The sequence below is a fragment of the Candoia aspera genome, chromosome 1 (assembly GCF_035149785.1).
Source record: "Candoia aspera isolate rCanAsp1 chromosome 1, rCanAsp1.hap2, whole genome shotgun sequence".
Classification (NCBI taxonomy): Eukaryota; Metazoa; Chordata; class Lepidosauria; order Squamata; family Boidae; genus Candoia; species Candoia aspera.
Window position 1 is genome coordinate 214,431,895 of NC_086153.1, and position 72,089 is coordinate 214,503,983.

Consider the following 72,089-nt stretch of genomic DNA (forward strand, 5'->3'; position numbering starts at 1 on the left):
TCAAAAATATTACTTAATTTTAGCCCTTGACCTCTATATCTGCTCACATGCAAGATGTAAAAAATTAACAACAAGCCCCCCCCCAACAAATTACTCTTATAGCTTTAATCTTCACTTGAGTTAACCACATTTATGGTGATTAAAATTGCCTTCTATAATCATAATTCTGTTACTGCATAACCAAAACTAAAACTGTCCAGCAAAAAAAAAGCAAAATGCTTTGATAATCTGGAGAGACAAAGCACAGGGAACCGAAGACTCTTGTAGATGCTTTATACAAGTTCCATAGATACAGTAGTGTTCTTCTTCTATTCTGAATGCTATTCTTATTCTTATTTATTGAAAAGGTGTCAATAAATACATTTGAAAGAAAATTGGGGATAATTTAAGCATGCAAGAAGGTACCAAGCAGAAACTCACAAACTTGGGAGAAAAAAAGAAGGGTTGGGCAGGACCGGGATGAATATTTGGTCTACACAGGAGGAGGAATCAAGAGAGATGATGGCGTTTTCCAACCAAGTGTAGCTATGGCTGCTGAGGATCTTAAGAAAAAAAGGGTAGTCCTGGCAGAAAACCAGGACAGTTTGGGACTGGGTAAGGAGTATAGTCCAAGTCTGCTTAAGAAAGGATGAAGAACAGTTCCTCTTCATACTGAGAGAGAATCTGGGGTATGTAATCTAGAAGGACCAGTGGTATGCATTTACCATGGAGTTTGGTTCTGGTATAGAAAATAATCCAGATCAGTTTGGACCTTCCACCTCCTAATAATTTCACTGAAAGTCCAAATTTTAAGTTTTCAAAAATCCCTCCCTCCCTTCCTTCCATGTGGGCTATAAAATACCTGCAATGTTTCTGAAGATTAGAAGTTATTCTTGCAGTATGCGAGTCTTTACATTTTGTTGTGTTTATCTAATGACTATTATTACTATAATCATGCAGTCTCCCTGTATATATTGGAGAATAGCCCAGGAACATAAATTGTGGGAACTAAAGGGTTATAATGAATGAAAACAATGTAAAGGGTTTTTTGTTTTTTTTAACCTATTCAGTAGAAAAATACAGAAAGCCAACAGAATGGTGTAAGTAATGGATGTGTAGCTGGCAGAAAAGACTGAGTATCTAGCATTTTCCAAGCAAGATTCCAATGCTATGATGTTTCAGATCACACAAACTCTGCTAGGACTGTTCTACGGTTACTACTCTTGGGAGAAAGAACTAGTGATGAGTACTGAACAGTCTTGCGATATATTATTTTAACATCCCTTTCCCTAAAGCACTGTAACTGAAAGCCTTGCTAAAATGTTCTCTATGAATATAATCTAAAGCTCTCCCCTGTTCATCTCTTGGATTTTTCCTTCCGTGAGAATTGAGGGAGAAATGTATCAACTTTTGTAGTATCCAATGTCTTCTTATCCCTTCTAAGCCCTGAATTACTAATGAATGCTCAGGGAAGGTGCAGATTTTGATTTGGTTTGCTCAGCCTGATTTATTTCAGGGTTTGGAATTCACCTGCATGTAAAGTGTATCCCTACCATTTTTCTTGTGATCAGTCTTGCATTAGATCACTATCTCATATAAGCTGAAGAGCTTTGAGAAAAGCTACTGGGAAGCATCCCTCTTTAGTAACGCCTCACAGCAGTCTTCCCCTGTGCCATAGATGGCAGAATTGCATTTTGCATTGGTTGAAAAGCATCAGATCATCCTTTATGTCTGTGTGCATGACACTTTCTGCAGGCTTGCACAAGAGAACAGTTTACTGAAGATGTAGCATATGGATTACAATACAATAAGCAATTGGGCTGATATTCATCATGGGCTGTTGAAATTTGATTGACCGATAAAATTCAGGATTCCCAGCTTTTAGCAGTAGTGTATTCCAACATCATACTGTTCATGCCAAACTGTGCTAGAAAAGAGCTGTTGAGCATATGTTTTATTCTTTTGAGACATGGGCATGTTAATTATAATAGATACATGTCTAATTTGACCTCTGTTGCTTCATTGAGGCTGTAAGACAAAAACTAACCAAACAGCTCACAATTTGTAGAAAAGGACCAATCAGTAAGTTCCACATCTATTTATAAATTCCTCATTTAATATTGAATGCAGTTGAAATATCTGATTATCTCCTCTAGAGTCCCTTTATCTGCTTTTTCTTTTACTCTAGTAATTGTGTTTGACAAATGTTTAACTATGACCAGCAGGATTCAATAATCCCTTGAATTACTGGATTTCAGTTCAGTGATTTTTGGATGCAATGGATAAAAGTTGTTTTCTGGTTTAAACATGTGCAATGCCCTATTCTGATTTAATAAACATTTGGGTCTAATGGGTATCCCTTCTCTCTGCTAGTTCATTAAATCCCTGATTTACTGTTCTTTCCATTATTTTGCTTCAGCGACTCTTTTAAATATTTTAACTTAGACATTTCTCTCAGCCCACATGAAAATAAAATAATGAAATGTGTTTTTCATGCTACATATTGCTTGCTGCACCTCTCTCTTATATATCTGACTATAACAAGCTGCTCAAATAGCAATGGATCAATTTTAATTTGTTATTCTGGTATTAGTGTCTGCTATATATTATTCTAATTTTCATGTTTTGAATCATCTAACACCCCGTAAAGGAATATTTTACCATTTTAATCTGCACAGCAAGTTGATAATGAGGAGGAGGAGGACAATAAACATTGTCATTAAACATTTGTTATTATTTTGTACATGTTAAGTGTTTGCCTCAAAGGAATATATAGCCTATTCAGGCACATTCTCACATCATGTTCCCTAAGAATTAGGATTTTTTTTTTCCCCTGTCAGAAGCTGAGATATAAAACTTGCCTGTATTTACTGAATAACGAAGGTAGCAAAGGTGACTGTCAATGTGGAGAGGCTTGGCATCAAAAGTGAATTGACTTTTGACTGAAAGATGCTGTACGCAATTTGCCTTTGGCTAATGGGGACATTGCACAGATAAGTTTATACAGGTGGCTCTTGAGTTTCTTTGTTCATTAGACTGCCGATGTGCCTTACCTTTATCAATTAGCCCACAACTGGAGATGAGCCTGTAGCTGTGATCCAACTGACCTTCACTTCAGAATATGAAGAGGGATCTTCACATGGAATTTATAGATACTAAACAACAACAACAGCAACAACAAAAACCCTGCTATGTTATATATTTGATTGCTCATATTCCTCCACGGGGCTTCTCAAAGTGACAAGAGTCTCTTTCTGACTTGTTTTGGTTCCACTTGTTTTGTCACTGTCCATCCTTAGAGAATTTTTTTGTTTTGTTTTGTTTTGGTACATTGGTTTTTCAGTCACATTTTCTTCTTATTTGTTTCCAAGTTCCCCTGCCTCACTCCAAACGTTCACTTGTTTTACTGTATGACATTTTTTTCTTGGGTGTTTTGTATCTACAAGACTTGACATCAGCTCTGGGCAGGTTGCTAATGAGTCCTTAAAACCTTTCAATCAAGTGATGTTTGAATAAGAAATTACCGTAAGTGTAACAGAAAGGACTTTTTTTTTTTCACAGTAGGGACATCAGAGGAAAAATAAATGAATAAGAATATACAGGGGAAAAACTAGATGGTAGATGAAAGTGGTGTGAATAGTCTCCATATTTTTAAAGCTGAAACAAAACAGTCAGTAGGAAACTACAGAAATGTACCACAGCTGCATTCACAGTGCAGAAAGTGCTTAATGCTGAATCATTTTTGAAAAATTAAAATAGTTCTCTTTTGCCCTAGCTGTTTTCTTACTATGGTTAGAAATTTAGGACAATAGGAATAGGAATGCCTACTGAATAGGAAACCTCAGTGGTTCATCAAGCCCGGCACTGATGATGGTTCAGAAGGACTTTTTCCAGCTCTACCTGGAGATAGTATAGGTTGAACTGGAGATCTTTTATATGCAGCAAAGCATGTATATCATTACACACAGAGTCCTTCCTTTAGCACATTGTTTTGGCTTGAAGTCTAAATCAAAAGCAAAACCCTAAAACATGAAGCTTTAGGTCTCCCATGACCTAGCACACAGTAGGAAAGATACTTATGTATGACTGTAACTTTTCAACTTTTTAACAGAATGGTATAAACTTGGTAGGAATAGTATACCCTTCAGAATGAATGAAATCTGCTGAGGAAGAAAAATGGATGCTAAAGTCCATTTGGCCATATAATCTCATTTGAAATATATATATATATATACACACACACACACACTGTATGTATGTGTATGTATATGCATATGTATGTATGTGTGTGTATATACACACACAAATACACACACACACACACACACACACACACACTGTATGTATATGTATATGTATGTATGTGTATGTGTATATATATATATACACCCACACACATACATACATACAGTATAGACTGTGTGTGTATACACACACACACACACACACATTGTACGTATGTATGTGTATATATATATATGTGTATGTACTGTATGTATGTGTATGTGTGTATATATATGCATATATATATATATAGAGAGAGAGAGGGATGTGGTGGCGCTGCGGGTTAAGCCGCTGAGCTTGCCGATAGGAAGGTCGGCGGTTCAAATACGAGTGACAGGGTGAGCTCCCGTTGCTAGTCCCAGCTCCTGCCAATCTAGCAGTTCGAAAACATGCAAATGTGAGTAGATTAATAGGTACCGCTTCAGCAGGCAGGTAACGGCGTTCTGTTTAGTCATGCCAGCCACATGGCCATGGAAGTGTCTACGGACATACACCGGCTCTTCGGCTTTGAAACAGAGATGAGCACCACCCCCTAGAGTCGGACACAACTGGGCTTAATGTCAAGAGAAACCTTTACCTTATATATATGTATGTATGTACGTATGTATGTATGTTTGTTTGTAACATATTTAGATAGCACAGTTACTCATATTACAAGGTTAAAGCCTGCCTAAATTTACAATGTGCGTGTTTCCAAAAATATTGTTTACAGTACTTTACAGTTCATGGTGACTCCTACTGTTTGATGGGCTATGTCTATGAAAATAGCAGGCATTCTTCAAGTTCTGAATAGATTAAGTTTACTTTTAAACACTCCCTCCCAATTGGCACAGGTTGAGTTTACACAAAACTCTGGCCATGCCTGTTGTGACTTAGAGCTCTCTGTTGAATTCTTAGAGGGCATTCTAGAACACATTGTGATCTTTTTTGTAAAATATGTGCAGTATTATCATTCTAAGATAAGGAGATCAACAAAAGTACAGCAGGACTCTTGTTTAGTAATTAATATCGATTATATTGCTTTTAAGAACAACCCTAAGGGATTATCAGTACACTTTATAAAGAGTACAGAAAAATGTGCTCAATAAAATCCTGAAAGCTCCAGGACTGAAGTAAGATTGTCCACCTGGGTCTTTTCAAAATGCTAGTTACTGCTTGTTTAGGGACATAAAATAAATATCTACCTCTCTGGGCATCTTATTTATAATGTTTTCAGTTAGATAATAACTTATTTTAACAGTGAAAAGCTACTCTTCCCCATATACAGTATCTGTGAGGTAAAAAAATATTTTTGATAAATTATTTATTTATTTATTTAATTTATTTATCACATTTGTATAGCTGCCCATCTCACAAGTGTGACTCTGGGTGGCTCACCACAATTAAAACAACAGAAACAATAACAATATAAATGAACACAACAACATACACAGACATATACTGTGACTAAAAATTAAATTAAATAAAATATAAAACATAGTCACAACAGGTGAATACAAACCACATGTCCCATTTAATGGAGCCATTGCCAAGACTCACCACTACTGCCAGACCCCCAGGCCTGATGGCACAGCCAAGTCTTCAGGCCCTTCCTAAAGGCCAGTAGGGTTGGGGCCTATCTAAGTTCTATGGGAATGATGTTCAAAGGGCAGGTGCCATAGCAGAAAACACTAACATTTTCAGTGGAAATCTAGTGTTACACAAATGGAAGTTTGCATGGATGTCAGAAATTTCCCTAGCATCAAGTTTCCAAGGCTGAGCATGATGTCTCTAGGGTTCCCTTTGCACATTTCCTGTGTCAAATCATCTCCCATGATCATTTCCCTCCAGTTGTAGGTTCTCTTTAGCACATTGTTGCTTTCCTCCAACTATCCTCACTCTGATTTTTTCTTTCCATATTACCTCATACAAAATAGCAGCACTGCCATCTATTCCTTCTCTTTTTCCTGAGCAACTCATACCCAGCATCTTCATTCATTTCCATCTAGGAAAAGCAAAAGACAGGATGGGCCATCTGCTGCTTTTTTCTTTTTTTTTAAGAAGATCAAGATTTTGAATTTGGATATAATATAGACTTTAGTACCCTATAGCTTCACACAGTATCCTTACCATTTTAAGGATTCAGACAGGTCCAGGCCATTTTCATTTTTTTCATGCTTATAGTCAGAATGCATATAAAACATACGATTACCTGAAATCAAAATAATCAAAAGAAGGAAGGGAGGGAGGGAGGGAGGGAGGGCATAATTTAAATAAAAATCAGAATATATTAAAAATTGAGACCAGTATTTGAATTTGAGGCTCAGGCCTCATAGTTCTACCCCCATCACCACCACCACCAAAAAAAGGAGAGGTTTACTTTCTCTTTTCTTCTGACCCCAAAAGTTGTATCAGGGGGAAAAATGTAATTGCATCCCACCCATTATAAAAAAAAAAAAAAACCTAGAAATTAAATATCAGATGAAAAATAAGTGGTGCATCTAATTGTATCAATAGAAAAAAGAAGAATGGAAAATCCTGTTGCATGTGTGGAAAATTACACAAACACTGATTGAATATAGCTCTATATTAAAATTATATAACAAAATACTCAAAAGACTTCTTTTTCTGGCTATTAATAAAGTTTATCTCCTTCCGTCACTTTCCAATTCTGACCTTACATCTAGAAGCTTCATCACATGCTGTTTGGATCTGTCTCCATACATCACTTCAGGTACGTAGGTGCTTGAAGAATCTAAAGAATAGTTTTATTCCAATACCCACGATAAAGAGTTCAATGAATCTGTGACTCCTAACAGTATACCATCTAATGCACAGAGATTTACATTTACATTTTCACTGCTTCTGCGACTCTTATATTATCTCATTTGATAATGAGGATAATATTCAAGAGGACATGTATATGTATATGTATATGTATATGTATATGTATATGTATATACATATATAAGGCCATACAGTTTGGCCTAGTGGTTAAGGTGCTGGGCAAGAAACCAGGAGACTGAGAGTTCTAGTCCTGCCTTAGGCATGAAAGCTGGCTGGGTGACCTTGGGCCAGTCCCTCTCTCTCAGCCCAATTCACCTCACAGGGTTGCTGTTGTGGGGAAAATAGGAGGAGGAAGGAGTATTAGGTATGTTTGCTGCCTTGAGTTATTTATAAAAATAATAAAGGTGGGATAAATATATAAATAAACAAACAAACGTATATTTATATATGTATATATAAAGGCTTCCTGGATCAGTTGCAATAATCCATCATCATCTGGTTGGGAAGGACTTCTAGTACCTCTCAACAAAGGCATAAAGGCATCAGCATTCTTCTGCTGTTCACTACCATCACCACTACCACGCCCTTCTGGCAGGCTCGCTTTGCATGCCTGCCATGAAGTCACTGCTACACATATCAGCTGCTAGATGCTATGCCAGAATGAGAGCAAACATGTGTCAGCTCTCACAGCTTTGCAGTCAGAGAGGACTGTTAATCACATTCCTTCACAATCCATTGAAGCCAAGGATGGGCTGATAAAAGACCTGGACTCTAATTAAGTCTAAGGAGATGGGAGGGGGAAGATCAGGAGTGAGAACAGGGTTGTTTGTGACACGAAACAGGGAGAGGAGACTATGTCAGAGGGAATGATTTAATTTGAATGCTTTGGCACCAAAACATTATTCAGAGCTTTGCAATTGTCCTATGTAATTGGATTTTAATAAATGAATTCTTTAAGCTTCCTAATGGACTAGCTGGGGAATTCCTCAAGTTAATATCCTGGTACTGGGGCGTTCACACCTTCAATATATATTGCTTCTGGATTTAGAAGTATGGCTAATATCTACTGGTGCATCTATCCTCCGAGACCCTTCATCTTAATGGTCTTCCTGTAGAACATAGTTCCATAGCTGAAGAATCTGCTTACAACAGACTGCCTGAGACTGCAGGGTGAAGAATCTAAGGCAGGTACCACAAATTGTACAACTTGATCCTGCATAACAGATGCTGTGTAGGAAAGCAGGTCAGGGAGACCCAAGAGAGGACCATCTCATCACAGCATTAACCACTGTTGGTCTCTGATGAAGAACAGGAAAGAGAAAATGGGAAAAATAGGATATCTTTGTTTTCTCAGACCACTATGTAACAGCTTTCCTCATCCACCCCTGCTATTCTGTCTGGAGAATCCCTTGTTTTCAAATTGGCAGCTCATCTAAGTAGGTTAAAATAGGTTAAAGTAAGACCTGATAAGAGTGCAAAGCTTTGCTGAATTTCATTTAATAAAGAAACTGTTGTTTAAGGGATATTCTTTCTCAAAAACTTTGCGTATTACTCTAGGCTTCCCAAACATTGTATTCTTCTAATGTCCTCCAGATTGGGCTTTAGCTCTCATCTTTTCTAGCCAGCATGACCAATGAATTGCATAATGCCATTTTGCCATTGGAAAATATGACTCATTCACTAATTCTTCCCATCGTGTTTGCAAATCGTTTCTGGGAAACTGAAGGATCCCCTATAGCAGACTTGAGGCAAATGCAGGGCTGGATGGGGAAAAAGACATGAGCAGAAATGAACCCAATCATAGTGTGTATGTACATACACGCAAGTATACATACACATACACACACATACTAAAAATGAAAGTTTTAAACCCGTGTGCATAATGTCAAACAATTTGAGCTCTTTCCTTTTATTACCATTCTAGCAATTAATCTTTTGTCAAGAATTATGAAGATTAATAAAGCTTAATTATGAGCCTTAATAATTGATAATAGACATATACGTGTGTATTCGGCTGTCACTGATTAAAATGTTTTAAATATTTTAAAATAATGTTGCTCACAGGTCTGTGGACCCAACCCAAAGTGGGTGAAGGAGAGAAGTAGAACTTAAAAACTCTAAGTCCTCGTCTTCTGCCCTTGATAGCACAAGTCTGTAAGGGTGTCAGAAATGGTGGTTCCTCTACCATGGATACTCCTAATAATGATGTCAGCTTGTGGTAGGATCATTTAGTCATTTGTATGGATTCCATTTTTTTTTAAAGATTATTAGCACTATTAGAGGTAACCAGGGTGATAAACATTTTAGGAATATAAAACAAGGTTTGCCCCACAGATAGCCTTCTGGGTTGGTGGATGTATAATGGTGGATGTTTGGTACAAAGAAGTGACACAATATTATTAATCCTAGCCACATACAAAGTTCTTCTAAAGGCCAGTGGACTATGTAAGCTAGTTCAGGGATGAAAAATGCTTTGGTTCTGATTTTAAATATTAGGAATGATACATGTACTGGACTATAATATTATTATCTATAATAATTTAGAACATTCTCTTACAATAGTCTGTCAGCTAAACATTGTTTTGCTATGGTCTATTTATAAGACAAAACATATGAAATATCCTTATTAAACATTGCTATCCAGATAGAGATTCATATAGCCAGAGATAATTATTATAATTATTTGTTTTATTTAATATTATAAATTAAGAACTTTGTTAATATATTAAAAATTGAGAACAAATGTAAATAAAATAATCCTTGACTAAAAGAATTATGTTTCCACACAATATTTGTTCCTTGGATTTTATTTATAGCTTTTGGGGTAATTTTCATCATGCAGTTTTATTTTTTTTTCAATCACTTATTGATGCCCTGTTTGTTTCAATAGAAAAAATAAAAGAAAGAAATAATCTAACATAAGGGCATGTTGAAATTAAAGATAACATGGCAGCAAGATTTCACTGGATTTTATGAATGCAAATCCACAGAAAAAATATTACATGGAATGGCATAAAATGAATGGAATTTTTTGGGGGGAGAGTAAACACTATTTAAATAAATAATAAATAATTTTATTTACAATGAATGAAAACCTTGAGACTTATTTGAATCAAATCTCATGAATAACATTAAACATTCCAACTAGTTTATGTGATGTGAACATAAACTAGTTGCCATTTCGAAGAACATCTTATTAAGTGGGAATTTAGATTTATAGCCACAGGGATCACCTTTTTGCTCCTTTCCCAGTTTTAACATGACATGATTTAATACAAGTAACAGCTGCACTGATCAAAAACTACAGTAGGTAGGATTTAAAAACCTCTTCAATAAACAGAAGTGTTAACTTGAACTAGAATGCAATATTGTAGGAGTAGCCAGCTTTTAAGATTCAGGACTGGCAGTTCACTGATTTCTTTAAGGAAACAACTGGTTTATATTCAATTCATAAAGGTATTTGTACCATACTGTTTTGCATGATTCTTGCAATGCACAGATGTGAATGTGGTAATATTACTGCACCCATCCTTGAATCAGTAATCTGCAGTACACTCAAACAGAGCCTGCTAGTTGTTATTTACTCACCATTCTCCAAATCTGAAGCCTTAATTTATGTGTTGCTTTAGAACAAAGACACTGAAATTCTCAGATACAGTTGTGTGTCAGGTTTTTAGACTCAGGGTATGCACAGAGGCTATGCAATTGTATTCAGAGTCTGGATCCAAAGCTGTAGAAATGGTCCAATATTGTCTGAGTAATTCTGGAGGTAATCTAGTCCAATTCAAAGCCTAAATCCAGAATGAAATTTGAAAAAACATACTTTCATTCTTCTATAATATAAGCACAAAAGGGTATAGCTATTTGTTATTCAACAGAATGGGATATCATAATGTAAAATTATACTACAATAAGGTTATTAAATATGCCAAATTTAATAGAAGTTGGTACATGGCTTTCAAAAATATTTTTTAAAACAATGTAACTTTGTTGCTCTAAAATATAATGTGATAAAATGTGCTGAAATAATAACATCTGCCAAACCTATTGTCAGCCTTCCCAGGTAGACCAGACAGGAAACACGACCAGATGAGCTAATTCTACTTCACTGTAAGACCACATTAACAGAATCTTGCAAGTCTGAAAGTACACATTTCCCGCCATCTTCTTTACAGCCTGAGAAGCTAGGGAGGGTCCCTTCTGAGCTTCTTTCTCTGCCCATTATGCAGCTGCGATCTATGCCCTCTTTATCTGGCAATTCCCTAGGCAGCATCTCTTTGCCCTGTTTCTCAAGGTCTTTCTCACATACCCTTACAACTATGCCAAATTTTAGAAAGATGCATTGAAGATTATGTGAAAAGCACAGGGTTATCTTTAAAAAGTAATTAAAAAATGCCTCTTCCTGATTCTGATGCAGCTGATTCTTTAGGATTGAAACAGAAGTAGAAGGAATTAACTTATTGAACTTTTCCATCACAAAACAACTTCTAGACCAGCTGGCTAATGTAGTGCACAAATTATTGTTACACACAATTGAGTGATATAGTATGGAGCTTGGGGTAAGACTAAGGCTGTCTCCCAACCTCAAGAACTCCCCATCCTCCAAAATATTATGCATGTGGCAACAAATGATTATCAGATTACATGGGATACTCTAATATGAGGCAGAGTTAATTTAATGTTTTCTGTCTTACAGATTGTCTAAACTGCAGTTTAAACATTAAATTATAATACAATTTTATAAATGAAAAGGTAGAAACATTATTTTCTCCTCCCCACCCCCAAAACAAGTGATATAAAAATTCTTTATGTCATGATTAATTTCTGAGGTTGCTCCATACATATAAGCTTTCTCTTAGCTAACTATTTGAACATATGAAAATTCATCATCAAAGTACATATGAAAATTCATCATCAAAGAGGTTATTCATTCCAGAAGCTTAGAAATCAATTCAGGAATAACAACTCCTTATTTTAGAGGACAGATTGAAATTAATGTCACATGAGATTCATTCCTGAAGTAACACTATCTATCAACCAATACCATAGAACACAAGAATAATTAATAGCAGGGGGCAGGGGGGAAGACACTAAAAATAATGGCTAAGCACTTTAGTTAATAATGAAAATTTTGTTTATGGGAAAAGAGACATAATGAAAGGCTCTTCATTGTAAGCTGACACCAGAACAGAGCCTTTTAGTTATGGAATATTGTGGTCATGGAGACTCACCTGGTGCCTACTTTGATGTCATTTCAGGTCAGGACAAACACTGTTATACTTTCTTTGTGGATTATTCATAACTCTGCTTTGATTTGCCTTATGCCCTGTTTACTATTTTTATTCTACTGTGTTAAACTAAAAGGTTTGTAACACTTTTGTTCTTATTGTACTTTTGATTCATTCTAAAACACACCAGGAACCTATTAGATGCTAGCATTTAATCACTGGATTATACAAAAAGGAGCTATTTTAAATGAAATAAGCAATGTATATGTTCATTATAAATCTGCACTAGATTTTCAAATGTTTCCTTCAATATGTACTACTCTGTTTTTTTATATTTAGCACAGATAATGCTCTTATGGTTAGATCAGAGTCATAGCTAGCTGAGAGAAGATTCTTTACTGTCTTTTCCCCCAGCCCTCAAATAGAATCACTATCTTTGTTACTATCCGGTGTCTTTGTTTATTTACTTGGGTGTTAGTATACTGAAAAGTTAGTCCTAGATGCTGAGTTTATCAGATGATGACTGCAGTTACTACATGAACATTTCAGTGTTTATGAAGCACAAGCTTCTTAATGAAGAGCATAAATGCATTTGTGCATGCACACATGTACACTTCTTTTGAGGATAAAAGGTTGATGCTTATGTGGCAAATTCTGTTTCTGGGTGGACATGTACAGACTTTCCAATTAGTTTTTTCACTGTCATTACAGTCTTGGAAAGTTTTCAATCACCTTTAAAAGAAGTCCTATGGAAAATTGGCAGAATTAGGAAAGATTTATAAGACTTTGAAAAAGGTGTCTTTCATTTTGACAGTACAAGAGATATTCTCATTTTCTTCATAGGTTTTTAATATCCTCTTCTTTCCACCCACTCACATCTTTATGTAATCATTCTAACAATTTGAAAGATAATAAAAGCTGATTAGCTCACATGTCAAAATATGTATCAAAAGAATTGTCTTTAATGAATGTTACAGACAAATGGTGTGTTAGAAGAGTGGGTGGTATAAAATGCAATCATAAATCAATTCATCTGTCTTTTGCTGTTGCCATCTGTCTTTGACTATTATCAAAATCTTTCTGGGTTTAGCATACAGAGAAAAGAGCTCTGGATTTTAAGTAATTGATTCAAAGGGTTTGGTAAATCCAGAATCATACACTTTTCCAGTTTACCATATTGGTCAAACTTATCCAACAGGAGGTATAAATCAGGGTCTCTTCAGCTCATTGACCCCTTCATGAAGTTTCAGATTGTTCAATGACTCCCCCAAAACATTTATTATATGAATATAATTTAATAAATACTACTTTCACTAATAGTACTATGAATAACAACAACAACGTCAATCCCTTGGTGGTTGATATTGACCACTTTGGAGAACCCTGGTATAAATTGAGCAAAGTTAACTTTACAAAGTTTAGATAGATAGATAGATAGATAGATAGATAGATAGATAGATAGATAGATAGATAGATAGATAGATGTCATTCAAAGGAGTTTTCCTTATATTTCATTCTAAACCCAATTTAATTTTCCAAGCTGGCATGCTTAGATGTTCCTGAGTCAGTCTCCCTTGGGTAAACAATGAAAATCACATCATATAAAATGTTGTAGAGTCATTTGTTCTTCATGTGTGAGAGATTTAAAACAAAATGAAATAAAACATTCCAACATCTGTGGGCACCTAATGTTATAATCTCTGACTTCATAAATCTGGTTCTGACAGTGAGAGGTCAGTAAGGCCCTCCTGAACACCTCTCCATTATTAGACCTTTTGGACACAGCTCTCCTTCTATCTTCAGACTCAGGAGCAGAGAGTTAGACATTTCAAGCTTCGCTTATACCAGCCAATGCTTGAAGCTAATGATAGAAGCCCTTTAAGGCCTCAAAGTTCCCAAACTAGGTAAGCCTGCATTGTTAGCTTGGCCTATTAAAGATTTCAGTTGACTGTGATTCAGCACTAAGACAACTTTGTGTTAAATATTCTGTGTCTGTTCTTTCAAGTTCGAGATCTTGCTCTGCATTATAGATGATGGCTCCTTGGTTTCTGATTCCTTGTTATCAACTCTGACCATACTTTGCATTATTGACCAGGCTGCTAGCCTGCAGTCTGGATAAAGTACAGTGTGTTTCTAAAAACTCTCGCAGTTTTACTGCTAAGATCTTTATGAGGTTTCTCAAGATTCCCAGTCTTGGGGAAATTTGTAAGCAGAACCTCAGGTTCAGTGATGATGATAATGATGATAATAAGTCTAAACATCTGGCTGACTGTGCAACCAACCATAATATAGAATTAAAAAATAGAAAAAAATAAAATAAAATCCTTCACATCTACCTAGCTTCACTTGAAACAGCCTCCATTTAACACTAGCACACTGTACCTCTTGTCTTCTTTTAAATTAAGCACTATTTATTACAGTGAAGAAGGTGGGACGCGGTGGCACTGCAGGTTAAACCGCTGAGCTGCTGAGCTTGCTGATCGGAAGGTCGGCGGTTCAAATCCGCGTGACGGGGTGAGCTCCCGTTGCTAGTCCAAGCTCCTGCCAACCTAGCAGTTCGAAAACATGCAAATGTGAGTAGATTAATAGGTACTGCTTCGGCGGGCAGGTAATGGCGTTCCATGTAGTCATGCCGGCCACATGACCACGGAAGTGTCTACGGACAAACGCCGGCTCTTCGGCTTTGAAACGGAGATGAGCACCGCCCCCTAGAGTCGGACACGACTGGACTTAATGTCAAGGGAAACCTTTACCTTTACCTATTACAGTGAAGAAATGAATCAATCCTCAATACAGCAAATTGGCACCCATTTTCGAGCATGTTTTAAAAGTCAAAAGTATAAGTTAAGCAAATACATTGATTCCAAATATTTTTCTCTATATGTAGCATTATTAGTTTGATAAGAATAAAAACCAAACCAAATTGTTCTTTCCTGATTAATTGGCAATGAAAGAACAACCTCTGAGGATGCTCTAAAATGAAAGCAATTTCTCTGGCGAAAAGGACACTGTGTACTCAGCAGTCATTAATGTGTGCTATACATAGAGACACCCAGTGTTTAACTTGGACATTTGTTATTGAAGAAGGCTTATGCTATTGACTGAACTAGCAGTAGTGGAGCACTTAGCTTAAAACAAAAATAGGTAAGCCCAAAAAAAACAGTTTCATATTTTCCATACAATTTCTATCTGGGTCTCCAGAAAAAAGGACAAAAGCAGCTTGAAATTATCTTTCTTGCATGCCATAACACATAATTAAGAGTTTCTGAGCAAGTAGGAATTGTAGTTCAGAATTTATACCCATTTAGATTTAAAACCTTTCATCTGCCTTGCAGGGCCACCTTGTATAAGAATAAGAGTTGGTTTTCTTCTTATGTCAAGGTCTCCTAGAGCATGTTGAAGAGAGATGTCTGTCTACATACTCCTCATTCTTGATCTTCCATTTAGATCAATCTCCTAGGTTATGCTAGGATATTCCAGCCATTAACTTAACCCCGACAATGGTTTAAGTCACGTTCTAAACAAAGTCTTTATGCTGTCCCAACTGCTGTTCAGAACATGTCACCTACCTGTACTATTAAAACATCATGAGGACAAAGAATGTGTATATCTTCTATCACATTTATACCAGACATAAACTCGCTTTGTTTCAGTTCCTTTCTGTGAATGGCTTCAGGATAATACACAGACATGCCTGGAAACCAGAAGTGAGTATCATTCTGGGAACTGACGTAACATTCTGATGAACTGGATTATGCTCTTTCAAAGCATTTGCTATTGTAAGAGTCTGTCTTTTATAACATAAGACTTCATTCTTTGTCTGAATGCTGTCAAGTAGGACTACAGAAGTTTCCTCATATGTGAATATAAGAGAATATTTGCTTGACTTAATTTGCAGCTGAGAAGAACAGATGTTGAGCATCAGGAGGTTTGGCTGCACTAATTGTATCTGGGCCAAATGTAGCTACTTAAGTTTCAAGCATTGCCCAGCTGCCAAAGCTGATGAATTAAATTCTGCTTAGAAGTCTAAAAATTATTTGAAGGAATGGTCTTCAAATAAACTGGGTCAATGAGAACAGTACCTTGGTGGCTGATAGCTTCCACATAATTGGCTCAGGGGCTATGGAAATGTGACTCTTGTCTGATATAGTAAATTCATTATGTAGAAAGCTATTAATGTAAAGCAATGTGGCTACCAATTTCTACCCTAGCCTAGTTGCTTTTTCACTGAGAACATTATTGGCATTTTAAATAGCCATTTCTTAAAAGCATCTTCTAAAAGGGAAAGTGACTTCGAAGCCTTCCATGTGCTTAAAAGTGCTTTCGCTTTTATGAGTGCAAATTCAGGATGGGAAACACAACCTGTGGCCCTCTGGATGTTGGATCACAGCTCCCTGTATTCCAAGCCAGCATGACCAATGGTTGGAATTGTAGTCTAGCAACAACTGGAAGGTCATAGGTTAATTATCCATGACACAGGGGAAAAAAATAAGGTCTCCGTGAGTAACTATTGCCTCCAAAATATTTTCTTTTTTTTTCTTCAAGACCAAAAAAGTTACAGGCAGGCAGAAGAGGTATTATAATGGTTGACCACCATAAAAGGGATTAAATTAAGGTTGTGAGGAACAGCAGTTGGTAAAGAAGGAAAGTGAGACTTGAGTAGCTCTTTAAGAGGAAGGAAGATCTATTACAGAAAGAAAGGATGGTAGAAGTAGCTAGCCCAGAGTATGGTTTGTATTTACTAGGAGCTGAGGATGTTTGTGTGTTGGTTACATGTGTACAGTTTGATCTCTAATAATTAGTGGATTGATATTTTTCAATGGATTAACATATTTTGGTATGTTTCACTGATCTACTCACTGAGGTCTAGTCCTCTGAGTACAAAATCACCAGCTATTTTTATATATTAATAATAATCATTTTCCTAATATCATCAGCACCACCATCATCCATTTCCTATTTGATCAGAGAACAGGAAACTCCCAACTAAAACAGGTGTTCGCAGCCTATCCACAACAGAGAAACTGCAGCATCAGGGTACACATGGGCAGGGACACAACTAGGGGGGGCAAGTGGGGCATGTGCCCCGGGCACTGCACTGGGGGTGTGTGTGCCAAAATGAGCACTGGGGGGTGACAAAATAGGTGTGGAATCCATGTTTGCCCCGGGTGACACAGACCCTAGTTGTGGCCCTGAACGTGAATGACACCTTGCCAGGAAAATGGCTAGGATTGCCAAGAATCCAAGGGAAGAGATAGTATGGACTTGGAGTTCATAGGGCTCTCCATATACTATTATACTACAGAAATGACAATAAGTTCTATAGATAAGCAGAGACACTTTTTCTGGCCAAGGATGTAGGCCAGGGTGAAAACTCCCAGGGAAAATATATACTATAGGGCTGTGTATATCTTTGAATGGGTGCTTCTATCAACAGATCTCTTCAGAAAGGTACCCCAGATTGCACTGACACTTGACTTTAAAGTGCTGGATTGGATGTTGCAATGCTTGAGTCTGGAAGCTAAAAGGGTCATGCCATGTATGTGTGGAGAGATCTAGTTCCAGTCAAGCAAAGCCACATTGGCCTCAGCCCACTTCTATGCTTTTTTCCACTCACTCTTTCAGCACATGGAGTGGGGGAATTTTTAAAGTCAAGGGGCCATTTGAATTGGATCTCTGCAACAGTCTGGATGAGGCAACATCTTGAGACAAAGCAGGGCTGCTTTTCACAGATCTTTATCATTTCCTCTGCCTCTTTTACCACTGTTGTCTTTAAAATTATCCTTAGAAAGTTAAGAGCTTTTGGGAAACAAATACGGAGGCAGAATATTAAGGAGGATGCAAGCAGAAAGAAAGATGAGCTTCCTATACCAATCTCGTTTCTAACATTTTGAGCACCGATGACCACACACCAAGGCATGCCGTTTTCAAATACTCATCTATCATTCACATTTCTAGTTATGATGAAACAGGTTGCTTATTTGTTTCCCGTGTTCTCCCATACTCAGTCTCTACCATCTCATATCTATCTGCCACTATCATCAAATATATAGTGCTCTGTTTGTGTTAAGACTTTGTGCATGTGTGTGTGTGTATGTGCACGTGCACCTTCAAGTCAGTGATGACTCCTGGCAACTTCCTGGACAAGTCCCTGCAATTTTCTTGGCAAGGTTTTTCGGAAGTGGGTTGCCTTGCCTGCTTCCCAGGGCTGAGAGAGAAGGACTGGCCCAAGGTCACCCAGCTGGCGTTGTGCCTAAGGCGGGACTAGAACTCCCGGTCTCCCGGTTTCTAGTCTGATGCCTTAACCACTACACCAAACTGTCTCCCATGTGTTAAGACCAGCTACTGTTGTATGTATTTTCTTTTTACAATACTTTATGTGGCTCCTCGCAAACCTCCATTTTCTTCTTTTCCTAAAGCGTCTGTTCTCCTAAAGGAATGCTTAAGTATAGAGAGGGTAAGCTCTTAAAAATTTGAATAACACATTTAAATTTACTATATAGGACCAAATATTATAGTTATCTATCTGCTTTGGTCTGTTTCATTCAGAAAAAATACTGGGTGTCCAAGTTCAGAATTTTTTAATTAAAACCCATCCATTTAAAACCCAAGAATTTTAAAAAGAACGGTTTCCCACCTAAGGGGTTAGTCTGTGAATTCTTATGGTAAGATGCCCAATGGTCATGCACCATGTCTACTTCAATTAATTTCATAACCAGCCATTTAAGAAATTCTTTTGAAATTTTCATTATGTGGATTCTTGTTAATTGTAATCAAGGTTAGAAGAAACGCTCTCTGTTTTATCAGATATGCTTTATAAGGAGCAGCTGCAGGAGCCAAGCAAGTGACCTTTCTTATGGCAGTAGTACATTGGTGGATATCCTCTGAATCTCCCTGTGGTCTGAACCTGAGTTTCTGTTGTGGGAAGGAGCAGCCCTTCCAAAATGGAATGTAGCCCTTATGGGATAATAGTGTTCCTCTTCTCTCCTTCCATGAAAGGAAACACCAGCTCTTCAGAAAGTGAAAAATTAGGATCCCTGGCTGTCTTTTCAAACCAGAATTTATAATAATAAAAATCAGGTTGCACAGTAAAGGCAAGGAAGAGAAGTGGATCTCTGTTGAAATCTCATTGTCTCTGCTGGAATACCAATTGCTTTGGCAATTCTCCCAACTATCACATAACCATCAGCTATTCTATCATGCTATCTGTTTGCAGTCCAGCTGGGCATGATAAGAACTGTAAGTGGTGCATGAGTCTTTGTTTCTCCTCTTCCCTCTCCCCCTCATTTTCCTTATGTGTGATGTCTTTTAGATAAAAAGCCTTATGGCAGGGACTGTCGCATACTGATATATATAATTTGATCTATAACACTTTTTTTGATTCAACAGTGGGGTAGAAATGTTTTGAGGAAATACATAATAACCTTGGGAGAGTTAGGTATCTTGCAGGCAATAACGGAAAAGAGGGAAGGAAAGAGGAACAAATGCTTTTAAAGTAAGTCACTTTTAGGAATGCTTGGGACTTAGGAATACATGGCACGTGTTCTACCTTCTAATGTCACATTTGAATTTGAAAACCAGGGTACTGTATAAACTGGGACAGACTGTTTTAAAATGTTTAATATGGGGGCATACAGGTGACTTTCATCACCTGAAGCTATCTGGCTTCTTTGTGATGGCATACTGTACTTCGGCAGAATACTTTGCTTTGCAGCTCTGCCATTCTTCTTGTCAACTACATATCACCGATAATGTCACTTTAACACTGATGCTGCAACTGCTTTGCATTGCTGATAATTCCAAGTGACACTGTCCTTTAGATAAAGAAAAAGGAAAGTGTGTCTATGTGTGTATATACATTAGCTTTAGATAAGTTTCCTGGTGTGTCATTTCCTTGAAAATGACATTTTGGTATTACGTGCAAGGACATTTGTCCGTGGAGGGAGCAAGAGCTGAGAACTATGATTAGAAAAAGAGAAAGGGATTCTTCGTTGTGAAGATACTGGAAGGAAAAAATAATGCAACTCTTAGAGCTAAAGAAGCCTGTCCCTAGAGTGAACATTCAGAATTTTCCAAAGTGAGCTTTGCATATTACGGGTTCAATACATATTTTATTGCACTTTATACATAGCCTTTGCATAATGATTTAAAAAACACACACATAAACATATCTGTTTTGCTCTACTCTCTTCATGCCTCCTTTTGAAATAAGACTGCTCCCAAGGCAGTCTTAGTTCATAAAGCAGACCACAGAATTTGGGACTAACGTTACACTGGGGAAAACCAGTGATACAGTTCAGGATTCAAAAGGAGGAAGCAAATGGCCTGGCAGCAGGCAGTGTCAGCCACTAGCTCAGGATGAATATCTACAGCCAGAGAACTCTCTGACAGATAGAGAGTTCAAGTCCTTGAGCATTTGGGAAAGCAGTCAAGTTCTAGGTAGGAACATAAGTCTCATAATTTGTTGATTCACAGATTTGCATCTTCTGCAATTTAGTGACCTGACCATCTGTACTGTGGATTAGCCTGGGAGGCAATGTTTTGGGGACCATATTGCCTTTTTGGGTTTTATTCATTTGGCCTCTGACGGATATGGGGAAGGGCTCATGATTAAATGTTCCCACCACAGTAGGTGGGGTTGAGATGTTCAGCCAACTTGCAGTTTGGGGAGGATTTAAAGTGTTGTTCCTTATTTCTGACTGAAAAGGTCTCACTATGAAAAATCAGTAGTTTTACCAGGTTTGGGTGATGCAATTTGGTGGGTGCACTTTGGAATCTCACCTATGATTTAGCCACAATGTGTGAATTCAGTCTGCAGGTCAGAGATTAAATATAATACCATGGAGAATAAACCAAATATTGTAGCTGAAACTACAAGTAGTCCTTGCTTAACAACCATTTGTTTAGTGACAGTTCAGACTTACGATGGTGCTGAAAAAAACAACTTATGATCGGTCCTCACACTTAACAACTATCGCAGTGTCCCTGAGGTCACATGATCACGATTTGGGTGCTTGGCAACCAGTTCACATTTATGACCGTTGCAGAGTTCCGTGGTCATTTTGACCTTCCCAGCCAGTTTCTGGCAAGCAAATTCAATGGGAAACCACATAATTCACTTAATGACCACATGATTTGCTTAACCCCTGTAGTGATTCACTTAATGACCACTGCAAAAAAGGTCATAAAATTGGGTCGAATTCACTTAATGCCTGCTTCGCTTAGCAACCAAAATTCCAGTCTCAGTTGTGGTCATTAAGCAAGGACTACTTGTGATTAAACTATTTCTTGGAACATAATACTTAGTACTGAAAAACACTGGAGGAGAGCTAATATTATTTTATATGAAGTATTTACAATATAGGAACAATAAAATGTCATGTAATATTGGAATTATAGAGAGATGAGAAAACAGTATCATAGAAAGTGCATAATATTGGCAGGAAAATGGCCTGACATTGATAAAGCAATTAATTAAACAGTCTGAACTGGAATCTAGCCATATTATTCTATAATTGAAACTATTTCCTGCTAAAAGTAGTTCCCTCCCCTTCCCTCCCTTTCTAAATTTCTAGACATTTGTTTGCCTATTGATTTTCAATCAATTACTGAGCCATTTGCAATTACACTGTAATACTCCTGTGTATTTCGATTAAGATTTTCTTAATCTTAGAAATTAAGGCAGGATCAGTCAGGTACTTAGGGAAAATTGATTCCACAGAACTGGTATGTAGACTCCATATCAAAGAAAAGTGTCAGTTAGCTCTAGCTCTCACTCATTTTTTTTTTTTTTTTTTGGCTTGGGTTTGGGCAATGTTCCTAGCTACCACACAACCATCAACTATTCTGTCAAGCCATCTGAACTGGTTGCATTCCAGCTAGGCATGGTAAGACCTGTAAGAGATGCACTGTGTTTGCCTACACTGGCAAATACTTTTTTAGGCCCAGTGAGTGCTGGTGGGAGCAGCCAGAGGAGCCATAATTGTAGGCTGACCATATTTCCTTGAGACAAAAACGGGACATTGGGATGGAAAACGGGGCAGGGCTGGGCAACGGGCTGGATCGGCAGGCAAGACCTTCTCTGGTTTTCTTTGGCTGGGAATCTTCGGATTCCTTTGTTTGCGAGAGGGACGGCTGGGCTGGAGACTCTAGTGTCCCCAACAGGTTGTCCCTGACAAGCTGTTCCTCCTCTGGCTGTGCTTTTACATTCTTTTCTTCCTGCTGTTTCAAGGCAGGAGCCAATCGGCTCGCCCTTTGATCATCGCCTATCAGCTGATCCTGTTTTTTTCTTTTTAGGTTTCCCGCTGGATTGAGCTCTGTGGCTTTTCCCCCGCCATTTCTGCTGAGCTCCCCCTCCTTCCACTCAAAGTCAGACTGCATTCTGACAGGTTCGCGGGAACTTTCAAATTTTTAAGTAAGGTTTTTAAGAAAACAGGACAAAATGGACATTTATATTAAAACAACGGGACGATCTGGAAATGTTAAAAAAATGGGACTGTCCTGTTCAAAACGGGATGTATGGTCAGCCTATGTAATTGATATAATGAAAAATTAGCAATGTTGCTTTGTGTACTTACACACATATGGCTTAACCGCTGGACCAAACATATGCAATTCCCCAGTCTTGTTCTATTGGCTGTATATCTTTTTGTTTGACTCTGCGTCTTTTCCCATGTCATGTAAATTTACTGACCATTCAGTTGCTTGCCATTCTTGTAAAAGTTTTCCCTGAAATTCTGATTGGGCCATTTGGAATAGATAGTTTATCTTGCATAGTACATTCATTCTTATAATTTGCATATCCAATTTGATAATTGGAATTGATCCTAACCAAGGTAATTTTAGGTTCCTCCACCTTTCAAGGTCTCTTAATCTCTTTCCATAATTTAACATAGTTATTTTGATATACTTCTTGATAATTGCCTGTCAGCTGCAAACCAAGGTATTTCGCTAAGTGAGCTATTTGACAGCCAGATTCTTCTTGCAGAAGATTGATTTCTCCTTGTGTTAAAAATCTTGTAATTATTTTTGTTTTTTGAACATTGATTTTATATCCAGAGTATTCTCCAAAAATGTAAATTGTTTTCATTAACTATTTTATTGCCTTTTGCAGTTCTATAATAGAGAATACTACATCATCTGTATAACATTTAAGCTTATATTCCTCTCCATGAATTTTGAGATCTATTATTTGCTTATCACCTCAGACTTTTTCTGCCAGTATTTCTAATGCAATGATGAATGTTAAAGGAGAGAATGGACATTGTTGCCTTGTACCTTTACTGATTTAGATATCTGCAGAGAGAACACCCAATTCACATGCCAGGAAGGTAATGCTCAAGATCCTGCAAGGTAGACTTCAGCGATTCACGGAGTGAGAATTGCCAGATGTACAAGCTGGGTTTAGAAAAGGCAGAGGAACTAGGGACCAAATTGCCAATATCCGCTGGATAATGGAAAAAGCCAGGGAGTTTCAGAAAAACATCTATTTCTGTTTTATTGACTATTCTAAAGCCTTTGACTGTGTGGACCATAACAAATTGTGGCAAGTTCTTAGTGGTATGGGGATACCAAGTCATCTTGTATGCCTCCTGAAGAATCTGTATAACGACCAAGTAGCAACAGTAAGAACAGACCATGGAACAACGGACTGGTTTAAGATTGGGAAAGGAGTATGGCAGGGCTGTATCCTCTCACCCTACCTATTCAACTTGTACGCAGAACACATCATGCGACAAGCTGGGCTTGAGGAATCCAAGGCTGGAGTTAAAATCGCTGGAAGAAACATAAACAATCTCAGATATGCAGATGATACCACTCTGATGGCTGAAAGTGAAGGGGAACTGAGGAGCCTTATGATGAAGGTGAAAGAAGAAAGTGCAAAAGCTGGCTTGCAGCTAAACCTCAAAAAAACCAAGATTATGGCAACCAGCTTGATTGATAACTGGCAAATAGAGGGAGAAAATGTAGAAGCAGTGAAAGACTTTGTATTTCTAGGTGCGAAGATTACTGCAGATGCTGACTGCAGTCAGGAAATCAGAAGACGCTTAATCCTTGGCAGAAGAGCAATGACAAACTCGATAAAATAGTTAAGAGCAGAGACATCACACTGACAACAAAGGCCCGCATAGTTAAAGCAATGGTGTTCCCTGTAGTAACATATGGCTGTGAGAGCTGGACCATAAGGAAGGCTGAGAGAAGGAAGATCGATGCTTTTGAACTGTGGTGCTGGAGGAAAATTCTGAGAGTGCCTTGGACTGCAAGAAGATCAAACCAGTCCATCCTCCAGGAAATAAAGCCAGACTGCTCACTTGAGGGAATAATATTCAAGGCAAAACTGAAATACTTTGGCCACATAATGAGAAGACAGGACACCCTGGAGAAGATGCTGATGCTAGGGAGAGCGGAAGGCAAAAGGAAGAGGGGCCGACCAAGGGCAAGATGGATGGATGATATTCTAGAGGTGACAGAGTTGTCCCTGGGAGAGCTGGGGGTGTTGACGACTGACAGGAAGCTCTGGCGTGGGCTGGTCCATGAAGTCACGAAGAGTCAGAAGTGACTAAACGAATAAAAAACAACAGAGAGAGCACTCCATTAGCCATAATCTTTGCTTGTTGTTGTTGGTATATACTTTTAACTCGACTTGAACTCTTCCAAGAGGTTTAGTTTATTCAGTACTGCCAGCAGGAATTGCCACTGCAAATTGTCAAAGGCTTTTTTTGCATCCCCCAACATTAGCTTTCTTCCTTTTTATGTGTATATGTTCTTTTATATTGATTATGAACCTACTGTTGTCCTTTACATTTTTCTTTAGAATAAAACCAGTTTGGTCATTATGTAAAATAGCTGAAACATGTTTCTTTAGTCTGTCAGCGAATATTGTAATTCTTCTGTTTCAAATTGATTTAATTGCTGTTTCTTTTCTTGCGATTCATTCATAATTATTTTTATCCTTTTCTTCCAATTCTCTTATTTAGACATCCAATTGTTCTTTTCATTTATTATATTTTTGTGTGTGTGGCTAATTTAATTAGAAGATCCCTCATATATGCTTTACTTATTTCCCAGATAGTAGTATAGGAAATTCCTGGTGTCCTATCTGTATTGAAAAAAAAATTCAATTCTTCTTTACACTTTTATAAAACTGTCTCATGGAGTAATGGCCTATCATTTATTTTCTATCTGAAAAGTAGTTTTTCACCAAAGCTCCATGTTATTAAAATTGGATTATGATCCACATATGTCTTTGGGAAAATTTGTACTTCTTTGATGGATGGTGTTAATTTCAAAAGTTGAAATATGGTAACCCTACTAAATAGTTTTTGATATTAAAAACAGATTTTTGCCACCATGAAAAAATGGTGAAGCAAGAAGATTTGTTCCCAAAGGTGATATATCAGAATGGAGTGTGAAATAGGCCTCAGTTACTTACAGTCACCTGGCAGAAGGTTCTAATATTGCTAGAAACTGTGCTTAACTTAATGAGGCATAAATAAGGAAATTGCGCAACACTATAAAATTCCTATCATCTCTTTAAAAAATTTACACTGAAAAGCTAAAGTCCTTCTCCTTACTCACAGCTGTAATGTTCCAAGCTGAACATTCAGTTCATCCCACGCCAAGGTATATCAGTTTCTGATAGTTTGAGTAGACAGCTTCTTCTACTCATTGCAGAGAAGAGTGAGGAAGATATAATTATTAAATGTCATTTTTCAGCAAAAGCATATTCATCCCTCTTCATGTCTGAACATTCAAAACTACATTATGTAAAAGAACGTGTGTGAGATCTCATTTCTGGGTTTTCTCCTGGAAAAGATAAAGGTTCTCTGCCTTTAACAGAGTGGAATTACAGTGGTTTTCACAGGGAGTTACAGACAGGACAATTGTTTCACATTTTTGTTGAACGTGGCTGAATTCAGTAACAAAAATCACATCGCTCATCTAGATGATGCCTAATTCTGTATCACTTTTTCTTGAGAAAAAATAATAAAATGTTACATCCAAATGCATGCATTATTTATTTAATGAGAGGTAAATGTCATGCTAATGAAGTTGTGCCTTACAATTCCTTGAGTAATAAAGTAGTCTCTGTAGCATTTCTGGAAGACAGGCAATCATGGATGTTGATGGTGCATTTGGGTAAGGATTGCTATTGCCAAACTCTTAATTTGGATGTTTGCATTCAAGCTGGAATACTTGTCAAAACTATCAGTTCCATGATTCTTCAGGCAGGAATATATTTGCATTAATTTATATTAATTTCATGTTTGCACTGAATTTTTAAAAAACAAAGAAATAATAGGAGATGTAATTTATCCATAAAAGCAATTCTAATGATAGAAGGTTAAATAAAATGTATTCTTGACAGTGGAGGGCAATGGTGATACTTTATTACATAAGCTACTTACAGTAAATGCACAATTTTTCCCATGTACTTGAAATGAGATATTTTAAATGTGGGATATTGCTGAACCAATACATCAGAACACAAATTCAGCTAAGTCTCTCATCCAATTGGCACAAAATAAATTAATGCTACTAGATTGCAATCTATCTTCCTTTTTAAAACATGTTTCTAATGTTCAATATTAAGAAGGCAACGGATATTCAAAGTAGAGGTGTATGCATGTGTGTGTATGTGATCGAGTGAGCAAGCAAGAGAGAATATCTGTAACTGAATCTAACTGACCTGTATGTCAGCACTTTCATAGGATGAAAATCCTGTGCTGAAGCCTGCAGTAAGTTTAATACCTTTCGCTACCTAAGTACTACCAGACCTGGAAAAAGATAGTGTTTCAAGTCCCACACTATTGAAGAGAATATGTAGCTATAAGAGTATGTTCTTTTTAATAAAACAGTAGTTTTTACTGTTTGAAAGACTGCATTCCACTGCTCAGAATACTCCTATTAACAGAAAGAATAGGGGAAGGTACTGTATGTGAACTTGATATTCACTGTATCGTATCCTCCCTCTTCCCCACCCACTGCATTCCAAGGCATCCCTCAATTTTCTGAAATATTTTTTCAGGGAATATGTAGGAAATGGCATGGGAAGTGGGATTGGGAAAAATAATTTCCTCTCCTGTTCAGTTAGCAAAAATGCTTTGCTGGGCCAAAAGTCTTCTACTGATGGAGGCAGCCATTCCACCCATAAGGAACATTTACTAGATCTAACTCAGTGATTTATAAGGTAATAATACCAAAATACGCCTTGTTAACAGTGCCAAATTCACCCTAAGATAAGAATACTCATATCTATTTACCTGACTAGGTAAATGTATTAGTTTTGGGACCATGGGCCGGATGATTCTGGGTGGTGGGCCACATCCAGCCCATGGGTTGTAAGTATGGCAGAAGTTAATGAAATATATGTTTGCTAAGGTGAGCCAGTTCGATGCAGTGGTTAAACACACTAGGTTAGAAACTGGGAAACATGAGTTCTAGTCCTGCTTTAGGCACAAAGCCAGCTGGTTGATTTGGGCCAGTCATTTTCACTCATTCCTAGGAAGAAGGCAATGGTAAATCCCTTCTGAAAATCTTGCCAAAGAAACTGTAGAGACTAATTCAGACTGTTGCCAAAAGTCAAGACTGACTCCAAAGCGCTACAAAAAAGTAAGTCTATTAACAGGTATTAAACATGAAGCCTAAGTAAAAATTGCAGGATAAGTGGAAATATTCTTTCATTATAAGATGTTATGGCATAAACAGGGTGAGCAGAGTATTCATTTTATGGTTATCATCAAAGTATCTGACGTGTCACAAAACGCAGTTCTAATCGGAACCCATTCCTGGACGATTTAACACATGAATTTGTATCGCACCCAGAATTTGTTGTTTTTTTCTACATATAGCATCTATATGGAAAATTAGATTTTTAGTATTAACCCATTGTAGCTTATAGTTTTAGTTTATACTATGGTTTCATTAGTTTAAAGCTTAATATTTAATCTTTAGTTTAACATTAGTTTATAGATGTTCAGTTTTTTCAATTCAATTCAATTTATTTATTACGGTTGCAGACTAGTACAAGCAGAGTGCTCTGTGAATATATATAGATCTAACTTAATAAATAATAAATGAAATAAAATTTAAGACAATGTTAAAATACAGTTCATTTATAAAACAACCTAACTAACATCTTTGTGTGAGGTCCAGGGTACAGTCTATATCTAAATTATAAAATAAACACTAAAATGATATAACTTGCATTTTTTTTGTTCAAAACATGATATCATATAGTGTATAATTTTATAAGTAATTTGTGATATATTGGAAAATTGTAATTTTATGGCATTTCAGATCCTTTGTTCTCTTATCCACATTCCACTATTTGTATTCTACCCTTTCCTTTATTTATTTATTTTTACATGTCACTTATTTCTGTTTCTTTACATTCTTCCTATAAAGTGTAATAGTAGTAGTAGTAATAGTAGTAGTAATAATAATAATAATAATAGTTTCCAACATACCATTGTAATAAACAGGAAGATGGAGTGAATGATATGTGAAAAAGATTTTGATGGCTGGAGATCATCCATACAGCAATTGCCTATTGTTGGACTGGGTAATGCCACACCTCAGACTTACATCACTGATTAGGTTAAGTTCTTGATTTTCAGGGTTTACCTTTTAAAGCCTTCATGAAATCTGTATTGATTTTTGTCTTCCTTGAAGCAGTATACACAAGTCTAATATGAATCAATCCTGTGGGTGCAACAGGGAGATATACAGTAAATGAAGAAACAAACAGGCACTAATTCCTCACCTCTGGAAATGACATGGAGTACAAGGAAAGCTACAGTTTCAGTCCTACACACAATGTCTTAGAAGTATATGCAACTTAGTTCAACCAGATTATTTCTAAGCAGACATGTGCAAAATTGTGGTATAAGGCCGCAAACCAAAATATATCTGTTACGGAGCAAGCAGCTTTAAACATAGTGGATAAGTAAATGTATTATATTCCATGAAGTTAATGTTCCTGTATGAATTGAGAATTACAGTGTGGGTACATCTTGTCCCTAGCATTAATTTTTATCTAATAATAAACCAGACAGTGTCATTTAATAACACAGATGCCGAGAGGGAGTTATTTGAAGAAAATCTCTGGTTTTTTAGCAGCTCCTACTGAAATATTTAAAATTCATTATTTGTGTTCACAATACAGGTTTAATAACAGATGGTGACATAATTTTTACATTTCAAACACTGTAATTTTGCCAGCTTCACCATGGATAGAATAAAATATTTGTGTGCAGTTTGGCTATCCATTCAGTCCTGTACAGTAAACACATGATGAGTTCTGAGGATGTAAACAGAGCCAAAGCATCAGTTATTAAATTAAGATGTTGTTTACTTTGCCAGTCAACCCTGTTATACCCAATGCATCACAATTCCTTTTTATCTTCATCTTTTCAATGATGGGAGGTATGTTATTTCTCTTAAGTGCAATATTGTTCAACTAAGGAGTGCAATTCTGCAATATGTCCTCCAAGCTCTAAGTTTTCCAACAGCCAATATAGTTATGGCCACCTGCAATTATGCCAAACAACACAACCTTCTCTTCTCTCCAGCCTTTTAATTTCTGAATTTTAGTAGCTGAAAGTAGGGGAACTATTAGAGGATGGTGTAAGAAAAAAATATGATAGAGGGATGATAAAGTAAAGAATAATTTATCTTTCAATTGTTATTTCCTTTCATGTACTGTGCATAGTTTCCCACTTTTCCTTCCTGTCTTTTCTAAAGTCTAGCAAATGTCCTCCAGAATTTCAGGTTCAAGTCTTATACCTTCCTTTTGATAGATGGTCCCTCAGGTCACAGTATTTTATGGGTTTTAATATATTGCTGCAAAAACAGGGAGTCCTTTCACCTAGAAAATGCATGCTTCATTCCTGCATTATTATTTGCTGGGACCCATGCTGTGATAAATGTCATCCTGCTGCTTATTACATCAAGCAGTAACTGAGATGAATGCTGACTTCATGTCAGCCCTCACTTACTAGAAACAGATTTGGCATTGTGTCTAAAATATGTATCTGATAGTTCTTCAGCCACAAGATAGATAGATAGATAGATACAGAAAGAAGGATTAACACACAAGTAGATACCAAAAAAGGTTCAGAACAGGTTTCAACCTTGACAATTTCATTTGATCAGCTGTTGCACTAACAAATAATGAGTAAAGATGTGTTGCAGTTACTTGGGTGTTGAAAAATATAGAACATTATGAGGTAGCTGGAGGTATTCCTGCAGGGTTTAGTCCTGCTTGGTTAGTTTCAGTCAATGTTACCAGTCATGGTATCAAGCAAAGGTATTATACAGCATGGAATATGCAACACCAAGGAATTTAATGTGGACAGTGGGAGGCATTTTTTTTTTTAATAAGAGTGTTATTAAGTTTCAAGCAAAGATAAAAGCTACAGAAAAACAAACAAAAAAACCACAGAGAAAGAAAAGAAAAAAAAACTAAAAAAGTATAGAAACACAAGAGAATTTTTTTTCAAAATTACAAAAAGAGCTGACTTCTAACTTTTAACAGCAAGAATGTACAATTTTTGAGAATCAATCCCTTACTCTATATTAAACCAAAATCACATTATTTCTATAAATCATTCCATTGGCACATTATAAAAATCACTAAATACAGTTGCTCCCTCCCCTTATATTAAAAGAAATATATACATATACATATACACATATATATACACATACCTCCTAATTCACTCCCCCCCAAAGATAACATTTAATTATTTTCTTCCTACTACTATTCTATACATTCCTGTCTACTATAATAAAGATCAAACTAAAAAAAAAAAAACATAAATTGTCTGACATTATACTTGATAATAAAACAATTTTAATAATCTTTATCATATTAAACCCAAAACCCAACATTTATTGCTTTTTATTATACCTTAATAATCTTAATCCAAATTGTTAAAGATAAATGAAATAGCCAAACCCTAAAAGCAATCCAGATAAATATTATTAAACCCTTATCCCACTTCAGAATAAACCAGAGCATCCCACAATGCACATAGAGCTTTTTTCTTTAAAAAGTCAAACAGCCCAACTGCCCCCCTCACAAACTCCAACTTCTCTTCAGGAGACCTCCCATATATAATAACCCCTTCTTTTCTATGGCATTCCATCAGAAGATCAATTTCACTTATGGCTTGCAACTTGATCTCTCCCTTTAGTTTCTTTAACTTGACTATCCAATCTTCATCCAGCATTTCAACAGAAGTCCTGATCTCACTCTTAGAAGAGACATTCCTGTTGCTGTTCAATTCCTCAGTCTCATCCACAACATCCCTAACCAGATGACACATTTTAGACCTCACATTTTCCACAATGTCCTGAATGCCTTGCATCAAAACTAGATAGGAATCAGAAAGAATTTGTTTAAAATCTTGGTGGGATTCAGAGAAAGTCTGTTTAAAATCCTCCATATCTCAAGCAGTAGATTAAGGCACCCCCTAGGAGCTTAACCAGTGAAAGTCGAAGATATAAAAGAATTCCAGAATGTGTTTAGTGAGATATGCAGACAGTTCCCCAAGAAAAGTAGAAGCAGAAAACTGAAAGTTCAAAACAGCTGATTCAGCATGTAGGAAAATGCTAGTATCTTCAAATTTAGTACAAAAATAATAACAAGGAGACAATTATTTACTCTCAATCCTCCTTAATATTTGGATGGAAAATGAAGTCCAAAACTTAAAAAGAATTTTTAAAAAATTGATCCCAAAAATAACGATAAGCACCAAGAGAAATCACTTCTTGCTGTAGAAAGCCTATCTTAGGGTACACGTACTTAAATATAAATTGGGTGATTTAGAAATGGGGTGGCCAGTCTTGGTGTCCCTTTAAGGCTACAGCATGGCTTGGAAATTGTGACATCCCAGCCTCCCGGTTAGCTCCTACCAGTTAAGCGTGAATGCTGTTTGCAATCTTCTGGTTGCAAACAGCCATCCGGAGGACAGATGGGGTGATTCCAGGTGTTTTCCTTTTTCTGGAAAAACACTCCTGGGCTTCAGGAAAAAACTGCCTGAGCCCGAAAAAAATGCCGCATTGTCAGTTCTGCCTGCTGAGCCCTTGGGCACAGCTGTTCAGTCCGCCATGTCCCCACTGGAAGTCAGTGGGAGGAAACCTTTTTAAGTTAACCTAAATTTCCACACAACAATCTATTTTTATTCCAATTGTGCATAAACTTCTGTAAATGCAGGAATTCCAAGTATCCATATTAGATCAAATTTGACTTGCCTTTTCTTACTCCATATGCCTGCATTGCAGGCTGAATATCTACAGTTTCCATGTGCCTTTCCTGATCAAATTAGAAGAATAATCTGCTAACATGCTTAGTTATGGCACCCCACTGAGTGTAATTGCTGGATAACTGATTATCTATTAAAAAGATATTATACCCCAAACCATTTATGAAATAATTGAGTCAATTGTGAATTAAATTATTGCCAGTTGGATGAAATCAAACTTTTGTCTTTATTACAGTAATATTAAGAAAACAAATAATTTGAACACAAATAGCCAGAGCAATCCTGACTGTGGGATTTAATTTGCCAAAAATATTACGCACAAACTGTGACTATTTATATAAATTAAGAATTGATGAACAAATTTATTTATGTCTAGCAGTTAAATTTATTAATTCTACTGTTGTCAATTAAAGTTGGTTCTCAAAAATTCTATGATACAGAATAAGTCTTCCACACTAATGGATTCTTGATTAGAGGATTAAAAAGTCCACATTTTTTCCTGTATATGGTCTATTTGCACACAATATTAACTCTAACAGATTACTGACAGACCACCCATCTCCCATAGTTTGGGCCTGTCTGGTAAGATTGGGCATAAGTGTCAATCAAACTGTGCCATCTATCAAGAACCAGGAAGCCTGCCTGCTCTGTCTTGGAGCCTGTTCTCTGATATATCTCCAGAGATCGGTCTGGGTCACATTCTGATGATGTTCCAAAACTTTTTTTAAAAAGTTGCTATTCTCCCACACCTTGGGATAGGATGCTTGGGGAGCCCTGTTGACAATGTTTTCCATTATAGGGAGTGTGTTTGTCCAGATGCATGGGATTCTCCTTTTTTATTCTTTACTATTTTTAGTGTAAGCTGTCCACAGTCATTCTGCAGTTGGGTAGCTTCAAAAATCTCATAAAATAAATAACTTGTACTTCCCGCACCGAAGCAGGAATCCCTGATTCCATCCAGAAGCATCCATAGCAATCTAAGATTTTGTTACATGAATGAAGCAGGTGTTATGACATCCCATGTCTCTATGATTATTATTCTGCTTTGAATTAATTTATTACTTGGGTTTACTGTTTTATTTTGCTTTTTATAGATTGTAATCCATAAAATCTTCCACATTTTATATCCATCAGATCCTTTGACTAGTGAGAAGGCAAGAAATATAACCATAAATAAATAAAAGTTATCCCCTTTTTTAATATATAAAATGTGGAAGCTACTTTGTGGAGAGCTTCCCCAACTGTTCTTAGGAACACAGGCAAGTCATATTAGGTCAGAGAGGTGCTTTTTCTTTGGCAATATTTCTGAATGAAGAGAGACATAATATGTAATTAAATAAGTTATTGTTTCAATTTAAAGCCCCCCCCACCTTTTAAAAAAAGATCAGTTCTGTATAAATTTTCAGGATCAATTCAACATGGTGGTGACGAACACTGAAATCTAAAAGACGTGGATGTATGATACCTTTGGGATCATCTCTTCCTTACCAGCTGGTTTGCTTCTCTTGTGGAGTAGGTCTTTTTTATGTCCCAGGTTTTCAATGGCCATACCTAAATTGTGGAATTTCCTAATCTCAGGATGCTAAGGTGTCATCCTCTGTGATAGTCTTTTGCTGATTAATTACAATTATTAATTTATTAATTTAAAAAAAAATCTTATTTAGGAAAGCATTTTTTTCCATAGGAAATTTAAATTTATCTTTATTTTAGCTACTGAATCTTTATTGTATAAGCCTTCTTTTAATTAGTTTCAAATGATTATGCTTTATTTCAGTTTATTTCAATAATTGTTTGGTCATCCTCAATGCTCAGTAAGCAGTAGAAGGGCAAGATATAGTTTTAAAAAATAAATTAATAGAAAAGGGTATCTTTTTCTAATGTTTATTTTTCCTGAATTTTCATGATCATTGCAGTGCAATGACCAGCACATATAATCCTGTAAAACTGTAATGAAGAATATCCTAACTTGTTCTTTGTATTGGCCAATAGTAACATGTTCTAATAGGGTCTCCATATTAGTTAACAACAACAAAGAAGTATTTTATGGAACTTTAAAACAATTTTTTAATATAGACTAAAGCTATCATGGATTAAATTAGAGACAATTTTGTCAGGTGCATTGTTCTTTCCTCAATTTGCCCTTCCTTCCTTCCTTCCTTCCTTCCTTCCTTCCTTCCTTCCTTCCTTCCATTGGCTACTAAATCCAAAGGGTATGGGTATGTGTCCAGCATTTCTGTGCAGAGCACAAATTATGCAAATACAGTGATCCATTCAAAATAGCAGCTGCTGGTAGTAGGACTATTCCACTCACTAAGAAATGCCAGTTTTCAGCTGTTGTGATCTGGGTTGTATTTACAATAATAGCAACAAATTTACACACACACACACACATATCAAAAATAGTATAATATGATCTAAAATTAATTAAGAATGAAAATACTAAAATAAATTGAAATAAAATACTATGTTAAGAAATTCTAAATCTAAGTGATGGTGTGGTGTATTGTGCAGATGGTAGCACAGAACTGGGCAACCTGGGCAGATATTTTTGGGTCCTTGTCCAATAGAAGTAGCATTAAATAGTAATCACGCTCCCTGCCTGGAAATTTCTTCAATGACAGATATATAAGGATCTGTCTAGAGTCCTTATACAGGGAACAGTATAACAGTATAACCACATATGGCTTAGGGTTTCTATTGAGCTGTCACCACATGGACATAACTGAAGGTACATAGGAATTTAACAGAAACTATAGAACTCAGGCCACCAGATAGTCTACCCTTTTCTGTACTGGAAATTGCATTCAAAGTAAAGGGAATATATCTAGGTATTGATAGATCCTCCATAGCCCATGGGTTGTATTTAAAGATGAGCATCCACCAAATGGAATTACTATCAGCAGACCAGATGATGCCTTTTCCCTGCAGATCTCTTGCTCCCAAGGTCGCTGAAGTGGACATGCAGGGACAATTTTATTGGGTGAGCTAAAATTCCACTTCTGCATCATAGGGTAACACTTTCTTTTAGATGGAATAAAAACAAAATGTGATTATAAATTCTAATTCAACACTTATAGTATGTATTGCCCTTTGAAAACTTTTGCTTAAAAAAGTTAATGTTCAATTTTGTGATAGAGGAGGCTAGAGTGAAATGTTCTTCTGTTGAATTTTTAATGTTGTATTTTTTAATGCCTGATTCCTGATCATTCACTCTTTTACATAGAGACAAACCAATTTATTCTATATAGACATCAAAATAGAAACTCTGGTGGATAATGGGCTATATATTATTAAAGAATAAGCAGATGTACCTGTAGTATGAAAAGCATATCAGCAAACTGAAAGAATAGTAAATATAATCTTGGCTTTTACCAAACATTTGACAAAGCATCCTAAAAAATTATGATTATAAAACTTTTTCAATATGGATTACATTGCATGACACTTAAGGGAGTGCCTGTTTGCCTTGAAAAAAACATTACTCATAAAAATGTAGTGAGATTTTAACTGGGATGTCCCAAGGTTTAGTCCTGGTTCCTGTGCTCTTCAACATATTTCAGTGAAAAGATGGAAGAAATATTTATCAAATGTGCAAATGACACAAAATTACTAGGGATAACAAATACCTTAAAAACAATTAACATTCAAGGCAATCATATAGGATGGGGGATACTGGCTTGGTAATAGTATTTGTGAACATTATATTCAAATAATAATTGATTGCAATTACTATTCAAAATAAATTACTAGGGAGAGGCAGTTTGGACTAGTGGTGAATGCACTGGTCCAAGAGTGGGGGAATCCAAGTTCTAGTCCTGCCTTAGGCACAGAAGCCAACAAGGTGACTTTAGTCCAGTCACTCTCCTTTAGCTCTAAGAAAAATCCAATGGCAAAACATTTATAAAATGTTGCAAATAAAACTATATATCCATGTAGTCACCAAAGTCAAAACTGAGTCAGGAATAAAAAGAAAGAAAAAAAAGCAAACTGAATATGAGTCAGTAGTGTGATGTGGCTACAAGAAAGGCAAACACAATTTTAAGCTGTATCAACAGAAATATAGTTTTCAAGTCATAGGATGTCATAGTTCCCCTTTATGCTATAGAAGGTCAGATCACACTTCAGGTACCATGCCCAGATTGTACTACACTTTAAGAAGGATTTGGAAAAAAAGTAACAGGTTCAGAAAAGGACAGAGAGGATGATAAAGGAATAGAAACTATATCCGGTGAAGAGAATGAAGGGATTGGAAATGTTTAGCTAAGCACTGTTGCACAAGAGTGTCAAGATCTCTTTAACGCTCCAGAATCTAGGACATGGAGTAATAGGTGTAAGTTACAGAAAGACAGATTCCAATTCAATGTTAGAGTAAATTTTCTGACAGTAAGAGAAGTTCATCAGTGAAACTAATCACTCAGAGAAATGGTGAGGGCCCCTTTACTGTGTGTATAAGTGGAGGCTAGACAGCCATATGAAAGATGCTTTAATTTGGTGTTCTGTAATGAGCAAGGGGATCAACTCAACAGCCTAAATTGTCTTTTCAGCTTTGTATGATTCTATATTAAAAAGTTATATCTAAACATATAGTATGGGTTTTATCCTATATTTAAACAGCAGATTGTAGTACAGTATTACAACATGTCCGCAGAATATATAGTGCTGCTTGTTATATCCTTAAAATGCATGGATATTTAATATTTGGTTGTTTAGAAGTATCATTACCTGGGACGCGGTGGCGCTGCGGGTTAAACCACTGCGCTGCTGAGCTTGCCGATCGGAAGGTCGGCGGTTCGAATCCGTGCGATGGGGTGAGCTCCCGTTGCTAGTCCCAGCTCCTGCTCACCTAGCAGTTCAAAAACATGCAAATGTGAGTAGATCAATAGGTACCGCTTCGGCGGGCAGGTAACGGCGTTCCGTTTAGTCATGCCGGCCACATGACCACGGAAGTGTCTACGGACAAACGCCGGCTCTTCGGCTTTGAAACGGAGATGAGCACCGCCCCCTAGAGTCGGACACGACTGGACTTTACGTCAAGGGAAACCTTTACCTTTACCTAGAAGTATCATTAACTGTTTCCATAAATCACATTTTTTTTTATCTATACATTTTAAGATTTGGGAAGCTGCTTTTTACTGACCTAGGATTTGGTTCTTCTAACTTAATGTTCAGTACAGTGAGTGAACAGTTAGAATGAATTAATAACAACATAACATAACACAACATGAACAATACAATACAATACAATACAATACAATACAATAAATATTACAGATAGTGATTAAACCTAGGACCTTTTGGATGTAAAACATGTTTGTTAATAAAAGACACCCTTTTGCTCCTGCCAACATCTTCTGTTCTGAACATGTGTAAACATATCTGTTACATTCTGATATCCATTATGGACTTGGGAATTCTTGCAGTCTCTCTTGAGTGTACTATTAAGGACAAACAAGGTTCTATTGATTCAGTGTAGTATCACGTCAATGGATAGCGTGATTATAAAAAGCTAGTAGATTAAAAGATAATTCCACAGATAACCTAGAACAGTTATGAATCATTATTAATGAATGAATTATCATTATAGAGCAGCATAGGTATGTTCCCCAATTTTCCAAAGATAAGAACAACTGACACCTCATTGGATGGATTCACCCCGATCATTTCTGACAAGAACTCACTCTGACTATGCTTTAGATAAATTATAAAGTACAAAGCAGAACAAAGAACAAGCGACACACTTGATGCTCATTTGAAGGTTCAAATAGTTCCAGACTTACACTTTCTTGATGCATCTTTCTGATCATTTTAGATAATAGGGTTTTCTAAAAATTTTTTGTTTTCCTGCAATTTATCTTTTTCCTTTCCTAATGATCAAGGTTGACTGCCACCTTGTGACAGTATGCAGTCACCCATAGCTCTCTGCTATCCTCTCACATATACAACCAGCCATACACGTTCCTTTTAGCTAATAGCAGACCTTGAGAGCATATCTTTCCATAGGAAAGAAGGGTGGCTGGTGTGCTAGCAACAAAGCTGGAGACTTGAAGAAAAGACTTCTGGAAGGAGTAGGAGGAAGAGACAGGGAAGGTAATGGCTTGAAAACTAAAATGGTTTCAAGATAATGTTGGCTGTTGAGGGATTATTGGTTCCAGGAGAGCTTGGGGCAAGATTTTTGAAGTGGTGGTGAATGAGGGGTTCAGAAGAAGATACAGTAAAGGAAGAAGAGCTACAAGGAGGGATGGTTCTACTCATTGCAGATGGATTTAATGAAAAGCTGAAGAAGACAGAGAGGAAAGATCTTATCTGACCAGTCATCAGGAAAAAATTCTTGAGAGAGAGAAAATGCTAACCAAAGTAATTAACCCTCTTACTTATTTCCAAGTAGGAAGTAGATTTAGGAACAGCAATATGTAGATTTAGTTCATACTTAGGTTGCATACAGTTCCAGCGGAGAATTAGCTCACTTTGAAATGCCCAGTCAGACATGCTTAACTAAATCTCTGTTTGTTGCTTTATTGCTGCTTACAAGTTGCAGGGAAGTGGAGGCAGCAGAAATTTGCTATAATGAATTACTCCCTGGAAATAAAATTACAAGCTTGACTTTGCTTGCTGTGTTTAAAAAAAAAGAGGAAAAAAGTCACAAGAGGTGTTTTATATGCTGAGTTGGATCAGGACCCATGAACCCACAAAGCCCTTATTACTTTGCTTATTTCTCTCCCTCCCCTTGTCTGTTTTTCATATTTACAATTAACAAACATTTACTGATTCACATCCATTTATCCATAGATATAAATTTTACACAAACAGTTGTACATGCTGTTAAAAGCCCAGGAAAGGTTTTAATTCTTTCCTTTTCCTGCAATCTTGCTGGCATTTAAATCACTATCTCGGATGCTACTATTAAACTGAAAATAAAGTTAAAATACATCAACAACTGATCCCCCTTTCCTTATGAATGAGATGTTCCAGATCATCGTGATCCCCAAACTGAGATTTGGAAAAAAAAGCATGATAAATTTGTGGGAGCCATGGGTAGGCAGATTGACTTCAGCAATCTTTACCTTTAAAAAGTTTCCCTGATGGGCATTTAAGATAGTGTATAAAGTAGAAGACCGAATACAGCTAATTTTGATAGTAATGGTTGAAATCCTTGGGAGCCTGGTTAAATTTTGATCCTGGAATACTGCAAGGATGGCTATGGATTGGATTAGTTTCAATTGCTTCATATCCTTAAGAATATAAGGTTTTAAGAAATATGTCTTATAGATGTGAGTCTGATCAAAACCAGGCCTTGGATTGCTGAAATCAAGCAATGCAATCTTCTCCTGTCCTAAATCAAAGCACATTGTACCCAAGGCCTATCAAGTTCCAAAGGCAAAAATACTGCCTCTCCTCCTCCCTGGCTATACAAACTACTTTTATAACTAAAACTTGGTGCTATTCTTCCTGCAGGGGTTATCTCATTGAATGTGAGGTTACCACTGCCCCATAATATGATCTGCTGAATATTCAAAAAGTTTGTGAACATCAGTTGTTCATAGCATATAATTTAGAAAGTGTATGCAAGGTATTTATTTACCCAAATTTGCAATATTCACAGAAAGGGAGTAAAGAAGCAATAATTTAAAACAGATTACATTTCGACCCTCCTTTGCTTTCATGTGGACCTTAGAACCATGTGAGTGGGCTCCCTTATAATGTGAATCATCTACCTTCAGGTCATGACCTGGAAGAAACCCTTATGAACATGACTTTTGGGTAACAAAGAGCATTTACCTAAATAAACCAGCTTTTCCTCTGACAATTCCTGTGCTTTCCTACTTCAGTTTTCATCAACTTCCATTGCTAAGGTAAATGAAAAGGAGGGGGGGTGTTTCAAAAACCGTACATCCCTAAGAAAAGTAAATTAAAAAGACTTTCAGATTTTGCTTCTTACTTAAAATGTATTTGGGCTCAGATTTACTACCCGTGTCCCTTGTGGATCTAAAGGAAAGTTTGGCACCTGAGGTGGGACATTAGGCCTTCTCTTCCTTTCTTCTTCCGACCCCACCCCAAAAGCCTCTGTCTCTGTCGTGGGGCGGGGAGCACAGGTAGTAGACATAACCTTTACTGCGGGTGTATTCTGAATAAAGGAATGGTGGAAACTATGCCTTTGAATTGCTCATTAGCTTCCCACCCGTAATGCGTCATCTCAACGCCAAGCTAGTGTGTAACTTAGTTTTCTCTCGGTGCCTGCGAGTGTGTGTACGTGTGTGCACGAGTGGACAATTCCTGGCTTGGACAGTTCCTCACCAAGTCAAACCTCCACCTTATCCTGTACTCTACCGCTTCTCCTTTGCTCGCTTCTTCCTCCGAATACTGTAAGCCGCCTTGTCTAGTCCAAGGTGAAGCTTCCGTGGGGACGGAATTCTCGGGAAGCCGTGCGTTCAGGGGAGGTGGGTGGCGGGGTCGCGGTTTAGGGAAGCCGTACGAACAGCCAGGTAGGCGGCACCACCTCCTCCGTCCACAGCAGCGTCCCCCTGTGCCTGCGAGTCTGAATGGTCCATTCCAGCTGAGGAGGGAAAGCGAATGTGCCGTCTGAGGAGCAGCGCTGCGCTGCTTGTCCCTCAGCTCCAGCCGTGGAGCTTGCGACGCAGGGCTGCGGGCTACAGCTGCCGCGGGAGACGCGGCGGAAGAGACCACGCGCTTTGGCTTCGCGCTGCCTCTCTCTTCCTCCCCGGTTTCTCCGAGGGACGCGCTTCGCCCGGGATTATCACCCACAGCCAGCGCCCCCGTCCTGCTGCCGCTCTATGAGGAGGGCGCCCACACGGCAGTAATGCCAGACCGTGCCTGCGTGGGGAGCCATCCCAAGTCCCAAGGGGCTGCCGGCTCGAGGTTGCCGCGCGCTCGTTAGTCGCCCCCTTTGAAGCTCCTCAGCCTTTCGGGCGCGCTCCTTTCTTTCCCCTCCGTTGGCTTCAGCCCGAGGGGGATTGCGGTTGCCGGCGAACTAGGCGCAGGCTGGTCCCGCTACCTTCTCTGCCTGGTTGGTTGGGGATTCTTCGCTCCCCCTCGCCGGGTCTCAGCCTCCCGGTCGATCGCTGCTTCGTGCCGGCGGAGAAGGGGACGCTTGTGTCATGTAACTGCGACCAAGGGAAGGGGCTCTCCTACTGCAGGGCCAGTAAAAGGAAGTGCAATCCCCCCCACCCTCGCCCCGGACGATGACAGCCATGAAGGAGCAGCAGCAGGCGCAGTCTAACCCAGGCAACAGGGGAGGCCAGGCTGCATCGCCGGACCAGGTAGGACTCACTTAGCAGCAGGAGCTAAGCCGTTTCAGTCCGCTTTGGTGTCTCGGTGGTTGTGGGGGTGGTTCCCTCTGTCGAGTCTGCTTTTTCTCTCCTGTTTTCCTCTTTGCCCAGTTCCCACCCCTTAGGGAATAGAATGGCCGTGGGCGACCCTTCTCCGTGCACCAGTCCAAGTTGTAAGAAAAGATCGCGGGGGAGGGAAAGAGAGAAGGGAGAGCAGAAGAAAAGATATAGAGGAGGACAGTACCATCTCTCCGGCCAGGCTGAAGGACGTGACCATCCAACCAATGCCAAGGAAGGCACAGTTCGGGCTAGGTGCCGCCACCTCCCTGGGAAGAGGGCACTTCGGGACTTGGTTTAGACTCTGGCTTATATGCCTTGGAAGGACCTGGTTATCTAGACTGGAAGTGACGGGGAATCATCGGTAGGGAAAGAGTCGGAGATGAAGTGGGTGGGGTGCAAGAGGGAAAAGCTGTTTTTGGAAGCAAAGTATTAAAGGGAGCCATGCTTTTAAATGTATCAAATAACCATCCACCTCACGAACCTTTCACGGGTAGAGGAGTCGGCAGAGTGAAGGGGTAATGGTATAATTAAAGGGAACAGAAGCCCTTTGACATAGAGGGAGACCAAGGGAAATAAAAGCTTTTAAGAAGCAGACTGTCATGTTCATCCTTGGAAGAGTTCTGAATTAAGTAGTGAATATGTAATATTAGGTATCTCTTAAGAAATTTGAAGGGAGAGGGGGGAGAAGAAAAGGCAGAATATTCAAAAACATGGAGAAGAACACAGGCTGTTGCCCCCAGGCTCCTTTGATATCATCCAAAGGATGTTTGCAGGGTTCTCTATGTCTGCTTTTCTGTTTTGGACTGGCTTTTTAATTTCTTTCTCTTTTTCCCCACTCTTTCCTCTTCTTGGGAAAGTCGTGCTAGACAAAATCTATTTATCTTTACCTCAAGTAATAGACCTATGCAGAAGCTGTCAGCAGTTAGGTCACTGGTTAATCGTGGCTTCTAGAGAGAGGAAGAAGCTGGCATTACCAGAGATGGTGCTGTGTCCTCAGCAGAGATACAAATTCTCCCTCCTGGTCAATTACTCTGTCCACTCAAGCAAGGGTGAAAGGAGTGAAATAAACTGGTGTGTTTGAGCATGTATGGAGAGAAGATACCTGGCAACTTTTGGCATCCCAACACAACTAGAAAAAAAAACAGAACGTGTTACAGCCTATCTGTGGATGGTTTGGGGGCTTCTGCCCTTGCTCACTGCTCCACTTACAAAAGCATTCATTGCCAGGGAGTGAAATTAATATTTTACTGAAAAAGCGCCATGATTTCCACTGTCAAAACTCTAGTTCATCACTTCTAGCTTCATGTATATGGTTCTTGTTCCTTTTCTGTGACTCTGTGTATTATTAGATCAGATTGATTGAAGTGTTAAAATGATTCTGGAATTTTTAATACTCAAATGTAAGCTATTGCCCTTTAAGTTACCCAGTACAGCCAGAGAGGAATGTCTGTTTGAAGATAATCATTCAGAATTCATAAAAATCTTAGGCATTATTACAGTAACATGTCATAGTAGGTCCTGAATAAAACAAGACAAAACAAAACATTTATTACCACTCTATACTCCTGTGAATAAAAAAAAAATGATTTTCTTTTCTATAACCTGAGGCACTACCTGGAAAAACACTGCAGAGTTTAGAAATCACTTACGAAAGAAAGCATATTAGATTTTTAAGTGTTTTTTTCAAAGCACTGAACTTAATTAGGAAGTTTCAGCATTATCGTTAAAACTCTATTGTTTTGAGTAAAATCAATTCACTAATTAAACTTGTTTAGGAGAAAAAGATTAGGTTGTTTCAAACAGTTCTTTATGCCCATCTGCAGGACAGATCAGGTTAATTCATTATCCTTTTAAAAGTTTTACAGAATTCTCTTTATTGTTACTTGTAATTAATTCATTCAGATTTATAATATGGCCTACTAACGGTTCCTTATCTTACTCATTATTATCCTGGCCACTCACTATTCCATTTTACAGCTAATAACTTTTGTCCAAATTAGCCAATAAATTGACCACAGTGTGGCAGCATTTGAACCCCCTCTTACTGTAGTGTACAAATCAGTTTCAGTTTCTAGCGAAACCTGGTCATAGTTCATATCTTACAGTTAAACCAAAAACAACAGATTTTAACTGATTATGTGAACACTGACATTTTGTAATAATGCTGCCAAACAAGGTACATGGTACTGGAGTCTGATGTGGGTGTGACTGCTAAGGGAATAGAAGCTGGAATTGTGTTTGATAGCTAAATAAATGCCAATATGTTGTAGCAGTGACAAATTTATAGCCAAACTAGGGATTCTTGACCGGAATTTTCATTCATACACACCCAGACACAAACACACACACATTCACACACACACTAATACACACACATAATTAACAGTCCTAGTAGCTGGTTTTGGTTTAAGATTGGGAAAGGAGTACGGCAGGGCTGTATACCCTCACCCTACCTATTCAACTTGAACGCAGAACACATCATGCGACATGCTGGGCTTGTGGAATCCAAGGCTGGAGTTAAAATCGCTGGAAGAAACATTGACAGTCTCAGATATGCAGATGATACTACTTTGATGGCTGAAAGTGAAGAGGAACTGAGGAGCCTTATGATGAAGGTGAAAGAAGAAAGTGCAAAAGTGCAGCTAAACCTCAAAAGTGCAGCTAAACCTCAAAAAACCCCAAGATTATGGCAACCAGCTTGATTGATAACTGGCAAATAGAGGGAGAAAATGTAGAAGCAGTGAAAGACTTTGTATTTCTAGGTGCGAAGATTACTGCAGATGCTGACTGCAGTCAGGTAATCAGAAGACGCTTAATCCTTGGGAGAAGAGCAATGACCAATCTCGATAAAATAGTTAAGAGCAGAGACATCACACTGATAACAAAGGCCCGCATAGTTAAAGCAATGGGGTTCCCTGTAGTAACATATGGCTGTGAGAGCTGGACCATAAGGAAGGCTGAGAGAAGGAAGATAGTTGCTTTTGAACTGTGGTGTTGGAGGAAAATTCTGAGAGTGCCTTGGACTGCCAGAAGATCAAACCAGTCCATCCTCCAGGAAATAAAGCCAGACTGCTCACTTGAGGGAATGATATTAAAGGCAAAACTGAAATACTTTGGCCACATAATGAGAAGACAGGACACCCTGGAGAAGATGCTGATGCTAGGGAGGGTGGAGGGCAAAAGGAAGAGGGGCTGACCAAGGGCAAGGTGGATGGATGATATTCTAGCGGTGACGGACTCATCCCTGGGAGAGCTGGGGTTGTTGACGATCGACAGGAAGCTCTGGCGTGGGCTGGTCCATGAAGTCACGAAGAGTCGGAAGCGACTGAATGAATAAACAACAACAAAAGTAGCTGGTTTAAAGATAAAAATATTGAATTGCAGGAATTTTAAACTTCTGTTGCCACATCGTCACCATTAGTTAAATTACACTTCTCACTATTGAATCCCACTGAAACTACATTAGTTCTGCAAAGAATTCCCCCTGTGGAATTTGTGATTGCTTTAGTGTACATGTCTATGTGTGTTTATGAGTTTGTCCTTTATACCATCTGTTTTCCATTTCTACTTCTGCATCTTCAAATATTTACAAAGTCTGCAATTTAGTTTTTGTTGCATAAGTGGAACAGATATTCTTGATCCTTGGTCTCCTAAGGGTCTGATTCAGCCTTATCCAACCTATTGCTCTTTGATTGTATTGGACAGCAACTTCTATTTCCAGAGCCAACCACCAATTAGTCATGTTGGCTGGAGAGGATGGGTATTGTAGCTAAAATTATACCAGATAGAGAAGGCTGGCCTAGTTTGAAGTTAGAACTGGGATTTATTAGGAAAGGAGGTAAACAACTATATTACAATATTTTATATATATCTTTTGTTCAACTGCATATGAGAAAAATCATTTACAAGTCACAAAGGATATAATAACAAATGTAGAAACATACGGAACATGATAATTGAAGTGGTTAAATGATTAAAGTACTGTACGTTCAGTCGAATAGTCACTTTTTTGAGATGGCCATATAAATCATATAAATAAATAATTAAATAAAGACTAAAGGTAATGCTCAAGATCCTGCAAGGTAGACTTCAGCAGTTCATGGAGCGAGAATTGCCAGATGTACAAGCTGGGATTAGAAAAGGCAGAGGAACTAGAGACCAAATTGCCAATATCCGCTGGATAATGGGAAAAGCCAGGGAGTTTCAGAAAAACATCTATTTCTGTTTTATTGACTATTCTAAAGCCTTTGACTGTGTGGACCATAACAAATTGTGGCAAGTTCTTAGTAGTATGGGGATACCAAGTCATCTTGTATGCCTCCTGAAGAATCTGTATAACGACCAAGTAGCAACAGTAAGAACAGACCACGGAACAACAGACTGGCTTAAGATTGGGAAAGGAGTACAGCAGGGCTGTATACTCTCACCCTACCTATTCAACTTGTATGCAGAACACATCATGCGACAAGCTGGGCTTGAGGAATCCAAGGCTGGAGTTAAAATCTCTGGAAGAAACATTAACAATCTCAGATATGCAGATGATACCACTTTGATGGCTGAAAGTGAAGAGGAACTGAGGAGCCTTATGATGAAGGTGAAAGAAGAAAGTGCAAAAGCTGGTTTGCAGCTAAACCTCAAAAAAACCAAGATTATGGCAACCAGCTTGATTGATAACTGGCAAATAGAGGGAGAAAATGTAGAAGCAGTGAAAGACTTTGTATTCCTAGGTGCAAAGATTACTGCAGATGCTGACTGCAGTCAGGAAATCAGAAGACGCTTAATCCTTGGGAGAAGAGCAATGACAAATCTCGATAAAATAGTTAAGAGCAGAGACATCACACTGACAACAAAGGCCCGCATAGTTAAAGCAATGGTGTTCCCTGTAGTAACATATGGCTGCGAGAGCTGGACCATAAGGAAGGCTGAGCGAAGGAAGATCGATGCTTTTGAACTGTGGTGTTGGAGGAAAATTCTGAGAGTGCCTTGGACTGCAAGAAGATCAAACCAGTCCATCCTCCAGGAAATAAAGCCAGACTGCTCACTTGAGGGAATGATATTAAAGGCAAAACTGAAATACTTTGGCCACATAATGAGAAGACAGGGCACCCTGGAGAAGATGCTGATGCTAGGGAGAGTGGAAGGCAAAAGGAAGAGGGGCCGACCAAGGGCAAGATGGATGGATGATATTCTAGAGGTGACGGACTCGTCCCTGGGGGAGCTGGGGGTGTTGACTAATATAAATATATGCATAAGAAAAAGAAATGAATAAAAATGTCACACTAAAAACATTTCAAAAGTTATACAACTTTAATAATGTTAGTATTCATTTAATTTTGAAGCAGTGAATCAAAGGTAGACCAGATGGTATCATATCAGCACAAACAAAATTCCGATGCATGTAGATAAAAAAAAAGGGGGTTGTTTATTGCCTAGGACCTAACATATTTTAAATATCCTGTTTAGTGGTAAAAAAAACATTCCAATGTGTATTAAATATTTAGAACCGATTGTCGAATTCTTGGTTACATTTTTATGGAAGAAATAAATATCTAGAATCTCCCTTTTAAAATTTTACCTTTTTAAGAATGATGGTGGTTTTACTCTTCCTGGTTTTAAATGATAACACTAGACTTATTTCTTAACCAGTATTAGAATGAAAATGAGATTATTTTCCATTAAATAAAAATTAGTAATTTGGAGCAATTCCTGTTTAAAAATAGCTGATAATACCCTTTACTGGAAAACATGGCCAGGGAATGAATTGCTCTTAACCAGATATTCAGTACTGATATCTTTAAAACTTTTAATATTTTACAAACTGAATCCAGTTTACCTAAAATTCCAAATGGCAATTAAGGACTTTACTGAGATTAAACCACAAATTCATTAATTCTTCTTCTTCATCCTCATCCTCATTTTTTAAAAAATAAATTGGCAGTATATAAGAAATTTGGAACAGAAAATTGGAGTATCCTGCACTGTTCAGTTAATGGCTTCAGTCTTTAAGGAATGTTGGATATGTTTCTTAGGACTTAAACATTTGATAAGTTTAGGAAATTACTCATTCCAGATTTATTGGAGTCCTCAAAGAATATTTTAGAAGATTAGATTTCATCTTTTTTTTTCCTGGAAATATAACAATTTTGAAATAATTTTGATATACATGTAATGGTCATGTCCATGTGTAATTCCTAATTTGTTAGATGATTTGTTGTTGATGATGATGACCCAGAGGTCTGGTAAGCAGTTAAGGATAAAAAATGTTAATGCTTTGCAAAATTACATTCTGAAAATATGGAATTTTTCAATTTATGAAGAATTGTGAATACATAAAACATGAGTTATTGCAAAAAGGTGATTGTGTGTATCTATACCAGACATTAAAGTTGGGTTAATGAAATTTAAGAATGCTCAGCCTTTGAATTACCACACCAAGAGAGAGAGGGGGAGAGAGAGACAGAGAGACATGAAAATACACATTATTTCCAAAGGCAATACTTCTTTTTTTGATATTTCCTGAACAGCTGAGATAGGATGTCCCAAGGGCATTTGTAGGTTTTCCTCATGTGCGTTGGAGCTTAATGCGACATTTATGATTACTTCTGTGATTTTTATGAAAATAAAAAGGCAGGAAATATTAGTGGTTGGATCAGTAGGGGAGAGTCACTTTTACCTGATCCACAGCAATTTGATGAGGGTTTTATTCCTTTCTCACACCTTATCTTGGCTTATTGTGAACCCAAATAATTTTTTTTTTAGGAATCGAGTGGGGGATGTAGAGATATCATGTATGGGTATAGATTCAAATCCTTGCAATTTGGTATGATTCTAGGATTGACAGGGAAGCCATCATATCCTTTGGATTCATTCCATGGTATGGTAGATTAAAAATGGTGCAAATACTGTCTGCTTCCTGACTGAGATAACTTTACATATAATGTATTTGATCTCTTCCTCCCTTGCAGGGGGAGGAGGGGGGCAAAAGATGACAATCAAGGCCAGTGACAGACACTGCCTGGGTTCTTCCCACCAAACCCCTCCCCAGCACTCTACTGAAACTCAGATACTGGTTTTGATCTTCCAATAGATAAGAATGCAACAGTAGAAGTGCTTTAGCTAGAAATTTCTTCTTCAGCTCCCCAGGAAAAAGTACATGGCAGTTCACAGGAGAAAAAGGAGAGGGGGAGGGATTACTATATGTATAGAAATGTCTTTAAAAAATAGTAATAAAAGGAAGAAAAAGGGAAAAAAAAGAAAAAGAAAAAGAAAAAGTCCTCTTCTCCCCACCTGGAGTAACACTACAAAAATCTCATTATTGGTCCAGAGGTGAAGGGACACTGGCAGAAAGACAGGGGAAAAGATGACCAAGATAGATCTGCTTGACTTCCCCCTCCTTAGTTCAAGAGGGTCAGAACATTACTTACCTATCCTGCCTGGTTCTCCCTATTATTATTATTATTATTATTATTATTATTATTATTATTATTTTTATTTATTTATTTATTTATTTATTTATTTATTTATTTATTATTCAGATTTCTATCACCACCCATCTCCTCCCAAAAATGGGGACTCTGGGCGGTTTACAATAAAGTTATCCTTTTAAAAACATCAACATATAAAATTACAAAGTAAACAGCTAAGATATTAAAATAATAAATATAAATATAAAATCCAGGTGGGGGGGGATTATGTCTATGTATTCTTCCCTTACCATTTCTGGAGAGAGAGAGAATTGTAATTTTTAAAAATTATATAAATTATATGTTAATTTTTTTAAGAAGACATATCTTATGTCAAGCTTTTGGAGCCCTAAGTTTTCAAAGTATGCCAAGTGCAATGAATGTTGGGAGTTAACATCAAATCACTTCAGGACAAAGCTTGTGTACCTGAAGCAAGCCCCAGACTGAAGATCTGCTTTGCTATCTGCCTAACTGTCCTCTATATTTATCTGTGTGGACAGTTATCACCTAGATTCTGTTGGGACAAGATTTTTCTGTTTGTTATTTGTTTATCCAGAAAGGCTTCTTCTTTTGCTGTGGCAGCTTTAAATTTCAAGCCAATTATTTGAAGGAACACCCTCACTTGATATGTTAAATATTTTGTATTCATTTGATGAATTTTAATTTGATTATTAGGTATCTTGCCATATAATAAACCCACCTGAATTTGGGAAAGAATGTCTAACTTAGGTATTCTGGAATCTTTGTTCCAATCCAAGAATAGTTAAGACATGTTAGAAATGCCTTAAGGTGTCCACTGGATATTCTTGTTTTTGAACACATGGGCTTTCTTTAAAAAATGAAATAGCTTGTCTTCTTTTATATCAGTTTGACAAACTGTATTCTTTCAGATACCCTAATATGTCTAAAATATTTCTTTGGAACCTAAATGAACTGCTCAAATCTACCAGAAAAAGCAACCAATTGCCTTTATCAGCCTGCTATCTGTAGTAACTTTTCATGGGGTTTCAGACAATAGTTTGTAATAAATATAGGAGAAACCACAGACATTCTTTAGTCAGCCAACAAAACAGATTTGGAAAAAAGGAAAAAAAAAAAAAAAGGAACACAATGTACCCCTGTGGCATGCTAGTTGGGGAATACTATTTCTCAACTGATGAAAATAATAATATACAGTAAATCCTCTAAGTAAGAGCAGTGAAAGTTTGATTTTTTTTACAACAGTTTAGATTATACTTATATCCAGCCTTACTGTTTTAATTGTGCAAGTACCAAATTGATGCTTGGCTATCATAAGAAGAAATTCTGCACTATGATCTTAATGTGGCCTCCTGCTTCTTCACTGAAATGGTATCCAATGTGCTTAAATTTCCAAGAATTCTGCATGACATTTTAGTGGATAATTCTGAAAGTTGAAAAGAAATGGGTATTCCCATATATGATATTGTATGTTGTTTATTAGTGGTCATCTCTGTTGCAATTTCCATGATTTCAGAAGTATATTGTAGTTTCCAAGATTGTGGAATATGTTCTGGCATATAATCATAATAACTAGTTCATAATTATCGATGTTGAAAACAGGCTTTGGAGGAAAACAGAATAATAACAATAATCTTTATGCTAGAGTTGATCCCTGCAAGAAAATTACATAGAATAAACAAAATGTCTGTTTCCTTTGTACAGAACTTTAGGGAGTAGTTCCTTTGTTATAGTTGTTAATGGTCACTTGTTTCTGGTATCCTTGATCCAATTAGCATGAATTTACCAGGATTGTTTGTAAATTACTGCAACTTTGAGTTCTTACAAGCACATGCTTGTGTCATCAAGAATCCTATCTACCCACTTTGTCTTCTGTCAGCTGTTTATTTATTTATTTATTTATTACAGTAATACAAACTAAACTCAGAAAGAGAAAGAAAAGTAAAAAAAGAAAGAAAAAAGTGCAAAGAAAAAAAACAAGTAAAAAAGGAAAGAAAAAAGAAAGAAAGAAAGAAAGAAAGAGAAAGGAAATATATAAAAAAGTGACTTCCAATCTTCATCACAAGCATAAACAAGTTTGGTAGCTCTTCACCCCCTATAAGGTTACAAACAGGTATCTCTTCTTCCCATAACCCATCCCTTACGTTAAGCAAATCCATAAGACATCAGCTTTTCAATCCTGGTGTCAGCAAAAAGTCTGTAAAGGCTGCCTCTGAAAATCTTAATCTTTAGTTCATTCAAATATTGTCATAAGATTTGATCTCTCTTCAATTCTTCTTTGTCCCACTGTATAGGCTTCTTTAGCATAGACTTCTTTAACAAGTCTCTTTTGTTAATCCAATAAAAAGACATTATCCAGATCATTCTCTTGGTTTATCATTTGCATTTCCCTTTTAATTTTTAAAACTTTAGCCAGTTTCTTTTTTATTTCCAGTAAAGAGTCCATATTTATTTTTATTTTTTATTTATTTTCTATCCTGTCTTTATTATTTTATAAATAACTCAAGGCAGTAAACATACCAAATACTCCTTCCTCCTCCTATTTTCCCCACAACAACAACCCTGTGAGTATCATGTTCACTGATTCAATGTAGTTAATACATCGTAACGTTTCACATGCCATGGTGCTGACACGTGTTTCTGTTTGGGAGGGAGCTGCTTTGAGACCTTGTACCAAGCTCTGTATGTGAAATCAGTACAATGGAATGTGTTTGGGTCATTTTCTCTGCTCAAGGACTTTTCCTGCAGACCATCAGAAATCGTTAGGAGCACCTGGGATTGTGGACTTGAGAAGATTCTACGGGGGGAGGGATTTCATTTGCACTGAGGGTTTTTAGTTTGAATTTGGTGCGCTTTCATCATTCTCAGCTTTCTTTGTGATCCTGCATGCTGTTCTTTAATAAATCAGATATATTTTAATTCCTATTTATGAGTCTGATGGTGTTTTAGAATAGGCAATCATTACAGTGAGGTGAGTTGGGCTGAGAGACAGTGACTGGCCCAAGGTCACCCAGCTGACTTTCATGCCTAAGACAGGACTAGAACATTCAGTCTCCTGGTTTCTAGCCCATTGCCCACTTTAAATACCTTCTCTGCCTTGTAATCCATACTTTTTTTAATCCAGTATTTCTGATTCCACTATTTCTGCATCAAGCAATATTTGTTTCACATTTGTCATTCCTTCATTAACATCCTTTAAATATAGTCTATCCATAGAAACAAACATAATTACTGATATTGCTGATATTGTGGCTACTAATTTCCAGCCCCATTCTTTGAAGATCTCCTTTATATTTCAAATGTTACAATGTTTTGTGTCATTTTGTAAATCCCATTCTTAATCAATAACAAAGGCAGTTTTTCTTTCCTTTTTGCCTGGAATCTTTAGTCCCCTCTAGTGTCTAATTTAAATCATAAGGTCTGCAATCTCTGTTATGACTTACAGTAGACAAAATAATTCTGGTTCCCACAAAAAAGCTGTTTATTTTATATAGTTAGTTCCAAAATCTTATAGTAAAAGTTTCAATATTCCAAATTTGTCTGGACCCTTAATTCATTTATACCTTTCTTGGTTCAAAACCTTATTTAGCTTTTTGCCATTTATTTCAAATTCTTTAAGTTTTTAAATTTATAGTTATTTTTTTCTTTTATTCAGGTGACTTTTCAAGATCTCTAATACCTTTAAGATGGTTAGATAGGAAATTACCAAAAGTGATTCAAAGAGAGGTTAGTGAACTTAGTGTCCTTTAAAAGGCTCTGCCATGGTTGTGAGTTTGATCCTTTCATCTTCTGGCACTCAAGCCCATGGGAGAATACTGTCCTGTGATCTCCTCGCAAGCAGCAGCCATCTGGAACACATGTGGGCGATCTCCCATCCTCTCCTTGTCCAGAGAGGTTCTGAAGAATTGGTCTACTTGCAGGTTCTTTGGTCTTTGCTGCTCTCATTGTCTCCACTCTCTACAGAGATGTGTTTAGCTCACCATGCCTCCACCAGAAGTCTCTTCTGTCAGTCCCGTTTTTGATTGCTGTATATTCTTCCAAGTATCAGAGTCTTCTTCAATGATCCTTGCATTTTCACTAAGGCTGAAATACTTAAGTTCCACTGTGGCCAAAATATTTAAACTTCATTATTATTGTTTTCAATGAGCTGACTAATTTTATGTCCTCTGGTATTATGTTCTTTTTGAAATCCAATATATTCTCAACAATTTTCTCTACCACCAAAATGCAAAAGCATCCATTTTCTTTATTTAGCCTTTTTGATAATAAAATTTTTACAGCCATCCAATCTTCACATTATAATTTGGAAAACCAAGTTGATCATATAAATCTTTGTTGTCAGAGTGAGGTCTCTGCATTTTTTATAATTTTTTTCATACTGTAATGCAATTCAAATATAAATTATTTCTGTAGTACTATCCCTAGTGCCATCAAGAACTCCACAGAACTTAAAAGAAGAATTTCTAATGGATTGTGCTAATTATTTTGTCTATATATGCCTTCAGAATAAATTGGTTTTGTATTAGCATATATTTGCAATTTGTAGTGTGATGTTAGTTGTTGTGAAACTAACACATATTTTTTTAAATTAATATAGCCAACTCAGTACTTGCTTTTTGTCATTAATAACCTACATTGTTGGACTAGATCTAGTAGAGTGTTATTGCTTAGCACCATGTATACACACACAAGCATACATAAAACGAGTACAGTGACTGAACAGTATTCAAGATACTAGCCTATATTTAATGAGTTAAACTGATTCAGTTGTGTATTTAATGTTGCATGAATTCACTTCTGCTTTTGTGAAATAAGTTCTTTCTCTTCGTATATACCTTCATGAAATCTGCACCTCTGGAATTGATATTGAAAGGGAATGGCAGTACTGCAGGGGAAGAATGAATCATTCCCTGCCATCAACTTTTAAGGAGGGTGCACCAGTTGGATTGCTCCCATCATGCATCATTGGAACCATTCTTTACTTCCAATTTATATCTCACCTTTCCTCTAGGAACTAAAGATTCTTTATTATTTGTGTCACTTCTAAAAAAAGGTTTCTTGGGACAACTTTTGGCTCCAAATTGGGGTACTGGTTATGTCTTCTTTCAGATCTGGTTAAAGTTGCATGGTAATATTGTTCCTGATGCTGCTCCTCTGAGCAGCTGATGGCCACAAGTTTTAATTCTTATGAATGCTTGGGGAATGATTTGCTATTCTGCATACAAAGTCAGGTGTGTCCTGAGTGGTAACCAAGTGGCAAAGACTTCACTTGAGGATTTTTGATTGTTCATATTGCAAGGACACTTGTTAAGATTTGGATCCTAAGAATCCAGAAGGCACTGTTATTCAGCATAAAATACAGATGGGGACAAAACATAATGTGTTCATATTTTAATTCAAGCCTACAGTATATAGTTTGCACTTTTTAAATCAAAATACAAACCACAGTGTAATTATCATACATCTTCACACTTCAAACTTTACAGTACAATTCTTCATTAAGAAGCCATATACTGTATTATGAAAAGTGTGCTAAAATACGTGTATTAGTAAGACAAACATGTTTGATATTATTGAATTAAAATCATGACATCAGGAGAAATTGCTTGGAAAAACTCTGTATGCAAAATTGTGTAAAGAATATGTATATTAGAAGACATGCTTACAAAATATGCAGTAATTCTCATATTAATTTGAATAGGAAATGGGATGGAACCATTTTAAGACTGAAGAAATTAGAAGTGTGGAAAAAATGGATCTGACCGATTGGTGATCTCTAGTAAAGACCCTGCTCACACAAGAGAAGTGTATGCCAATTTTTCAGGTTCTTCCCTTCTTATGCCGTCACCCACACTGTAGTGGACAGTCTTCAACAACTGGAATTGAATAGTACCCCTTTCCTCCTTGAGTGAATAGCTGCATTTCATACACAGGGTTGTGCTCAAAGATTTCTACCTGGAGTAAATCATTTTTTTCCCATTAACTTGTCTCAATGTGTATTTTCAGAATAATCCACAGAATAATGTTGTTCCCAAATCATGTGCAAATCATCCCAGAATGGAAAGGTTGTTCTGACAAACATACTACGTTTTTTTCTTTGTGGTTTTAAGATGGTTACATGTTAGGCAATGCTTTTCTAGTACTATCAGTTAACTGGATATAACTTCAAAGTGAGCTACTAGTTCAACATAACTTGCATTAAGTGTTATGCTGAACTGATAATAGAATATAGTTTATATTCTGTTTTATCATTACAGACCATGTCACAACACATTATTAGGATTCCTTGCCTTTGAACCAATGTTATGTGCAGTTTGCCTCCCACTTACAGTCATACAAGTAATACATCTATTTTTCTTTTATTTACTGGGTATTGGCCTTGAACTATATCCCTGATTGTTGTAATTGCTTGTGTAGACATATAGAGAAGTTGTGGCCAGAAAGACTTTTGCACAGATCCATCTTGTGTGCCATTTGTGCCTGTTTCTGGAAAATCATTCATGCATTAATCAACCTTACATTTGGGCTGTTGTGATGTGCTCTACATGGGACAGTCCTTGAAAACCACTTGGAAGCTGCAGCTGGTCCAGAATGCAGCAGCACAGACAATTAATTAAAAAAAACACCCATCAATTAAATAGTATTACCTAATGGGACCCAGGAAACATGCAGGAACTGATACTGAGGCAAAAGGGGCTGAAACATTTTTTAAGTCCAGAGCAATGAGATAAAGTTAGGAAGTAGCACCACAGACACCTCCCTGATTAACTAGAGTATAGAAAAGGGAAGGAGCTATAGCACAATGAACTATAGAGAGTAAGGAGGGTGACTTTGATGGAGATAGGTGAGATCTGTTACCAAAGAAATGATAGGAAAAACATATCCTAAACCCCAAACATGCAGAAAGTAAGCAAAACAGGTCAGATAGACACCCCTCTAATTCACATGGGTATAAGAAAGGGAGGAGGCACAGCACAGTCAGACTTGCAAGTGTCTGTTATTATATCCAAGCTCAATAAAAATAGTTTTAGGTTTTCTGTGGAGTTGATTTCCTGGTCTGATCTAGCTATTGGGGCTGACATGGCATTCTCTGTCATAGCACCTGCCCTCTGGAATAACATCCCTCCAGAGATTTAAATGGCCTTATATAAACAAGCCTTTAAAACCTGGTCTTTCCTCTGGCTATGGGCTAGAGTAGGTGGTGTATCCCTTGTGTGATGATTGTTTTCTTAGAGATTGTGTTATTTTTCTCTGGATGTTTGGTTTTATCTTGTTTTATCTTGGATTGTTTAATATTGTACACTGCCCAGAGTTGTGATGGAGTCAGGCAGCCTATACATTTAATAAATAAACAAATAAATATGTTGATTTGTAGCTTATTGTGAAATCTAAATTTGTGGCTGACATATACATTCTACATGATTGGGAGCTTGCATATATCAAAGTAATCTATCCCTATGTTTACAAACACTCTCAGAGGAAACGTATAATGTAAATGAACAGGCAACATATTATCAATACAGGTAGTCCTTGGCTTACTATCACTCTGAGCACCTATTCAAAGTTACGACAGCACTGAATGAGTGTTACTTATGACTGGTCCTTGGATTTCCAGCCATTGCAGCACTCCTGCAGTCACGTGATCGCGATTCAGGTGCTTGGCAACTGGCTCGCACTTACGATGGTTGCAGTGTCCTGAGATCATGTGATCACCATTTATGACCTTCCCTGCCACTTCCCACAAGCAGAGTCAAAGGGGAAGCCAGCAGGGGAGGTCACAAGTCACTCCTGTAAGTTGCTCCTGCTGCTTTTTCTCCTGAGGAGCCTCCCAGAGATCTCATACTCCATAGCATCCCCTTGCCTGCCTGTACTCTGTAGAGTGTGTGCCCACCCACAGCACCCCCATGCCTGCCTGCAGCCCCCACCAATCCACCCACGGCCACTGTCACCCTGCCTATGGCCCCCACTGGCCCGCCTGCACTCTGTACAGCCTGCCCACACCCCCACACCCCTGCAGCACCTGCATACCCTCCTGTGCTCCGTAGCACCAGCCTGTGGCACTCCGCCACAGCACCCTTGCATCCCCCTTGTGCTCTTTGCCTGGAACTCCTGCCTCGTCCCACTTAACCCACACAGTCCTGGGGTTACAAGCATTGCTTAGAAATGCAAGTTCTGGTCCCAATTGCCATCATAACCCAAGGACTACCTGTATACTATTCAATTATGGTAACTGATAATAAACCAGGTATTTTGGCTAAAAGTATATGCAAATATAGCTAGTGTGCTGAGTGTGATCTGCTTCTCAGTAAGCCTGCATGATTGAATATATATAGCATATACCTGTTTATCTGATTCAGTACTACACATAATCATTCAGCTTGGATAACAAATGCCTTAGGAATGTGTTATATCCTCTGCTTGGTTCTATTTTATATTTGTGTATGTCTGAAATATGAGGCAATATGAAGTACATACGTAAAACTGTCTTTACATTTTTCTGGAAATTTTATTGTTTCATCAACAACATTTTTTTTTTCAAAAGGTCTTACAATGAGTTATAGATACATCTGGTACAAATAAAGAATAGTAAAGAAAACAGTATTTCTGCAATGAAGATGCAATCTCCAACATTTCTTTGTAGATGCGATTTATCCTATTTCCATTCTACACACATGCATGTTAAAATCTTGTATTTTATTATTGAAATTTATGAATGACATCCATAGGCAGAACAAGGAGAGAAGAAGACCTACCATCTTCCAAGTGCTGGAATTAAATATTAAAATATTCATAAATCAAATGAATTTTAACAACTTTTACCATGAATCATCTCTTTCTTGATAAATGGCTGTATATTCTCAGACATATTTCAGAGCTATAAAAGTTAAATGGTTGATAGGTAATCACAGGAAAAATACAGTTTCTCAAAGAATGATCAGATTCCATGTACTTTTCCCCTCTTATGCATTACATAATTGCTATACCATCTCATTGGAGTTTCAGTATTACACTTTGGTGGCAAGAGATGCTTACTTCCTATCAGACATTTGAACTACGCACTTATTCTGTACATCTCAGAGACTAGTATACAGCTTCATCTGAAAAGATTTTGAATAGAATGCAACATTATCCAGTTGGATATCTCCATGTACAATGCAATTTTCCTTCCTTAGGCAGCTGCCGTTCATGTGTCCTCAAATATGCTCCAGAGGGAAAAGTATGATTGGGTTTCTCCAGCAATTCATGTGTTAGGAATATTTTTGTCTTATGTTTCACTGAGCTTGGGCTTGGTATAACATAACAAATGATTTATTTATTATAGCTTCAGCCTACCAAGTAACTAAGCTGCTCTTATAAATTAAGAATATCAAAAATATAAAATACCAAGAAGGCAGTGATAAAACAGCCTGCGACAAAAGCAAAATAAAAGTGTTAGTAAAAACAATTTTAATGTAAACATCCAAAAGCAGTAAAATCTTAATACCATAAGGCATTAGACAAGCATCTTCGAAATAGTGTTGCAAGATACAGTGTAATCACTATAAAGGTCACCTCCTCTGAAGCAGTGTCTGGGATCCTGGAATCCTGGTAATTAAGTATAGGAAGAAATACCCCTTCAGGTAAGAGGGTCAAAAGTAGAGCTGGGCACAATGGCCTTTCAAAATTCTTCACCGCATTTGTGATCTGAGAAATTGGATGAACATTTTAATGATCCCCCCGACCCACTCAAGGGAAGAAAAAATTCTCCAACAAGTTCTCAAGGGCAGGACTCTTAAGGTGCAGGAGTTTTTCAGCATTATTATTAAATTTAGAAAAGTATATGCTCCCTGCATCCTTCAAGTTCTTTGTTACATTTTCCCTGATAAAATTGTTGAATTTTCTTTAAAACTTGCCCACAGTTCAATGCATTAGGTTTTTACGGATCAACGTGGCCTGCCTTCCTCCTTTCCTCCCTTCCGTAATGAACATAGGGGATCTGGTACAAACAAGGGAACATAACCACAGTATAGATGGTTATTTATTTATTTATGTTGTCATTCTTTCATCACTAAGTTCATCACTGAAGTTTTGAGAGAAAGTTTTGTGAAATTAATAGTAATTCCCATTACATTCTTATTCTTTATTTGGTTCAATTGTCCAACACTGGATGTGAGTCTTCTCTGAAAAAGTATATTGCAGAATATCCAACCTTCATATTTTTATCTTACAACTGCTCTTATATATTCTCTTTGCCCTGAAAGTACATGACAGGGATGTGACAAGTCACTTTCATGCCCATTGCCACTCTTTCCCTTTTGTATCTTAGCAGGAGGTAGATATAATCTGATAAGAGAATCTTTCTCACCATTAGAAGGCTGATGTTATTTAGGGTCAAACAAGTCACCACAAAATAATGAGTTTTCTCAATCCCTTTACTTTTCAACTTTTACACATACAGTTATTCTTAGTTTCACTAAGCTAAATCAAATCATATTCATGAATATAAATTAATAAATAAGAACAATGCTACCAGTGATAAATGACTGCATTTCTTCATTACAAAAGACCACTAAATGACTTGCAGTCTCAGGAGCTGAAGCTCGAAACGTAATCATTCATTTTAAATCATGGTTAAAAATAGATCAGAACAGCTTGATTGGAACTAATAATTCAGGGCTTTAATTTTTTTATGATTTTATGTTGTGTTTAATATCAGAGAAAAAGTGAAAACAAAATGCACTTACTCTGAGATTATTGATGTAATATGTAACATTATGGGATAATATAGGCAGACTTTAGTGAAAACCAGAATAAGCTGTAGGGAAAGTATCACTAAACATCTGCAGATATTCAAAGGTAGAAATAATCAGTTTGATTTTTAGTATTCAACAGAATGAACAGGGCAAAGCTGTTTTGTTCTCTGACTTATTTTTAAATACTTGGTTCTGTCAAAAGAATACACAGCTTGTTCATTGAACCAACCAATGCATATAGAAAAGTGGCACATCAAAATGTGGTGAGTCCAGATTTAGGCATATGTTGAGTAGACTGACTGTGATAAATAGGGCAAGTTAAGTATTCTCCGAGCATTAATGTGGATCAAGATCTATCTATTGTTGAAGGGCAAAGGAAGTTGTCTTAAGATGACACCAGCTATCCTATCCTATCCTATCCTATCCTATCCTATCCTATCCTATCCTATCCTATCCCATCCCATCCCATCCCATCCCATCCCAACCCATCCCATCCCATCCCATCCTATCCTATCCTATCCTATCCTATCCTATCCTATCCTGCCATTGACCATCACAAGGTTTAAGAAATCAAGGGATAACCTGTCAAAAGTAATCTCAAAAACATTACCTATGAAAAATGTAGCACATATCTTAGTGAATGCCATTAAAAAGTAACAGCTGTATTATATATTCTAACATACTGTAACTATTAAAAAGAAATATAAACTGTTTTAAAACAGTGGTTGGGATAGATGATATCTGAAGCAACTAAGTCATATATTTTTCTCAAAGGTTTTAATACAAATGATACTTACTATTCTTTTTTTTAAAGTTTAGTTTGTATTAGCTTTACTATTGTAATAAAAATCTTTAATAAAAATATATATGCAAAAAAAAAAAGAATGTTTCTCAACCTCATGTGGTCATTTTAGAAAATCCAGTGTTTTGCTTGGAAGTATGTCCAACTTGTCCCCCAAGGGGGGTGGGGGGAGGCTGAGTCCTAGCCTCATGAGAATGTCCATAACATGCCCTCAGAATTTCAGATGTGCCCAACTTTGATTTATAGCCATCAAAGGAGAGCGTCAGTCTTGCTATTTTGTCTTTCATTGTGTCTAACCAGATCAGAAGCACCACACATTTGCTCTTTGAGATCCCATACAAATAACAAGAGAGATCAAGATAGTACAAGAAATTCTAGAGAGATTCCCAGTGTCCCATTCCTTCATTGGTTTCTTCTTCCATAAGATAGTTTTATTTTATTTTATTTATATATCAAATTTATTCACCACCCATCTCACTCAGAGAGTGATTCTGGGTGGTTTACATAAAATAGGAATAAAACATTAGTTAAAATGCAACAAAACAATAAAACAATACACTAAAAACAATCTTTTTAATAAATAGTATGTTCCATGGGGTAGATGGTAAAAAGTTCTTAATTTTATTTCCAGGGAGCATTTTTAGGGTGCTAACCACCCCCAGGGTTGGTTAGCCCTCTTCATGCCCCATGCGAGATGGCAGAGCCAGGTCTTCACTCCTTTCTGGAAGGCCGGGAGAGTGGGGGCTCACCTCACCTCTGGGGGAAGAGTATTCCATAGGGTGGGGGCAACAGCAGAGAAGGCTTTCTTCCTGGGACCTGCCAGATGACATTTTTTCAGAGACAGGACCCACAACATGTCCTCTCTGCCTGACCGGGTGGGATGAGTCGATGTAATGGGGATGAGATGGTTTAGTTAAGAATTCCTTTCAAACCAGATGAAATGCTTTCAAAAAAATGGAGCCAGGTTTGCCAATTATTCTGTAACTAACTCTTGTATCCTTTAATAGCTGATATTCCTTGAAAATGAGAGGCTTGGAGTGCCTGTTTCCCCCCCCCCCCATCTGTTGATAGCTGATTGACTACCTCTAATCAGGTAGATTGAGCTCTTGTGGCAAAATAAGATCTGATTGATGTATTTCTGAGTATAAAAAATATAATAACCCTGAGATGAATATTGTAGGAGTTCCCTTCTTCTTTTTCTGTTCCTCAGTTGCATAAAATCTGGTTGAGTTCTAATGATGCATATATTAAAAAAAACATTAATTCTTCTCCTGTCTATACAGTTCCCTTTTTTTTGAGCTGCAGTTAAACTAGGGAATTTCTAATTAACAATAGGTTCCAATTTCATTTTGGGGAACTATGTTTAATGTAGAGCCTACTCCGAAAGTTTCCTCTAGGGAGAAAGATTCCCTGATAAAACTCCCTGAGGAAGAATACTAGAAACAACAAATGTAGTTAAACACTGAGGTGAGAGAGAGGTCTTCCAATCCCTTCTCTGGTTGCCTTCCAATTTCTATTTAGAACCCCAAGCTGAAGATTGTATAGTGGTAGGGAACACAGGTGGTACAAGAGAAAAGCTTCGTTGAGGACCAGATGGAGTGTCCACTTAAAAACTGAAAACTATATGTGCAGCAGCAGCAGCAACAACAACAACAATTCAAGAATGATATCCTCCTAAAGTGTAGGAATACCACAATGCAGTTCTCGCTGGCAGTTGAGTCTTGGGTGAGGTTCTGAGGTTTAAAAGCTTCAATTCCAAACTGCTGGATGGTGGAACATTGTCTGCCAGCCTTCATTTTGTTGGTGTCATCTGTTATTCTGTTGGATTGGATTTCATCTGGGATATTACCTGGACTTGGTTTTTTCCTGATCCAGTATTGCTTTGTTACAAGCAAGACAGTTCCTAACTCTGGAATGCGACAGAATGTTAATCAAAAATCAGCTCTGTAGTGCAATATCATAGTTTTCAGGTTAAAATACGATAGTAAACTTTGAGTTGTATTCAAGCGGTGACTTTCCACTGTTTCCTGCAGCCAAGGCTTCTGTAAGAATATTGATCTTTTTTTTTTTTTTTAATATTATTTCATCCTCCAGATTTAGACCATTATGCCATATCTACACTGTTCTGAAAGATTCCTCAAATCTCCAGGGTAGATTTTGTTGAATACACAGGGAAGAAGGGCATTAGCAAAAAATGGTTGCCCCCTTATTCTGCTGATATGAGCTATTATGGGACAATATATCAATCTGATTCAAATTTAATTCTTACAGTTGGGTAAAACGTTCAGAGAAGCCCTTCAGAAAGTATGTTAATCTGGGAAGAGATGAGACAACATCCTTAAGAAGGCTCAACACAGCTGCTTCAAAGGCTTTCACAAGTTATTTTTACAGGTATATGCATACACAGACCTGCCCTGGGATTGCCAATGAAGTGAAGTGGGTGTGTATTCTCTTCCTTGTAGGGCCTACTTGAGAAAGCTTTAAAACAGTGCACAAAGTCTTCCAAAGGATGCAGCTGGCTCAATACTCTGAGGAGGGCCAATGTACTTTAAAAGGCACCCCACTTATTGCTTTGCACCATTTCATTATTTAGAAAATAACCTTGTTTTAATTACAACTTACCTGAAGAGAATAGAAAGCAGTTACACAAGGCAGAAATGTGTGCATAGTTTTGCTTATGAAGTTTGATAAAGTGTCCATCAGTGTAATACATTCAATTACACAATTTTCCTCTTTTTAGCTCACAGTGACAAGATAAGTAGCAGGCAGATTAATCATTATGGACTTTAAAAAAGGAGCAAGCAATCCTTTTATGCACTTTTATGGAAGATTTTTTTTTTAAAAAAGGTCAGTGATTGAGAATGCAATACATTAAGATTAACATATGATGTTTTAATTTAATTATTTTTATTTTAGAAAACTTATATACCACTTCAATCATGAAATCTCTAAGTGATGTGATTTTTAGTACGATCTCAGGGAATGCTATCAGATGAAATGATGTTCGCTGAAACATCTGTTGAATAAAACAATTGTGACTAGAACTGTATTAAAACAATATTTCTTGTAAAAGAATTTGGATTTTGCTTGTATAAGCATTGCTGAACTTTTTGGATTATACAAAAGTATACAATGAAAATGAATTATTCAGTTTTTTTTTTAAGAAAGTAATTATAACTCTGCATATTCTGTCTTTTATAGCTGCCTTTAGAATGGAATTTAATTAAACTACGATGAAGGGAAATTCATTGTGAAATAGTTGACAGTAATATCTTTTCTGTGATTGATGGAGCATAATTGAGTTCCGTTTATCATACATAGTAGTGGATGTTTATATTCTTGAATACTTATCCCTAGTGGCTGTACCTGGGTAGAAAGAAAAGAGAAACTTCATGTAGGAAGGTCCCTAATGTACTTACCTACTGTTGAACATTTCTCCTTCTGTCAAATAAATGATTAGAAGTGCATGTTAAGATATTTAGCTTTGTCATTGACCAATTACATATTACGCAACTCATAATGTTCCACATGATAATGCAGCAGTTTAAAACCTAGATTTATGTTGAGGACAAAAATAATACATCATGGTAAGAGTTTGGCAACTAGAAATTTGACATGAATTCCACAAATTATTATGTTCTTGGATAAGCTCATCAGCATTACTCAAACTCAAGATAACATCTTGATGTGCACTTTAAATATTGACACTATTGGTAAGAAATTCTTAGTGAATTAGCCTAATTACCACACATATACCAGGCTTTCAAATTAAGGAGTTTCATGTTGGCAGGGGGCATTAACAAATTAAAAATCAAGAGTAATGTTAAATAATTTTTTGACAATGTACAATACAAGGAGCATTGCTTGGAGTTAAAATTAGATTTTCACAAGTGTGAAAATTGCTTGATTAGAGGTGGGGTGGATCAACTGGGACCCTCAATAGGGGAATTTAAGTAGAGATTGTCAGGAAATATTGGGCAGAATCTAAAGAACTAGTGCTAGGAAAAGAAGAGAGATTTGGAGACTCTGCAAGAACTAGTTTCTGCTTGTCATGAAAAGAAAAGCATTGGTGGCAGGAAGGAGGGGGAAAGAAATAAGGGAAAAGATTAAAAGGAGAGTCTAGTATAAAGCTCCATTTCACATAGACTCTTGAAAACTATTTAGAAAGATTGTGGTTCAGTTTGGAGAGGAAATCATTTGAGTGGGTTTCTAGATGGAAAACAAAACCAAGAGACAACAGGCGAAATGATGGAACCCAAAAATAATAAGAATATTTGGGTTGGAATTGTTGCTATGGATTAATTCAAAGTAAAAGATAGAAAAGTATTCTTTCAACACATTGGAAAAATTAGATTGGAATTTAAAGTATGGATTGGGTCTGACATGTTGAAACAAAAAACAGAATGATTAGCAGCTACCAACAGTATTCACTAAAAAAACAGATTATTCCTTATGGGAATACGAGCTCCTTGTTCTTGCCTGAACAAAAAGGCTTTCATGCAGCAGAGCTCTGCATTCTCTCTTGGCAACTTCTGGTCTCTATCCAGCTGCTCCATCCAGGGTCAGAATAGAGAGAAAGACACTTTTTAAATTCTGCATTTCACATTTCAGTAAAGTCCAAGACAAGACCTGTGCATGTACACTGTACAGTGTTAAGAAAGGGAGTATTTTCCAATAGTCAGATTCTCATATTTGAATTTAAACAAGCACATAGTTATTTGCAAATAACCTTGGTTAGTCAGTCAGTCAGTCAGTCAGTCAGTCTGTCTACCTATTTGATTTAAAACTTAAGCTAGACATATCCAAAGGTGGTGGGCGAATCAAAGGATTATAGAAAAGTGTGGAACCATCTAACAGATACTGTATCAAGAATTGGTTTCTCAGATCATTATGGCTGCTAATTAACTATCATGGCCAAAATTGCTTTGTGGTTTGGCTGATAAGTCAGATGCTCTTTTCTCTGACCAATGTCTTGCCACAGTCATTCATGCTTTGGCAAGTCTCCTAATCAGGTTATAGCATTTTGCTTTATGAAATCTAAAGGTATATGAACATTTTCCAGGATGTGAGCCATTAACTTTAATTGCAATTAATGTTCTACATAAATGTGCTTAAAATAATGTTGTTGAGTCCATCATCAACACAGCTATGTCTCCTGTATCTGGGAGACAGCCAAACCTGAAGCCAACTAAAGAGGAGAAGGCAGTATGGGAATGGAGAAGCATATGGCAATGTAATGGCTTTGATCATTTAGATATGGTAGCTTATGCTGTGACCCTATAATCTTGTAGGTGATAAGACTTAGCTCAGCAGCAAGTAAGGTCACCTTATTTCTGGCTTCAGCAACTATAACTGTTGAATGAAAATAGATGATCACAGAAAAAATCTCATGCATATTCATGACAAGTATACATTAAAATATCGATCATGGGTCACAGGTGGACAAGTAGTTGGAAACATTTTTTAAAAAACTATGTTGAGCATATATGAGAGCTGCCCCTTGAAATAAAAGTTCTTTAAGCCATACATTATTCAAAAGAAGAAAGCTAAATTTCTTGATCCAAAGAGTCAACTATTTGCTCAGATGTAATTGGCTCTATAAATTAAATAATTACATAAAATTGATGTCGATCATTACTGAAATTTGTTGAAATAGACATCACAAAGTAAGCAATACAGTTTTAAAATCCATGAGGGATTGCAGCCCATTTCAAAGTAACTGAAATTTAGTAGATGACTTCATATTTTCCCTCTTCAAAATAATCTCTTTATAGCAACCTTTCTTCAATGAGTCTGCAAAAAGTGAAAAGAGCTTGATTTTTCTGGATATTATATATTCTTGGTCACTGGAGATGGGAGCTGACAAAAAAGAGGTAACTCTACCTGTTCTACTAAAAGGCAGGGCTCAAGATTTCTTCTCTGCTATGGAGACACCTCTGGCAGGATGGCTTTGGAATCTGGGGAGAATAATGCCAGGATAACAACCTGAGTGCCTATCCAGAAGAAAAGGCTGGGTGATAATAAGCAACAGCCTCTGAAACTGAGGCGCACAGTGCCAGCAATTGAGAGGGCAATCCCCTAGCAAAACAAGTCCCCAGCCCTAGGTCAATAAGAAGTAGCACAGCAAAATGGAGAAAGAATCTGATTGACTAGTCAGGGGTGATTGGCAGACAAGATGACAAGAGAATGCAGCAGGCCCAATGACTCCACAAGCCCTCTCCTGTGGTGGGTGAGGCATCAAGGGACACCAACAATAGTGATTGGCTGGAAACCAGCTCTGACCAAACTCCCCAAGCTACAATAGGAACAAACTGACCAGATTCCTCTTTATTCCACCAACACGATGACAGATGAAGAGCTGACGGATTTGATGTGAAAGTACATTCAGGGGGTGGGAGAGCCTAAGAGATGAGCAAGGGAAGCATGAACTGGCTTAATGATGCCCAGCATGGTGGCTAGTCAAAGGATAATGCTTGGTTGGGCCCTGGCTATTGATGCTGGCTATAGGAACCTTCAAAGAGAATATTTGTAGCTCAGGGTTGAACTGTGGAGTCCTTGGTGCTCTCTGAGCCTTTTTGTTTTCTTGCAGACATTTCATTGCCAGGCTAGGCAACATCTTCGGTGTGAAAAGTCCCACTCCCTTTTTGCACTGAAGATGTTGCCTAGCCTGGCAATGAAACATCTGCAAGAAAATAACAGCTCAGAGAGCACAAGGACTCCATAGGAACCTTAGCTACCCTACCCCCACTAAGTGTAGAGAGTAAGGAAGATGACCTTGATGGAAATACGCAGAAATTATTACCTCGTCAAAAGAGGCTGAAACATTTTTTAAAGTTCAGAATGAGGTAACATAATTAATTATGAAGTTCAGAATTTCCAATTAACTCTTATTCTTGAAAAATTATATTTATATCTCTATCCACATTCACATATACATATAACCCCCATATACATACATTCATATATTATTTACCTTTGTGATATTTTACAAGTTTAATAAGTAATAATAACTATATTTCAGTATAAACTTCAAAAAGTAAATGAATGTTCTTGGCTGTCATACATATAAACAAAACCAAGTATAATTTTATTAGAAACAAAAAATTACAGTGCATATTAAATCAAAATGTATCATGGCATTAGACCAAGTTAACATTTACAAAATATTCTCAGTTCCAAGAATCATTGTTTTTGTTGTTTTTCTCACTTTCAGAGTCCTTGGTGAACCTAACATCACTTCTGTATCTGATAAGAAACAATATTCTTGCCTGTCTTAAAACTAAAACCTCCTATAAATGTAGTCTTAATGTTGAAGTGTTTCAGCTTCAAGATAGGATTAATTTGGATGACTGATAGGTTTATTTTTCCCTTCATATCCCAAAATCTACTTTTCTACTTTGAAGATTACTGAAAATTCAGTGCAATACAAACATTATTACAGTATATATTATATACACAGAGCCTCGTGTGGCAGTGTGGTAGGTGGCAGTATTGCAACCGAAACTCTCCCCATGACCCGAGTTCGATCCCAGCAGAAGCTGGATTCTCGGGTAGCTGGCTCAGGTCGACTCAGCCTTCCATCCTTCCGAGGTCAGTAAAATAAGTACCCGGCTTGCTGGGGAAGGTGACGACTGGGGAAGGCAATGGCCACTATAGTTGGCCAAGAAAACGTCACGAAAGTGGCATCCCCCCAAAGGGTCAGACATGACTTGGTGCTTGCACAGGGGACCTTTCACTTTTTTTCACAAACACTATGTTGAGTTGTTTAATTACATTTTTCAGATGAAACATTATATGTGTCCTGATTACCAGGAAACACACTGAGGCGAGGACTTGGTCTCTAATATTTATTAGTAGTACTTAACAAGAATCCTAACAAACTGAGAAAGCGTGGGAAAACCCAGCCATATAAACCCCAAAGGTTAAGGCGGTCCCGATCTGTGTCTCTTTGAATGGCTGAACAGTTCCTCAGTGCTACGCATGCGCTTGACAGTCTGGGTGAGAGCCCCCTGCTCGCCATCCTTACTCATGACATCATGTGTGTATACACACACACACACAAACACCCCTCACACTTTTTCTGTAATTTAGAGTAATTAATCAATTTTATAAGAGTACAGTATTTATATTTGTATGAAATTTTCACCCTCACTCAAATATTTCCATTCATATCCAATAACTTACAAAATGTTGCCAAATATTAACTATAACTGACTTCAACTGTATTTTAATAGTGACAATAAATTTTAGTTGTGCTCACAGCTATAGTAATTTTGAGGTTTTAAGGAACAGATGTCCTGACAAGCAGGAACCACGCTGAGACGAGGAATAGGTCTCTAGTGTTTTATTACTGCTACATTAGACAGAAAATTCTACCAAACTGAAGAAGCGTGAGAAAACCCAGACAGATAAACCCCAAAGTCAAGGCGGGTCTGATCTGTGTCTCTTTGAATGGCTGCTTAACTCCTCAGTACTATGCATGCGTTTTCCCCCCTGGATAGGGGCCCCCTCCTGCTCACCATCAGTGCTCATGACAACAAATGAGAAATATGCATTGCAATACTCCTTGAAATATGGGTTATGGATTGACACTTTTCCCCATACTGATTTAATCAAATAGTAGAAACAATCTTCAAACACTCAGTCAGTAGGGAGATGGCTTAAGGGAAAGTGCTAGATGCGCTAGAAAGTGAAAGAGAAAAGGGTGGGGCCCAGCTGGATGGCGAAGAGACAAGATAAGGACCTAAATGAGAAGGAAAGAAAACATGTAACCTGGACATGAAAGGGAAAGAAAAGAGAGAGAGAAGCCCTGTTTAAACAATAACAATAAAGGTATATAAAATCAGTGCCAGGCTAAGCCCCATCCTTTCCCAAATCGTGCTAGCACAGGCTAATTTTCAAAGATCCCCAGGCTTTCATCAGCACAAGTAATTATTTGGGAAAATAAATTCTTCCTATTGAGTGAATAGGGTAAGAACATGCAATCTTCGATACATTTATTTTCACATACAATTTTTTTCTTGTTCATGATACAGTCGGGACACTTAAGGTTATCAATATCTTATTATATCCAAGCATGAAATATAGAGGAATTTTATAGGATTACAACTCAAAAATGCCTTCCTAGGTACTGTTCAGCACAAGCCTTCACAGTTCTTGTAATATAATTGCAAGTTTTATTTCTTGTGATCTTTTATTCTCTGGAATAACATTGTGAACTGGTGAGATATAAAATAAAAATTGATTTCTTAGTTGAAGAATGTATACTGCCATAGATAATAGAGAAATAAATACATTGCTTGAAATTCATTTTCAGGCTAAACTGGTTGATAACATTGATTCAGAAGGAAAATATAAGTCTTACTACAGTCCTATCAACACATCTCCATTATTTACATAATTTTAAGAATTAAAAATAAAAAATAAAAAAGACACTGGTTTCAACTTTGTGCCATTGGTTTTATATCTAAACTTTTAGCCTTCAAAATGGCATGAAATGTAGATCTTTGATCAATTATTTGATATCAGGCTGCTATCCTTAAAATGATCTGCCTCTGGGTACAATTTAAGAGCTACTGTATTTTTGACCTATAAAGCCTTTTATGGCTTGGCACCTACGTCTCTCAAGGATCACTTACTCCAACTGGAATCAGACTATTAGGTACTCACAGGAGAAACAGATGATAGTTCCCCAATTCCAGCAAGTAAAGGGGCTGAGGCCAGAAAGCACTATTTTTCAGTAGTGAAAGAGCTGTTGGAACAGGCTTCTCAGTTGAAATCAGATTGCATTTAGGAATCTGAAAAGCTGAGCTCTTTCTTAGAGCATTTTAAATTTAGAATTAGTCATTCATGTGTATTGATTGTATGTGTTTGATTATTTTATGAAGCATTTATTTTAGATAGTTTTAATCAGATGTATCATTGATATTTTAGTTTTGTTTTTCTCATAAAGGGCAAATAATTTCCCTTGACTGAGCTGGGATATAAATGCAATAATTAATAATAACATATAACAAGTTACATAAATTCTTTTTCATTGTTTTTTAAGAATGTCTGCTGTAGAGCTAGATATTTCCTTTCTGTCTCAAATTCTCTTCTCACTGATGCTAATATAACTTTTAGTCATTTTCCTTCTTGCTGTACTTGCATACTAGTTTATATCAAAGCTTGAATTATGATACAACTCTGTCTAATTCTTGGGCTTCAGGTATATCCTACAAGCTTATTACTTATCCCATGGCTATATTATTCTGTAGTTATGTTTGTATTTCTTGTTCCTATTTCTTCATATATGTGAGTGAAAGTTATGCTTTTTATACCTCCTTGGTGGCTTAAGCAATTTTATTTCTTTCTTCATCTAAGGTGTTCATTCTACAAAAGAAGGAACAGATTAGGATAGACTAGAGTCTTCCAGGTGTTGCTAAACTATGGTCCCCAGCAGCTCTGACCACAGTATGCAATGGTGTTTAGTTGTGAATATTATCTTAAGTTAGGTTATCTGAAACATTTGGAGGACTTCAGGTTTCCATTTCTGGTTTAGGGGACTTCATCACTACTCAGCTCTAGACAGACTATTTTCTTCATCTAAGGTGTTGGCAATGTACCCAGTCTTTCATGCATAGTAGCGTGGGATTGCCAGTCACTGGTTTCTGGGCTGACACCTGTTTTCACACCTATTCTATACTGCCCAGCTGTGATAATAATCCTGTTAATCAAAAGGTCATAGTGGCACAGCTGGCAGATTAACTGCAAGCTCAGAAGCTAACTGGGTGAGTACCTTGAGTTCTTCAGGCAGAAGAGGTGGGCATCCAAGTGATCTCTGTTGATGGGTAAGAAAGATATTGAAAATCCATAATATCCAGAAGCTATCCAGTTGTTGTCCAATTGGATTTTTTATCTTTTATTTTTATTTACAGGACTGATTGGCCAATCCAATCAACTGATTGATCAATATACCACTTCTGAAATGCATAGTTTGGGCTTAAAACAGATAATATGTAATACTAAATCCATACTTTGGAAATAACCATATAAAACTTGGAATCAGCTTCCAAAATAATAAATCTAATTCGTCATCCAGAGGGATAATCCCAGCAGTCTGGACTCTATAGGTTGATGGAATAACTGAGGACTGCTTCAACCCACTCAGCAAACAAGGATACATTCTAGTTAGCTCAATTATTGTTAAGAGGGCTATCAGATCTGGACTGCAGATATCCAGGCAACTGCAGTAGTCAGTCC